General features: G+C 41.3%; 1 protein-coding gene across 1 annotated transcript; it reads left to right on the top strand.

Annotated features, from left to right (window-relative positions):
* Positions 1 to 36,262: 36,262 nt before the first annotated feature.
* LOC147612892 (pyrroline-5-carboxylate reductase-like) lies at positions 36,263 to 54,251 on the top strand. Its single transcript, XM_086782163.1, has 8 exons — positions 36,263 to 36,590; positions 52,653 to 52,701; positions 52,796 to 52,887; positions 53,127 to 53,199; positions 53,294 to 53,414; positions 53,552 to 53,657; positions 53,777 to 53,855; positions 54,010 to 54,251. Exons 1-8 carry the CDS (start codon positions 36,306 to 36,308, stop codon positions 54,117 to 54,119), a joined length of 915 nt encoding a protein of 304 aa, XP_086638289.1. The 5' UTR covers positions 36,263 to 36,305; the 3' UTR covers positions 54,120 to 54,251.
* The last annotated feature ends 17,838 nt before the right edge of the window (positions 54,252 to 72,089 follow it).

Below are 72,089 nucleotides of genomic sequence, written 5' to 3'. Positions count from 1 at the left end.
AGGATATAGTACATACCTTGATATGGCTTGCTTGTGATGCTTATGAAGATGGGGCCTTTCTTTCTTATTATGAATGGAGAGGAGGGTTTGTTGTGAAGGGTTTAGGGTTGTGAAGGGTTTGTTGTGAAGGGTTTAGGGTTGTGAAGGTGAAGGATTTGCTTGTGAGAAGGGCTTGTGAAGGTGGGAAAGGAGAAGAGGAGGAGGGCTTGTGAGGGAGAAGAGAAGGGCTTGTGAAGGTGAGAGAGGAGGGTTGGAGAAGGGCTTGTGGTGGGGCTTGTGAAGGGAGAAGAGGAGAGGGCTTGTGAAGGTGAGGGAGGGCTTGTGAGCAGAGAAGAGCTTGTGAATAGCAAGGGAGGGATTAAACAAGGTTTGCGAAGTGCAAGGGAGGAGAAGAGATTAGGTAGCCTGCTATGTGAGATTAGGTAGCCTACGACATAGCCTTTGAGTAGTGAACTCAAGAATATGAAAGCACATGGCACAGTACGTGGAAGGAAGGTATCCGATTTTTTATCCTAGTATGCAGCTATCAACACGGCTATGGGCGTGGCTAGAGCTACACCCATAGCCTCGCCGATAGTCACGTACTGGGAAAATATCTAGAGTGCTATTTTGGCAAATTCTAGAGAGCTTATTTTGTGTTTGATCAAGTGGAATCAAATGTTCACACTTGTTATGTGAGTGGATTTTTAGGTGCTTGGCATGCATAAACAACCATCGAACGCCAAGGTACTCAATCTTCTTTTGTCTCCAATATTGGACAAAGCTAAGAATGAAACATTGTCTAGATCCGATGCACATCATTAAAAAAATGTAGCATCAAATATTTAGGACCACATAATTCGCAAGAGATATTCTTTAGTAATTCGAGAGGACTTAATATTGATTAAATACATTCCCATCACTTGGCTAATAATTCAAGAGAACGGTAAGGTAATTTTGCCTAAAGCACCTTAGATCTTAATAAAGCATGAGGAGAAGAGAGTGAAGGATCAAATTGTCACCTTTCGTACCCCCTATAGGTGTCATGCATTCTTTAACGAGGGCATTCACAAAACCAAAGAAGAAAGGAGCAACTCAATTGTATGGTCTAAAAATGCATGATTTTAGCACAAGATGTTTTAGGTATATTCAATTTACTTATAAGTGGCATGATGGTCTTTCATTGTAATTACATAACATTGATTGCAATGTTTTGTGTTACATAATTCATTCTTCCCATATGCATTAGCAGGTGTGGAGATCAAAAAGTGGGCGAGATCATCTACAAAATGGGGGTGGTGTGGTGGGGTATGAAAAACTAAAATTCTAACATGGTTTATTTTATTGTTGTGCTAGTTTGTGAGACATGTCATACTAATTAAATGGACTCAACTCCATCTTAGGTACATAAGTTCTAAGACGATCTATCCATCTACTATTGATGCATCCTGAGTAACAGCAGTGAAGACAGTGTGTATGATAGAGGAAAACCTCCCAAGAACTATACACAATAGTCAATTACATCTTGTGGTACACTTGATAGATGAAGGGTCGGTGTGTAGTGTTGTGCATGATCAGTGGATGTTCTTTCTTGAGTGTTTCATGAAGACCTTGAAGGATTTTGTTAGGCAAAGAGCTAGGCCAGAAGGAAGCATGGTAGAGGGTTGGTTAGTGCAAGAAGATATTTCTACATTTCAAAGTATCTCTCGAGTGGATCCCACAATGCACAGGAGTAATGAGGAAGATGAGCGCATAGTGTCCCACGTACCACAAGGTAAAGGAAGAGGAACAAGAATGGACACATCAATGTTGAAGAAGGCAAATACATTTTGTATTCTCAATAGTGAGGTGGGTGGCAAGTTATGAAGAGGTGAGAAAAAGACGATATGAGGAGAGAAGAGCATTTAGGATATGTTTGAGAGGCTTGCCATTTCCTCTGGAGCTTGTATCACTTCCAAAATATTGTACTATTAATTGGGTTTATAAAGAAATGGAAAAGGCCAAAAAACATGGAGAGATGGTGATAGAAGAAGAGTGGGAGTATGCAAGAGGATATGAGCCTCATGTAAGTGTGTCTCTACTTTCACTTTTTTTATTCAAGTAGAATCTCATGATATGGTTATTCAGTATCATAAATATATTTCATTTGGTGTTGGTGGTAGTATAAAAGATACAATGCCATGTGGTCCAAAGGAAGGCATTTTCAATTCCACAAAATTTTGGCAAATAGAGAGGGACACATTTATGCTACCTCACCATTGTAAACAAGTAAATTCTAACCATAAGCATTTATTATATCATACTTATGGATGTTTAATTTACACTCGATGTGTTTCTTCTCACAAGGTTATGTTTCACGTGGATATAAATGACAAGAAATTTTCTCATTAAAAGAGTATTTTTCAAGATAGGGATGTTGAAGATAGGGATGTTGAAGTGCTCATGGATCAAGTGGCAGTAAAAATGAACATGTGGAGAATCAAGTATAAGATGAAGAGCACAAGATACCACAAACTAATCAAGATGAAGGTTTCTTTATCCAAGATAATGAGGAAGGAATTGAATCCAAACATGATGATGATAACGATGACGATGAGGGATAGATCTTTTTGTTGATCTTGCAAATGGGACTTGCAAATGGGACATATGGATCCTAAGATAGACCAATTAACATGTATGGATTTGATGAAAGATGCAACAGATGTTGGGCCAAGTTCACCCTAATTCATTAAACAATTACTCAATTTGCTAGTCTTGATTTAGTCCATATTTGATTGTATTACAATACATTTGGTGCTTCTTCTTTTGTGATATTGGGATATTTTTATCTCTTAGAAATGCTCTCTGGAATGTCTGGAATATTTTTCCCAGTACGCAGATATACATGTGGCTATAACCACATAATAACATCTTACAACTATAGCCATGTACTATAATTATGTACTTGGGTCCCCTCTCTCTACTCTGTCTCCTCTTCGTGTAGCTATGCTCCCCATCTCTTGTAGTGCTTCTTATATGTAGCCCATATCAAGTCTTTCAAAGAGTCCCTGAAAGCTATAAAAAACTCTTTGAAAGACTTGATATGTAGCCCATATCAAGTCTTTTAAAGAGTCCCAGAAAGCTATAAAAAACTCTACTAAAAGCCCATCCCAACTTGGGGATTTCTCTTTGCCTAGTTTCTTATGGGCCTCTTAATATTCCTCAATCTCAATGTCCCTATCTAGCCATCTGGCTCTATTAGCTTCAATTCTTTTAATGACCATATGTAGCAATTTGGTTTCATCTTGGAACCTTGCCTGAGAGGAATCTTCTTTAAGACTCAAAGTAGCACCAACAACTATACCCACTTCAGAGCAATCTACTGAATATCCCCTAACTCTTTTCCATTCTCATCCTTGATTTGTCCTTGCAATTCCTTACTCCCTTGCTTTTTGGCTAATTGAAACAAATATCTGACTAGTTATCTCTTGTTATTGTGGACTATCCACCTGTCCCCTTTTTCTCTTCTTTGGCAAGTTTGTCATCTTCCTCCTTTAGATGAACCTGGCATCCCAAATACTAATCAATCTCCATCCTATAAATCCACTTAGCTGCCTCTTCTTTTGTAAAGTGTCCAATAGACCCCCAAAATTTATCTTTTCTATTGAGCTCTCAATTTACCCACCCTTCTAATGATGCCTTGCATCTCATTTGCAAACTTCCACCAAGATCCCTTTGTCTCGCCCTTGCTCTTCAGCCTATTAGTGGATTCTTCTACAAGGAGTATAAACAAATCATCCTTGAGCAAATTGTTATTCACTCTCAACTTCCTCACTAGAAAGTTCATTAGGGAAAATTCGGGCTCCAAATGGGCTCTTTAAGGGCTTTCTCTCTCTTCTTGTGGAATTTGGGAAAAGTAAAAAAAAAATATTATTATATTGGGTTTCTCTCTCTTCTTTTAGAATCTAAATTCACCTTTTTTCATATTTTATAAATAGATTCAATACTTGTTTTATTCTAATGTGCTTAAATTCCACGTAACTTCAACCCACTGCAAGTCAAAATTCATAAATGTGAAAACCTAGTACTCTATAAAGCAAAAAAATAAGTACGAGAATACTTCTGACATAAGTAACTATGTAACTTCAAGTACAACATAGAATTCAAAGATGTCGATTGAAAAAAGTGCCATTTAAAAAAAAACTTGAGTTTAGGCTTAAAGTAAACTTAGTATTTCAAAAATATTTTTTTCCAACACATATAAACATGCTTAAGTTCTATTCTAGTGGATTTTCATGAAGTTATGGTAGTTGTTGTTGGGCAAGTTTTTCTCGTTCAATAGGTGCCTATTAATCCAATTCTAGGATTAACAAGAGCTACCGCCATTATCTTACGTCAAGGAGTCACGATAGATACACCAAAGGGTCATACATTCATGATATGAAGTAATAGTGTCCAAAGCTACAACTTGGACGGGCGCCCGTAATGGTGTGACAGAGTATTTATGGCAATTCTTGCTTCAAGAGCATGTGGTAGCAAGATAGGATGAAGTCCTAAGTGATATACTTCATGGATATATTATGAGAGTAGTCATTGTAATAGCATTAGGCCTCTTATGAGCCTAAAGTGCCTGGTCGGCCACAGTTTAAGTGAGTGTGAACAATTATGGCCATGTATATAAGTGAATTTCTCTCATAATACAACATATTCTCCCATTGTGCGATTGAGTCTTGCTCTTGCTAATCCTCTTACTAATCTCTCTCCCTAATGCATGCTAGTGAGTGTGTGTGAGTGAAGTGAGGTGAGAGGAGGGACGAGGACCCGTAGTGCAATGCGGCGGTGTGACAACGCTCGTAGCAGACGCGGTGGAATTGCTTCTCAAGGAGTTGTAAAGCTTGGAGACCTCAAGGGTTATGAGCTCGGCCATTGAAAAGATCCTCTCACGATGACGACAGTTGCGATTCACCACGTAATCTCTTTTTGGATGTGTTTCAAGGAGGGTTAGGTTGAGCCATAACATTTTTAGTGTTGCCTGCCGGGGAGCCATCCCTTAGCTTTTTCCATCGTTTTGTCTCTAATTTACGCATGAAGCTGAAACAATAACTGAAACACCCATGGTTCCTTTGGAAGATTCTATCATGGTATGGTTGGATTTCCTTATAGGCAATGATGTTTAGTGCAAACGCACATTGATTAGCCCTTGATCACGTCATTGGGACAACCTAAACTCACCTCGACAAGCAATAGTCTTGCAAAAGGAACCAATGAACAAACATTGAAGTTCCAAGCTACTTTAGATACACTACTCTCGATGGGCGATATGGAATTTACATTTCATGTTACCCTAGATTCCCTTAAGTATAATGTCATCTTTGGTGGACCTTGGATAAGTGAATCGTTGTATTAACTAGATGAATCCATGCAAACAGTCACCTTGAACTTTCCTGCATGTACAATTGTTTTTACGGGAGGAAGAAACCTTGAAAGAGCTGGAACTTCCAACATATCTTACTGAAAAGACCCCTAGGATTTTGGTTGGATTGGAAATTGCACATAAAATCACCACAGCTCAAGCACAACTTTATCCAACACGAGAATACAATCTCATGACCCTCGAGCTATGGGATTTATTAGGTCATCCAACACTCATGGCACATCCTGAAAGGATTACCTTTACACAAGACTTGAACATGTTATGTCTGGGGTACTTTGAACATACAATGTATATTGCAACTAACCCCCTCACTTGTAAGTTTTTTGTGGTCATGTGTTAGAAGCAGATTTAATTTTGGGGCATAAATGGACTGTTGCTGCCCAAGCACCACTATGCTTTGCTAGCAATAGAGTCATCAATCATGATAGTCAATGACAAAAAGTTGACAATACCATATTGCCATGAAGAGGATCCAACTTTAATGGATATCTATGATGCTGAACGCAAAAGGATATCTATGATGCTGAATGCAAAAGGATACAAGCCTCTTCCACAAGAGCCCCTCTACACAATGACCTACAATTTGCGTCAACAACCAACTTTGATAAAGCCTCTACTCCTTCAACCCCATCCTCACCTACGAAGTTTGATGCCTATACCTCACAATCAACAGCTATTCTTGAAGAAGTTCCCAGAGCCCAACCATCTAACTCTAACAGGGAACTCAAAGGAAAGGCCCTAGCTCCTATGCATCTTCATCAACAAACCTCACCAAAGGAGACAACCACATGCTCAAAGGCCTCGTCATCGACAGCCACTCCACAAGAGACTCTAACCTCATCTCATCAACAATGCCAATAAGTCTCAAACCTGCAGCCTCAGTGCCAACCTAAGTCACGGAGGGCCCCAAACCTTCCACACCAACCCAAAAGAAAACTCCACCAAGATTCCCACAATCATGATATCTTAATAGTATCAAAACGTGGTTGGAGAAGCAGCTACTTGTAGCTCAAGGCTACTATGAAGGTGACAATGGAATTTGGGTGTCTTGACAGTCAAAAACTCTTCCTCAACGAAGCACTTGAAAGCCAAGGAAGAAGAAGAGCACTCCACAACACCGTCCACAAGAGCCCATGCGAGTTCCTCAAAGAACTCCACCAATGCAACAAGTGTGGGTACCAAAAACATTGTTGCAAGCACAAGGGTACTACTAAAGAAATACCAAAGCTTGGGTTCCCAAGCGCATCACAAAGTCCCCTAAGCTTGCACAAAGAAGAAAGCCTCAACACCAAGCACATCGGCAACCAAATTATAGTGTTCATCAAAGATGGGTGCCTATGCATGTACTTCAACAACAAGGATACTATGATGGTAATTCCATCATATGGTTGCCAAAATCGAACAATGTGAAGAAAATCTCACCACCGACTTTAACCGGCCCAACAAATTTACCTATAGTTCGACAAGAATGAATCCCAAGCAACAACAAGCAAATCCCTCCACCTCTCATGCATTCAGCACCAACATAAGAGCTTGTCTGTTTAAACAAACAATCAGCAGTCTTCCCTACTGCCTCAACATCATTTTAGCAAACAAATTCAAGATCAAATACGGAGACTTAGGAGCACATCAAGAACAAAATAACAATGCTCTTGTCACTCCTCTGGTATTGAGAGATGAGCGCACAAGAAGCTGTTGCTTACAAGTCATGACCTAGATGACCCATAAAATAAAAAGGTCAAAATTTGCAATTTCACAGAATTCCATCTCATGGAATTACAATTCAAGGAGTTGTATCTCACAGATTAAGAACCTCCACTTTCATGATATTTAAGCCTCATCAACGGATTAAGCCATATCACACAATAGCAACTATATATTAGAGCACTTAATTATACATAAAAACATAAAAAGCACATGGGCAGAAGAAGACAAGATTAGGTCCTAATCAACAACATTTGACAAGAATCCTGCCACACAAAGGGACATCATCACAAGCCAATTACTTCAAATGATGAATGTCGCTTCAATGAATCAAATGACGAACTGAGAATCACCATCTCGTTCTGATGATTAAGTCTACATTCCTCCAGATCCTTCTCTCTCTTCTCTCCCATTATTAATATCTCGTAGTGTCCCCACTAACAAAAATCACATGTAACTTTGCCAATGATTGCCAAAAACAAAGTGGGCAAAAAAAAACGGGCTCACATAAATATAAAAATGCAATCATTCACAAAACCCCCCACCCCGTTAGGAATTCCCAATACACAACTAACCTCTTCATTCATTAACTAGCTTTTCTTATTTCCTGCGGAGGAACAAAGACCATTGAATTTCATTCAACATCAAAGCCATCGACAAGCTTGTTCGTTCTCCCCACACAAAGGTCTTCAACACGATCACGCGGACATGATCGCCATCAGGAAGGGGGGAATGTTAATTCAATTCTAGGATTAACAAGAGCTACCGCCATTATCTTACATCAAGGAGTCATGGTAGATACACCAAAGGGTCATACATTCAAGATATGAAGCAATAGTATCCAACGCTACAACTTGGACGGGCGCCCGTAATGGTGTGACAGAGTATTTATGGCGATTCCCGCTTCAAGAGCGTGTGGTAGTAAGTTAGGATGAAGTCCTAAGTGATGTACTTCATGGATATATTATGAGAGTAGTCATTGTAATAGCATTAGGCCTCTTATGAGCCTAAAGTTGCCGGCAGTAAGTGTAAACACTTATGGCCATGTATATAAGTGAATTTCTCTCATAATACAACATACTCTCCCATTGTGCAATTGAGTCTTGCTCTTGCTAATCCTCTTGATAATCTCTCTCCCTAATGCATGCTAGTGATTGTGTGTGAGTGAAGTAAGGTGAGAGAAGGGACGAGGACTCATAGTGCAACGCGACGGTGTGACAACGCTCGCGCAGGAGACGCGATAGAATTGCTTCTTAAGGAGTTGTAGAGCTTGGAGACTTCAAGGGTTATGAGCTTGGCCATTGGAAAGATCCTCAACGATGATTGTGGTTCACCAGGTAATCTCTTTTTGGATGTGTTTCAAGGAGGGTTAGGGTGAGTCATAATAGTGTGTTTCAAGGAGGGTTAGGGTGAGTCATAATAGTGGGTGCTTAAATGCATCAAAAGCACCACTAGGTATGACATCACGTCTAAATCGGCAAATAATTCCTTGACTGAGACTTTGTGACTCAAATTGGGTAGGAGATTGTGATAGTAGGAAATTTGTTTCTGGTTGCTATTTTCTTATTGCACGTGGAATTGCATCCTGAATCAACAAGAAGCAGCCTACAATGGCACTTTCTTCTACAGAAACTAAGTATAAGAGGCTGCATGACTTGCTTCATGTGAAGTAGTTTGGTTGAGGAGGATCTTAGGAGACATGGATGTTGCTCAAAAGGAAGTGATAGTATTGTTGTGGGATAATTAGAGTTATATGATGGTTTTTGCCAAGAACTCGGTGTGTTATGCTTATATGAAGCACATTGAGATACGATATCATTATGTGCATGAGCTTATTATGGATGGAAATGTGAAGCTTGTCTACCCGATAGAGAATTGTATAGAATTTTTTACAAAGGCTCTAGGGAGAGATTTGCTAGAGCGCCATCTTCATCAACTTGGGAGAGGTAGTTCATGTATATGGGTGGGCATTGAGGAGGGGTGTTTGAAAAGCATTTTCTCAATGCCCCACCCTCTACATGTGATAGATGTGCTCTACTTTGTAAGGCCCCCTTTATGAGAAGTGGTCATTGTGGAGAGCACCAAGGCACCCAATAATTCCCAATTTTTAGACACTCAATGTTGGCCAAGTGTGGCCGGATGATTAGGAGGTGGCTTATGTAGACTTGAACTCTACCAAGTCTACATAAGCCAAGATAGCTGATGTAGACTTAGCACTCTGCCAAGTGTGGCCAAATGGTTAGGAGATGGCTTATGTAGACTTGGCACTCTACATCTTGCTTGTCGTTTTTCCCAAGTAGGATGCATGCTTGTGTGGGAAACGTGACCCCATTACTGAGTGCATAGAGAAAACTAACCAAGGACACACTATTCTTGGGTGAGGAGGCCCATTGTTTGAGGGTTCAGACAATCTCAAATAGTTGTGGGAGCTACAAAAGATCCTTTTAGATTTTGAATACGGTCCCAATTGGATGATATGGTTATGTGGGAGCTATACAAAGTTTGTTTTGGACTTTGTTATAATCTAGTATGGTCCCAGTCAAATAATATAGTTGGTTGGTCCAAGTTGTGGGTTGGCTAACATGGTTGACCTACCTCAAATGCCTGCGGGAAATTTTCTTTCAAACTTTTTTGTAATTTAATATGGTCCTAATGTGATAATCTGGTTGGTTGGTCATCTTGGACCAATTGGCTAACATGTCCGATAATATGGTTGGTTCATATGGTCCTTGTTAGATAATATGGTTGCTTGGTCATCTTGGACCTGGCTGATGTGGCCGACCTACATCCATATGCCAACCCTGGGTACTAAATATAGAGTAGTTTGGCAGCCTTTAGAACCCTTGTAGCAAGACATCTTAAGATTACTACCAAATCTCCTTACACTCGGAGGACACCATCAATTTGTAATCTAATTTACAACCAGTAATAGTCTTTCCTATCCACTTCTTTCTATAATTTAGTGCTTTGTATTATGTTGGTCCAGCTTCTGCTTTTGCATATCACAATTATAAAAGCTAGGTAAAGAAGACATTTTATGGAGATGTGTACAAGAAGATAAATTTATGCAAGTATTAGAGGAAGCACACTTTGTAATTATTACAAGACACTTCAGTAGGAAAATGACAATAAGGAAGGTTCCAAGAAGCAGGATTAGGGTGGCCAATGTTTTTTGGCCAGTCAAAGGTTATGATGAGAGTGTCAACAATTTCTTGTACCACAGCGGAGGGATAAAATGCCCCTCACCCTAGGAATAGTCCAGCACCCCTTTGAAAAATGGGGAATAAATTTTGTAGGACTCAATAGTCCTATAACACAAACCGCTACATCATAGTAGCCACAGATTACTTCACAAAGTGGGAAGAAGCCGAGGATGCTAGGAAGGCCGATGCTCATAGCACTGTCAAATTTCCATACGAGTAGGTCATTTCTGGATTTGGATGCCCTTTGGAGATTGTGAGTGAGCAAGGTTCATACTTTTTCAATGAGGTTATTGATCACTTCGTGAAATGCTTTAAGAAAGTCTTCACTCTACTCACAAGCCAATGGCCAAGTAGACAGCATGAATAAGATATTATGTGAAATTCTAACCATAGACCATCCAGGCAAGTAGAACGGCTTACAACTGCATTGTGGGCCTATTGGACATCATACAAGGTAGCAACTGGTTATACCCCATTTCAGTTAACCTATAGGGTTGACACCATAACTTGAGAATCATAGATAGTGAGAGGCTAACTAAAAATGCAATGGTTGAAAAACTTATTGATCTAGAAAAGTTGAAAGAGGCTAGACTAATAGCCATGTATGGATTAATGGTATAAAATATCTGACATAAGAAATGGTTTGACCAAAATGTCAAGGACAAGGAGATTGAGGAAAACTTTGTATTGTTATTTGGAATGGAGAGTAATAAGCAAAAAGAGTTAAAAGTCCAAGGATTGGGACACTTTCAAATCATTGAGGGCATGGAGAGTAATAAGCAAAAATAGTTAAAAGTCCAAGGATTGGGACACTCTCAAATCATTGAGATTACTCTAGAGGGGTTTATCACAATTGAGACCCTTGATGGTATTGAAACAAATGGGTACTGGGTACATCAACACGACCAAATTTACATAAAATGAAAGAGGAAAAGAAAGAGCAAGGCAAGATGAAAAGGCTACCCAAGAAGAAGTTATGCCCATAATCAATAAAGCAAAACAAAGGATGGACATAATTTTATCAACCAATATGGCTACACTATCCTCTTCAAGTATGTGTGGCTAGAAACACCAACACAAGCATAGCTCTACTTGGATATTGAACTGCAAGGGTCAATATTCAAGTATGTGTGGCTAGAAACACCAACACAAGCATAGCTCTATTAGACACAAGGGAGCCAATTACATATGAAACATGGAAATGTCTTGGTACAAACTAATGCAAAGGCTCATAGTTTAGCTAAGATTGAAGGATGTTTAAATGTGTAAATTCTTGTCAGCAAATAACCTATGGGGTCAGAAAGGTATATGTCATGCTTGCAGGTGTGATGGAAGAGAGTATTGCATATGGTTATTCTATGCAACGGAAAGAATGGACCATCCAGGTGTGCAAAAAATTTGAGCCAAAAAATGGTACCTTTTTGGTCCCCAAGTTTAGAACAAGACTTACCTTCAACAATTACCCAAGGTTGTGAAAAATGGTACCCTTTTAGTCCCCGAGTTTAGAATAAGGCTTGTCTTTGATAGTAACTTGAGGTTGCTTTAAGCTCAAGGAATGCTCCAATGAGCTAGGAGATCGATCTACACAAAGGAAAGGCCAGTTAAAGTGATAACTCTAGTAGTTTCTAAAAATTGTAATTTGCTAAACCAGCAAACTAGGAGGCAGTGGATTTTGGTGGTGAACCTTTTGAGGACACAAGGTTACCATGATGGGAATAAAGAGGTTTGTCTACCCAAGAAGAAGGAGAAGAATTCTCTAACTTGGGACTAGAAAGAACCTTGCTACCGATGGCTACAATGGAAAAATAAACCAATTAAACTAAGCCAAAGTTGCTAGGTATCAAAGGTAATGTTGATAGCGTGCAAGGATATTACCAAGGTTCCACAAAGGTAATGTTGATAGCATGCAAGGATATTACCAAGGTTCCACAAAGATTCGGATACTTAAAAGGGTGCAAGAGCCACGAAAATTTAAAGCACTAGTCATGGGAACACCAAAGGTCGAATAACACAGCTCTCTTCTTATAGTATAATGTGTGCCTTCTCAATCCTCATACAACCTATTAGGTCATAACACTCATATCCATTCTTGGCAGCATAAAATGTTTTTAGTATAATGTGTGCCTTCTCAATCCTCATACAACCTATTAGGTCATAACACTCATATCCATTCTTGGCAGCATAAAATGTTTTTAGAAAAAAGAACCTCATTGCAAAATGGAACCACCTCAAAGAGCCCTAGGACCACCTCACTCATATCCATTCCTAGTAGCAATAATTTTTTTAAGAAAAAAAGAGCCATAGGACCATCTCAAGGAAAACCTCATTGCAAAATGACATTATGTTCTTCATGGTGAACCTAACATGAGCACACGCCTCCCCAAAGACGCTTGTGAAAACTCCTAAGTACCAATCGATTGCTCACAATCTACTACTGCATATTTGTAAAGGTAGATGAGAGATTCTCTTTCTTCAATGATTTCTTAAACAAGATCAACAAGCAACTAAAAAGAGAAGATACTATAATCTTAGAAGGTGTGACTGTTTTCTTATGGCATGACGACTACAGTGGCGCAGTTGGTGCTTTCAACATTATGGCAACAATGGTGCAGTTGGTGCTTTCAACATTATTTGTTGTCGTCGAAGGTTTTTTGGACTTGCAAACAAGCAGTCTTCAAAGAAGGGTTTGAATTTAATCATTTTAGAGCCTTTCATAATAGCTTGTGAGGAGATTAGCAAACATGTGAATGCCATGATGGAGGACAACACATTACAATCGCAACTTGAGAGAAATATTCTTCATAAAGTAAAAGACCTTGTGCAAAACTTGCTACTTATACATAGAGGAGTTTGAGAATTAGAATGGGGCTTTCCCACCTGTTGTCAGATTCTAACTGTTCTACTGACATGCATTCCTTGTTTTGATATTACATTAACGTTTGCAATAGTTTATATAATGGATTATTTTAATCTTTGGATCTTTGTACATTTATTATCTTATGCTAAGAAGAAAAGACACCTTTGTTCATTGCTTTTATTGAACCTCTCAAAAAGGAATCACCTTTGTTCATTGCTTTTATTGAACCTCTCAAAAGGAATCACATTTACCTTTTTAGCATAAAATATTACATGCATGATGGCTCAACACTTCTTTAGTAGAAGCGTTACTTTCTTACGGTATAGATAGGTAGAAGTTTACAACTCTATCTAGATCTTTAAAGTGTAAGATATTGAAAAGTGTTCCCACATAAACTTGCAAACACTTTGGGCCCACTAGTAGACCCCACCAGGTCAAATTTATACTTGTCAGGTTTATTGCACCTTACCTCAATTCCCCATGCCAAAATAATGTTGTCATGTTCTTCAAATTAATAAATACTTTTGTAACAATTGACACCTTCCTAGCAATGCATCCTATGCCACATCTTAACTACTAAAGCTTTAACATTACTCAAAAATCGAAAAAACTTCAGTCAGATTCGTTAAACTTAGTGAGTTTCAATAATTACTAAGATTTATTACATCAAGATATATTGAGAGCAGTGCTTGGTCACATAAGACCTTCCCCTTCTCTTATTATCCTAGTACTTTAATGCATCATCTTGGTTTGCTCAGTCACCTAAGACCTTCCCCTTCCCGGTTTGCTTCTTCCTTATCCTTATAGGTCATAATCTTACCTCTAGATTGAAGCTTCTCAATCATGAAATTCAGTTCTTCTCACAAACTAAGCGCCAAATGCATCCCCCTTTGCCCATGCCACACCTGATCCTTGGATTGTAGCCGTTCATATAGCCATAATCCAAGTTTTGGCTCACGATAAATGTATGTAGATCCTCCTAAAAACTTTCATTGAACATTGGTAGTATGGAAAATGTCTCGCACTTGTAGAGGATATCATCCACCAACAACAATGTATTTTGCTCATTATACTTTAGTTATAAGTCCCAAATGCTATGTAGCTTTTTGAACAAGACTAGCTTCCCATGTGCAAAACTGAAATGCACATCTCTTGGCTACATAGCCTATAAACTTATCATCTCTGGGAAACAGAGTTTCAATTGTTGCTTGACATTGTGGAGGGCTACAAACTTCAATATACCAAACATCAAAGAATTCACATGCCAAACACAAGAAAGGATGTGCATCCTTGTTCATAAAGTGTGTGACATAGTGAACTTGCATCATAGCATGAAAGAAGCCTAGTACCCACTCTGGAACCTAGCATCATATGTGACCATTAATACGACATCCAAAATTACTATCCGACATTGTGTGGGATTTGGACATCTTTTTTTTGCTCATTATCATTGGGCTTTGAGTGCAGTACAAGCATTGGAATGTCATTGGGCACATCATCAAACTTTAACTGCTCATTGAGCATTGGTACCTCATTGGCCACGTCATTGGGCTTTGATTACTTGCAGAGCATTGGCACCTCATTGGGAACATCATTGGGCTTTGAGTGCTCATCTTGAGCTTTGGAACCTCATTGGGCACATCATTAGACTATGAGTGCTTTTCAAGCTTTAGCACCTCATTGGGCATAGCTTGGTCATCGGGCATCACTACCTTGTCAAGCTATGGAAACTCCTCAAGAACATGCATGTTTGTGTTGTCATGAACCTCACCAGGCTTTGTCACATCATTGGGGTTTTCCGCATTACAAGAGACACATACTCGTAAACAACAAGTACAATATCATCCACATATTAGAATGCAAAAGGCAACATGGGAATCAACATGAAAGTGAATAATCAAAACTTCAACAAAACCGAGTTTTCATTATTATAGACAACAATGTGTTACACAAGATTCCTCCATATGGAAGGGTGACATGGCAACATAATACAATGAAAACACAAAATTACAACTTCTTACATGTATGGGGCTTAGCACACACAAATTACAGGGTGATGCATGCTCTTTCACCATCCTTCTCAGTGTTATGCAATGATGTAGGCTGCATTGCTGTGTTGCATGCACCTATATTTATAAACTCTCCACACCCGTGCATCCATGCTAAGATTGTTATCACACTATGTCTACCTTCTACAGTACCTCCTCTTAAGCATTCTAATTCTCATCATTGTGACGTCAATAATGTCCACATTACCCCCCACTAAAAAGCTTCCTTGCTTGCTAGTCTATAGGGGTTCCCCTCATGGGAGAATGGGCGGACTACCTGACTCACTGGGTTCAAAGGTGGTATTGCTAATGGCTTCTCCCTCTTCACCTTCTTCAAAGATATCTATTAAGATCAACTGGTGACCTTCACTAAAGTGCTCGCACATACATCTACCACATGGCCTACATCATCGGTGGCTCAGAGGTGGTTTTACTCTGTTGGGGCAGGTTACACTGGGTTGTGGGGTTTCTCTCTCTCTCTCTCTCTCAAAAAAGATGATCTGACTCCACTTCCTTAGGAGCCTCCACGAAGTTTGCCGATGTCGTTCCTTCTCCACTCGGTTTGCTGTAGCAGCCTCTTGCCATGTGTCCTGGCTTTCCACAGTTGTGGCAAGTGAAGGTCCTTCCTCCTACTCTGCCTCTTCCTCGTCCTCATCCTCGAGAGAATGCTCCTCGAGTGAAGAATGCTTTTTCTTCTCCAGCTATTGAGTCCAGCCATTTCTTCTCTTTGACCTTGGTCTCTTGCTCTAGTAGAGCTCCTTCTATCTTGTGCAGCTTCAATTCAGGTACATTCTTTAATGTTGCTACAATGTTTTCATATTCACCTTTGTCCACACTCTTCAGAAGCACTACTAGTGCCTCATCTTCTACCTTCTTTGCCAATGGCTGCTGCCAGTTGTTGCTTAATGCTTTTATATTTGTTCAAGTGTGTGATTAAAGGTTCACTTTCCTTCATATCCAGTTTGTAGAATTGCATTAACAGATTTATCTTTGAATTTTTTGCTTGAGTGCCAAATAATTTATTGAGTTCATCCCATGCATCTTTTGCCCATTGTATCCTTGTGATGTGATGAATGATTTTATCATTTAAACTGAGTGCGATAAGTCCTAATGCTTTCTCATTCCTGCTCTTCCACTCATTTATCTCCACTCACCTCTGGGCATTCATCTCTTCCCTCAACTAGCCCCCACGGATTTTTCCTCATGAGAAAATACATGGTTTTCGTTTGCCATGTATAAAACTGCTCCCCATTAAATTTGGCTATCTCTTGTGCCGTGCTCATGATGATGTGAAGGGGGTCTTATCTCTTGATCCAATTTCAAGATTCAAGGGGAGTTTCTACCCTTTTACAACTTAATCTGCTGGTGTTTAGGTGATGATTACCAGGCAGATTTATTAGCATAAATTCACCAGAAATTACCAAGAGTAACAAATCTGTATTGAATGGTTGGAGTATCAAACCATCTCTGAATTGCAATCTGAAGTTATAGGGATCTGTATCAGATACCCAATGGTTAATTTGAACCCTCAATTGTACCAAAATATAGTGATTAGTGTTGATTAATCACTAATCAAAAAAATAATCCTCTATTTTGTGTGAAAAATAATCCTCTATTTTTGTGTCCAAAAAAATAGAGTATGTAAGGCCCCAGATCTAGACTCCCCACATACTCTGTTTTGTGTGCAAAAAACAGAGTATGTGGGGAGTCCAGATCTGGAGCCTTAGAGTTCAAATGAGCTCAACTCCTTTCAAAGCCATCAATAGCAATTATTCTAGTAGAGGATTAAGCCAAGAAACACAAGATTCGACCAAACATTGAATATTTAATCTCTGTTTTACCAAAGTCACCCTGTAGATTTGATGGAGAGCTTGGATCTCACTATAGACTTGATGAAATCAAAAATTATCTTCACCAGCTTATAGAGCACCCTTGAAAACCCCTGGGGCCAAGAGGAATTATACCCATTGTATCTAGTGCAGACAAGATCTCAATTTTACTTCAGAAAAAAGGCGCCTAAGAAATCACGAAAATTTGCAGCACCAAAAGGCGGTATGGCGATTCGCGTTGATGGGCTGGAGCATAGGGATTGTGACTATGTGGGGCTAGAGTCTTGAAGCCTATTGTTAGGCGTGGAGGGAGATCAAGCCCCTCCACCAGCTGTGGATACAGAAGGCTTGTTGAAAAATGACTAAAAAGTTGATTATCTACTAATCCTAATTAACTAGATTATTAGCAAGATAATGGGCTCATAAATTTGATAGATTCTAAGCTAGGCTCTGATACCATGTTAAATTTGCAACAATGTGATGAACTATGGTGGATCAAATGCTAGAATCAACATCGTTAACGCACAGATTAGATGATGATTAAGATGTGATTAGTGAGCAATTAACTGATAGCTTAATGTAGGCATGGATAATCAAAAATTAGCAAATTCTCATTAGCTCAATGCCTCAATTTATAGAGTTTACATCCAAGCATCTAATCCCACTGATCTCTCCTTGATTCACTCCACCTCTTTTGCTTGATTCTCTCCACCTCTTCCGAGAATATCTCCACACATCCTAAATCTTCTCATGCTACCCTTTATTCTCTCCCAGTAGATACTTCTCACCTTTTCACAACTTCTCTCTCATTTATAGATTCTCTTTTATAGCCTCTTGCTAAGGGCTTGTTCCCGCACACACCCTATTCACTTGTATATTTCAACATGTTAAATTTGCAAAGCAATGTGATGAGCTATAGTGGATCAAATGCAAGAATCAACATCATTAGCAAAGAGATTAGACGATAATTAAGACATGATTAGTAAGAAATTAAGATGTGATTAGTGAGAAATTAAGACGTGATTAGTGAGAAATTAACTGATAGCTTAATGTAGGCATGGATAATCAAAACCTAGCAAATTCTCATTAGGCCAATGCCTCAATTTATAGAGTTTACATCCAAGCATCTAATCCCACTGATCTCTCCTTGATTCCACCTCTTTTGCTTGATTCTCTCCACCTCTTCCCAGAATATCTCCACACATCCTAAATCTTCTCATGCTACCCTTTATTGTCTCCCAGTAGATACTTCTCACCTTTTATAGCCTCTTGCTAAGGGCTTGTTCCTGCACACACCCTATTCACTTGTATATTTCAACACCTCCCCTCAAGTGAATACTCCTAGCACACCTGGACCCTATACCAAGTTTCCCTCTTACTTGGTCGTCTGCGAGACCAGTGTCTCAAGTCCCTAAACTCATAGTCCTTGACACTCTCTCTCTCTCTCTCTCTCTCTCTCTATGTGTCCAAGGCTTACTACAAGTGCCCGTGACCTTGACTAAAGTGCTCACACATACATCTACCACATGGCCTACATCATCAGTGGCTCAGAGGTGGTTTTACTCTATTGGGGCAGGTTACATTGGGTTGTGGGGTTTCTCACTCTCACTCTCTCTCTCTCTCTCTCTCTCTCAGAAAAGATGATCTGACTCCAAACACAAGATTTTACCAAACATTGGATACTTAATCTCTGTTTTACCAAAGTCACTTTTGCAGATTTGATGGAGAGCTTGGATCTCACTATAGACTTGATGAAATCAAAAATTGTCTTCACCAACTTGTAGAGCACCTTTGAAAACCCCTTGGGCCAAGAGGAATTAGACCCATTGTATCTGTGGAAGAGAAGATCTCCATTTTCCTTCAGAATAACGGTGCTGGCTTTTTAGCGAAAATTGGTAGCATGCGATGGCGGTTTGGCCTTTTTTTTTTACAGGCTAAAGCACAGGGAGTATGGCTACATGTGGCTAAGGGGTTTTGGGCCAATATTATGTGTGAAGGGAGAGAGAGCTCCTCCACCAGCTGGGGGTAAAGAAACTATTTGAAAAAAGAGGTACAAACTTGATTATCTACTAATCCTAATTAACTAGGTGATTAGCAAGATAATGGGCTCATAAATTTGATGGATTCTAAGCTAGGCTCTGATACCATGTTAAATTTGCAACAATGTGATGAGCTATGGTAGATCAAATGCAAGAATCAACATCATTAGTAAAGAGATTAGATGATAATTAAGATGTGATTAGTGAGAAATTAACTGATAGCTTAATGTAGGCATGGATAATCAAAAACCAGCAAATTCTCATTAGGCCAATGCCTCAATTTATAGAGTTTACGTCCAAGCATCTAATCCCACTGATCTCTCCTTGATTCACTCCACCTCTTTTGCTTGATTCTCTCCACCTCTTCCCAGAATATCTCCACACATCCTAAATCTTCTCATGCTACCCTTTATTCTCTCCCAGTAGATACTTCACCTTTTCACAGCTTCTCTCTCATTTATAGATTCTCTTTTATGGCCTCTTGCTAAGGGCTTGTTCCCATACACCCTATTCACTTGTATATTTCAACACCTCCCCTCAAGTGAATACTCCTAGCACACTTGGACCCTATACCAAGCCTTCTGTACCCACAGCTAGTGGAGGGGCTTGATCTCCCTCCAGGTCTAACAATAGGCTTCAAGACTCTAGCCCCACATAGCCACAATCCCCATGCTCTAATAATAGGCTTCAAGACTCTAGTCCCACATAGCCAAAATCCCTCCTCTAGGTCTAACAATAGGCTTCAAGACTCTAGCCCCACATAGCCACAATCCCTATGCTCTAGCCCATCAACACGAATCGCCAAACCGCCTTTTGAAGACAGTTTTTGATTTCATCAAGTCTACAGTGAGATCCAAGCTCTCCATCATCAAATCTACGAGCAGGTGACTTTGGTAAAACAGAGATTAAGCATTCAATGTTTGGTCAAATCTTGTGTTTCTTGGCTTAATCCTCTACTAGACTAACTACTACTGATGGCTTTGAAAGGGGTTTAGCTCATTTGAACTCTAAGGCCCCAGATCTGGACTCCCCGCATACTCTGTTTTCTACACACAAAATAGAGGATTATTTTGCTAATTAGTGATTAATCAGCACTAATCATTGTATTTTGGTGCAACTGAGGGTTCAAATTAACCATTGGGTATCTAATACAGATCCCTATAACTTCAGATTACAATTTGGAGATGGTTTGATACTCCAACCATTCAGTACAGATTTGTTACCCTTGGTTTTATGTAATTTTAGGTGAATTTATGTTGATAAATCTGCTTTAATCATCACCTAAACACCAGATTGAGTTGTAAAAAAGTAGAAACTACCCTTGAATCTTGAAATTGGATTAATAGGTAAGACCCCCTTCACATCATCATGAGCACGGCACAAGAGATAACCAAATTTAATGGGGAACAATTTTATACATGAAACCATGTATTTTCTCATGAGGAAAAATCTGTGGGGGCTAGTTGAGGGAAGAGATGGAAAAATCTGTGGGGGCTAGTTGAGGGAAGAACAATTTTATACATGAAACCATGTATTTTCTCATGAGGAAAAATCTGTGGGGGCTAGTTGAATGCCCATAGGTGAGTGGGGAAAATGAGTGGAAGAGCAGGAATGAGAAAGCATTAGGACTTATCGCACTCAGTTTGAATGATGAAATCATTCATCACATCATAGGGATACAATGGGCAAAAGATGCATGGGATGAACTCAATAAATTATTCGACACTCGAGCAAAAAATTCAAAGATAAATCTGTTAATGCAATTCTACAAACTGGATATACAGGAAAGTGAACCTTTAATCACACACTTGAACAAATATAAAAGCATTAAGCAACAATTGGTAGCCATTGGCAAGAAGGTAGAAGATGATGAGGCACTAGCAGTGCTTCTGAAGAGTGTGGGGACAAAGGTGAATATGAAAACATTGTAGTAACATTAAAGAATGTACTTGAATTGAAGTTACACGAGATAGAAGGAGCTCTTCTAGAGCAAGAGACCAAGGTCAAAGAGAAGAAATGGCTAGACTCAAGAGCTAGAGAAGAAATGGCTAGACTCAACAGCTAGAGAAGAAAAATCATTCTTCACCCGAGGAGGATTCTCTTGAGGACGAGAAAGTGGCAGAGTAGGAGGAAGGAACTTCACTTGCCATAACTGTGGAAAGCGAGGACACATGGCAAGAGACTACTATAGCAAACCCAGTGGAGAAGGAACGACATCGGTAAACTTCATGGAGGCTCCTAAGGAAGTGAAATCAGATCATCTTTTCTAAGAGAGAGAGAGAGAGAGAAACCCCACAACCCAATGTAACTTGCCCCAACAGAGTAAAACCACCTCTGAGCCACCAATGATGTAGGCCATGTGGTAGATGAATGTGTGAGCACTTTAGTCAAGGTCACAGGCACTTGTAGTAAGCCTTGGACACATAGAGAGAGAGTGTGTCAAGGACTATGAGTTTATGGACTTGAGGCACTGGTCGCGAACTACCAAGTAAGAGGGAAACTTGGTATAGGGTCCAGGTGTGCTAGGAGTTTTCACTTAAGGGGAGGTGTTGAAATATACAAGTACATAGGGTGTGTGCGGGAACAAGCCCTTAGCAAGAGGCTGTAAAAAAGAATTTGTAAATGAGAGAGAACCTCTGAAAAGTTGAGAAGTATCTACTGGGAGACAATAAAGGGTAGCATGAGAAGATTTAGGATGTGTGGAGATATTCTGGGAAGAGGTGGAGAGAATCAAGCAAAAGAGGTGGAGTGAATCAAGGAGAGATTAGTGGGATTAGATGCTTGGATGTAAAGTCTATAAATTGAGGCATTGGCCTAATGAGAATTTGTTGGTTTTTTATTATCCATGCCTACATTAAGCTATCAGTCACTAATCACGTCTTAATTATCATCTAATCTCTTTGCTAATGATGTTGATTCTTGCATTTGATCCACCATAGCTCATCACATTGCTGCAGGAGGGTAATATTCCATTTGTGGTTCTTGCCTCAGTGGTGGGCCAATATGTGCTTTGTAGGGATCCACATGGTATCTAAGATACATTCCATGGGACAGGTAGTTGTTGTACATAGGTTCCTTGTGCTAGCTAAAATGTTTTGGGTAGGCTCTTTCCCTTTGATGAGAGGTCTCTAGGCCTAGGTGAGGTGTCTCCTGATCTAGGTTTAGTGCTAGCCTACGGTCTTGGTATGATTCTACCGTTACAATACTTGTCATGGTTCCTCAGACTGTTGGATTAGTGTGGATTGGGTTTTTAAGGCTTTTCCCCACCTCTAGTCTAGGGTTTGGAGGTGCTGTGGCCGCTCTCTCTGGCTGGAATTCCATGCCTATGTCCCTGGGGTGAGGATGTTCCAATTTCATGTTTCCCAAGATAAAGTTCCTTAGACTCAAGGTAAGACTTCTTTGTGAATGTGCAGGGGCTTCAAGGTCTTGCTTGAGGATCGATGGTATGTGCATTCACTCTATAGCCAATCCTCTTGCGTCGTCAAATAGAGAGTTGTTTTGCACCAATTTCCTTGAATGTAGGTGAATGAATGTGGCGAATGATATTGCAGGACCACACTCAAGATAGGGGATTTTTTTAAAGGCATGGCCATACGTATATGAAGGTACGGGCATGGCTTATTGGAAGGTACATGCATACATTAAAGTCAGTACGATCAGGATCTAGAAGGGAATGGGCATACGCTAGTAAAGGTACGGCCATTCACTTGTGGGAGAAACGGGAGTTCACTAGCTTTGGTAATGGTCGTGGATACGATAGAGAATGAGCATGGCTTAGTAAAGGTATGGGCATACGTTTGTAAGGAAATAGACGTTTGCAGAGTATGAGAGTGAGTGACTTATATTTTGTATCACCAGGCCCCAACATCTTTTGAGTATCCGGAATGACATGTCTTTTGATAGTTGCCCTCTGATATTCCCCTAATAGCATAGTTGTACCCTCTTTATACCTCTTTTCAATGCTCTTTATACCCTCTTCAATGCCCTTTATTCCTTTTTAATGCTCACTACTCTCATTGATGAGATAGATTTGGGAGGATCTTGCCAGGAGAAGGCTAAGAAGCATACGACCATATGTCTGAGAAGTGAACAACCGTTAACTTCTCAAAAGAACTAGCCCAAACTAAATGCGACCAGTTTCTCCTTTGGATTCTATGTGAGAAGGCTAAGAAGCGTATGACCATACGTCTGAGAAGTGAACAATCATTAACTTCTCAAAAGAACTAGCCCGAACTAAATGCGGCCAGTTTCTCCTTTGGATTCTCTGTGATTTAAGCCCTTCCTTGATGATTTTTTGTGTTTTTCTATTTATGGATGGCTTAGGCTAACCCCAAGCTATCCAATGATTCCTAAAATTCTTAATTAGACCTAATGACCTAAGATTAATTATGAGATTAAGCTACTTATGTAGTTTTTTTAAAGCTAGTGTGAAGGAAAACAAGAAATTAATGGAATCAATTCAAGAGCAAGATTAGGGCACTTACTTGTAGCTCCCGTTTTTGATGTAACTTCCCAAGCTCCTCGTGCTCTATTGAACTCCAGTAGTTGAAGAGTAATAAGAAAAACAAGATCAAACCAAACAAACCTGCATATTATAGCATGCTCCTACGGTGGATTTACATTCCGACCGAGCAAATCAAGACTCTAGCAAGTGATCGGATTTTTTGTGTTTTTCTATTTATGGATGGCTTAGGCTAGCCCCAAGCTATCCAATGGTTCCTAAAATGCTTAATTAGACCTAATGACCTAAGATTAATTATGAGATTAAGCTACTTATGTAGTTTTTTTAAAGCTAGTGTGAAGGAAAACAAGAAATTAATGGAATCAAGAGCAAGATTGGCACTTACTTGTAGCTCCCGTTTTTTATTCAACTTCCCAAGCTCCTTGTGCTCTATTGAACTCCAGTAGTTGAAGAGTAATAAGAAAAACAAGATCAAACCAAATAAACCTGCATCTTCTAGCATGCTCCTACCGGTGGATTTACATTTCGACCGAGCAAATCAAGACTCTAGCAAGCGATCGGATGTGGAGGATCTTAAGCTAAATGCATTCCCCGACAGTAGAAGCGCCAAAAACATTCACCAAAATGAACATGCTTCCTTGCACAAAAGAGAGAATGAGGAGAAAGAAGGCTATGCAAGGGTCGACGATTCGGGAACTAGCAATTAGCCAACCGTAATGAGGGTTAGGTCCCCGATGTGATGCCGATAGGGCCTCACTCCACCACCACCTGTGTCACTTAAGTTGAGCTTCCATAAGCTAGGTGAGGGGAGCAAAGAGAGAAAGAGCTATGGAGAGCTCAACTTCTACTCAATTCTTTCATGAAGAGTGAAAGGGAGGGCGAGAGAGTAGGAAGAAGAAGGAGAAGAGGCAAGCAATTAGAACCTCACCTTCATGCACACACCACAATCAAGCAAGCAAGCAAGCATATATCTACACAAGCTTACCACCATAGCCATGAGAGAGAGAGAGAGAGAGAGAGAGAGAGAGAGAGAGGGAAATTTAATTGTGATAATGGGATTTTCTCTTTTCATATTTCATGTCACTTACATACATGAGCTCTCTTTTTACAATGGCTGGCTTCCCATTCTACAATTGGGAGCCTAAAACTTATTCTTCTAGCTCTATGTACACCCTAGGCTCATTCTCATGTCTTACATTACACAAGTCGTAAGCTCAGTCATCCATAAACTTAGGTGGCTAAACTAAGTTGCATAAAGAGGCTTGAGGTGGCTACTAAGTTTCTTGAGAGCTTATGTGGGACAAATTATCCTTGATGATGTGGCAGCTTGCTAGATGACCTTGTACCTTACTCACTCCCAACCTTTACCTTGTACTCAATGGAACCACATTTCTCAACAACATGTAGAGCAGTAATCACAGGTACTTAGTGAATGTGGAGAGTCCTTTAACAGTGGATCGAGTGTTAGTCCATGGTTAGGCATGTTGAGGACATATTTAGGTAGTACACATGTATCATGGAAAGGGGAGGAAAAGGTAGATCAACTTTTTATGCTTGATCTATCATAGTAGGTCACTCATATGTGGATGGTAACTCTAATGGCTTTGATCAGAGACTTGATAAGAAGCTTAACATTCTATTAGTGGTTACTCTTGGTGCAAGGAGAACTAAGGCTATTTTTTAGGACACTTGATAGTGATCCAAGTGTACACAGGTCTACGAGGGTTAGATACCCTAATAGATTGAGATATGGTGGATATATAGCCCATCTTTGTATTTACATGGTTAGAGCAATATAAGAAGTGGAGCCTACTTATTTTGAGCACACTCTTAGGTAGTACACATGTATCATGGAAAGGGGAGAAAAAGGTAGATCAACTTTTTATGCTTGATCTATCATAGTAGGTCACTCATATGTGGATGGTAACTCTAATGGCTTTGATCAGAGACTTGATAAGAAGCTTAACATTCTATTAGTGGTTACTCTTGGTGCAAGGAGAACTAAGGCTATTTTTTAGGACACTTGATAGTGATCCAAGTGTACACAGGTCTACGAGGGTTAGATACCCTAATAGATTGAGATATGGTGGATATATAGCCCATCATTGTGTTTACATGGTTAGAGCAATATAAGAAGTGGAGCCTACTTATTTTGAGCACACTCTTAGAAATAAAAAATGGGAAGATGCAAGGATAAGAAGATGCCAGCATTGGATACAGATGCAACATAAGAGTTAGTGCCTTTGCCTAAGGAAACGAAGACAATTGGATGTAAGTGGGTGTATAAGGTCAGTAAACATAACTCGGATGGATTAGCAAGAGTAGGTATAAGGTAGGACTTGTTGCCAAAAGGGAGACTTATGGCATTGACTATGAAGAGACATTCAACCCGGTTCCAAGAATGGCAACCATGAGAGCTGTCATTCCTATGGCTAGCATAGAGATACAACTACATGGGTGTACAGATGCTTATGGGACAAGTAGTGTCGCAAAGTAGGAGATCTACTAGCGGCTTTATGTTTCTTTTAAGAGTGCTACTGTGAGTTGGTGCAATGCAAGAAATAGCCGACAGCTACCTTGTCGAGTACAATTGTCAACTTGTTAAGTACAGAGGCAGAGTATAGGGGTGCTACTATGGTAACTTGTGAGATAGCTTAGTTTTAGAAGCTACCTCATAAGTTGCCTTGTCGAGTACAGAGGTAGAGTACAGGGGTATTGCTATGGTAACTTGTGAGAGGTAGCTTAGTTTTAGAATCTACTTAGGTGGTATGGGTGAGCCCATGGATATAAGGCCATTGTCATTTATTGTGACAACATGAGTAGTATATAGTTGGCCACAACAACCCAGTATGGATGAAGCACATCGAGGTGCATTATCACTTTGTGAGAGAAAATATTTTAGCAGGTGAAGTATATAGTTGGCCACAACAACCCAGTATGGATGAAGCACATCGAGGTGCATTATCACTTTGTGAGAGAAAATATTTTAGCAGGTGAAGTAGATTTAGTATATGTACACATAGGAACAAGTGGCTGACATCTTCATGAAGTCATTAGGCATATAGAAGCTCCATAGGTTTAGGAGCTTACCTCGTGTGAGATCCCGCTGCCCCCTGTGCGCACCAAATTCTCGGTAGATAGCAGCGGAAGTAGCTTCCTCTTGTGCGGGGCAGGGTTTCTCACTCAGGGCCTCGCCCTCGAATGTCCGAGCACGAGACTAATCTGGTGGTCGTTCCCGAAACCGAAATCGAGAAAAATTTTCCTTGCCCGAAAAACGGGGACGATTCCACCTTTTTGAATTTCTTAACGAATTTTCTAACGAGGTCAAGAGATTAAACTAACCTTCATCTAATTAAACCAGATAGAAGGAAAACTAATTACATACTTGTCTTAAAGGAATCAACACTTTTTTCCTAATTGAATCAGGCACAGCCATTAATCTATTCATTTGAGAAGTCTTCAGGCTTTTATTTAACTACTCAAGTTCTAAGCGTATTCCTATTAATCAATTTTATTATTAAAACTCTACTGATTCCAGCCTACCCCATCCAGCCCATGGGTTAGTCACCGCACAACCACTGGAATTGATAGAACTAGACAAGTACTCACCCACCCATAATTAAATGCCTTTCTTAGCTTTTGCTTTAGAATACAGATACGCACACACTCCTCTTTAAACTTTAACTTATAAAACAATCCATTGACAAACAATTAATGGTTACAGATATCATAACTCAAAATTTCTATCCAATCCTTGTTTCTCAACAAAAACAATATCACTCCGGACTCTCCGTTGAGACCAGCTGGTTAGCAATGAGATTCAGTTAACAGATTACAATAAACATTGGTCCATCATACAATATCTTCCACGACATACGCATAGGTGTCCTTGGCACCGCGAGCCCGTGCATCGCTTGGTCAGAACCCTCCAGGATCCTCCTTAGGTGTCCTGGCACTTCACTCAGGGACCGCTTTGTCAGCCCTCGTCCATCGTACCGGAAGAGCACCATTTTAACCGTACCGAGGCTGCCACGTGAGCTGTCCTTTGAACACTCCCCGCCAGCTATTGCAACCGAACTATTGGAATATGTTGGAATTTATGATCAATGTCATGGTCTAAGGTTAAAGCACTCAATAAAATGTAAAAGGACCATGTAATGTGAAGAGAATCCAGGTGAATGTAAGGGTCAAACCCCACTTGAAGTAGGCGAGTTTCAGAAGATTCCATGGAGGCTATATTCTAGGGAGCCATGTGGGGGGAGATGGCCTTGGATGCTCTTGATGAGATGTAAGCAATGATGTCATTCAAGCATGTACACTTTGGCTATAAAATGGTGGCCCTCCTAATGAGAAAAACACGAATTTTATATGCTATGTGATGCTCCTTATTGTGCTGTCATTATGCTCTCTTAATCTTGGATTAAGTACTAGTTAATTACACTTTTGTTCATGTGACCACCATGGCTTATCTTGAACCACCATAGCTCTTTCATCACTCCATGAACTCATTAAGCTTTTATTATCACTCATTATGCTTTTCCCAACATGGTATCAGAGCCATGATTATCCCTAGGCATAGTAATTAACCACATTGATTAGTTTTTTATTTTTTCAAGCTTTCCATTAAAGCTTCACTGCACCCCCTGCTGGTCTTTTGCTTCATGTGAGCTCTATACTCCACCAAATCTCAAGCTTTTTGATTCAAAAGAGAGCTAACAGCCGGCGCATTCTACACCTAGCTCCATTTGAGCTCCCACGAAGTACATGCGGCGAATTTTGCTCTGCAGCAGCCCGCCTCTGCGCGCTGCGAAATTCATCAAATTGGAGCTCTACAAAGAATGGTTTGCAAATTCCTCTTATGAGCATAACATTGATGCTATGAAGCTCCTCCTTGTTGATTTTCATGAGCAATGGTCCACTGTAGCTGCTGTTTGAACTAATTTCTCAGTGGACAGTACATGCTGTGTTGCAGAGCAGATTTACAGAGATTGAAGCAACATCTTGGCATGTTTGAGTGCTGAGCTTAGAGCCAATACCTTGGTTCTCACTTGGTTTAAAGCATTTTATGTTTCTCATTTGGGAAGAGCCTCATTCAATTGCTCAAAGCTCACTCTATTTTTGGGGGCAGTTTTTTCCTCTTTAATTAATCATCTCCACTAATCATCATATAATTATCTATTGAGATGACATTCTAATATGCATATTGAGTTGAATATCTCTTTGTAGTCATGCATTCGGATGCTGAATCATCTAATGAAGATTATATCAAAAAATCATTGAAACCCAAAAGCAAAACTAGAAAACCTAGGATCAAGTCTAGGCCCCATTATTATCACTATGCAAAGGCTTATGGGTTTGGGGAATTCTTGAGTAATTTCATGCATCTATATGGTGAAGGGGGATTCTAGCTTTTAATCTATTGCATTGTTCAGTTCCAATCATGGAGTCAACTTACATGTCATCCTCTTTCATCAAGAAATTCAACGGTCATGACTTCCACACTTAGCAAGTCAAAATGAGATTTTTACTAATGAAAGAAGGAGTTTGGGGCATAGTCAATGGCACTATACCTAAACCTGCCACACGAGAAGGAGAAATCTCTTGGCAAACCAAGGATGAGAAAGCATTAGCTCTCATTGCCCTTGGAGTTGAAGATAGTTATATACATTACATTGGTAATGGAACATCTTCACAAATTGCGTGGAATTCACTGGATAAATCTTTTGGTGCTCAAGGCCTCCACAGCAAAATCAGTCTCAAAGTAGACTTTTACAGTCTAGAGTACAAGATTGATGAGACACTTGCATCTCACATCAACACCATGAAGAGCTTGATGGCCCAGCTCGAAGCCATCAATGAACCAGTCAAGGAGAGTGATGCCATAGCCATCCTCCTAAAGTCAATGCCATCCGAGTATGATACACTCATGCCGACCTTAAAGTACATGCAGGATCCCACTTTGGAGGGAATAGAGAGTGTTCTCTTGGAAGAAGAAAAGAAGCTGAAAGGTAGAGCCATTGATCTTGTCTCAAACCAGGCATACCTTGTTCAAAAGCAAACCGGCAAATCACTCCAATGTACACATTGTGGAAGGACAGGACACCTTGCCAAGAATTGCTACCACAAAGACAAGCCAAAGCGAATATGCACCAAATGTGGAAAGCCAGGTCACCTCGCCGACAAATGTTACACCAACCAGGCAAATATGGTAAGCACTTCGAATGATTCCGCAGAAGCAATCCAAGCATGCAACAATGCTACTACCTCTTTTGATGAAGCGGTAGATGCAGAATGGGCTTTCTAAAGCCAACAATGTTTATGCCCTCTCTTACAATGTTTATGTATGGACACCTCTAACCACCGATGATGTAGGTTATGTGTTTTTATGATGCTCACAATATCTCTCAGTAGGCCATGTAGCCCTCAAGGGGGGATTGATGGGGAGTTGGGTCTCCATGACCAACAAATGATGATAGATGATGATGATGCCCATGGATATGATGATGATGATGCTATGATGCCCATGGATATGATGATGATGATGCTATGATGATGATGGGGTATGGGAGAGGAATGTTTTTCATGTCATGTCATTTTCTTTTCGCAATGTAGAAGCTATGCTCCCTATGAGCGATGCTAATTTCTTTTATGTACTGTAGAGCTATACTCCTTATGAGTTAAGCTTTTTCTTTCATGTAATGTTTGGATCAAGGGAGGGCAATATACCATGCCATGATCAAGGGAGGGTATTGGAATATGTTGGAATTTATGATCAATGTCATGGTCTAAGGTTAAAGCACTCAATAAAATGTAAAAGGACCATGTAATGTGAAGAGAATCCAGGTGAATGTAAGGGTCAAACCCCACTTGAAGTAGGCGAGTTTCAGAAGATTCCATGGAGGCTATATTCTAGGGAGCCATGTGGGGGGAGATGGCCTTGGATGCTCTTGATGAGATGTAAGCAATGATGTCATTCAAGCATGTACACTTTGGCTATAAAATGGTGGCCCTCCTAATGAGAAAAACATGAATTTTATATGCTATGTGATGCTCCTTATTGTGCTGTCATTATGCTGTCTTAATCTTGGATTAAGTACTAGTTAATTACACTTTTGTTCATGTGACCACCATGGCTTATCTTGAACCACCATAGCTCTTTCATCACTCCATGAACTCATTAAGCTTTTATTATCACTCATTATGCTTTTCCCAACACGAACTTCCCTTAGAAAAACACATATACCAAATGCTTCCTCCAGTATTTTGGCATAAGACAGTCCTTTAAGAAAACAGGGTTTCTATACAAGTTTTCAGTCGTGATTTTCTTTCAATATAATGAGTATAACTTAAATCCGTATCCCAAGACTTCTTGATCGTAGGTCTGAATTCCAAACAGAATTCCTCGAATTCTGTAACCTTAATCCTCAGATCAATTCAAAGGGTCTCAACTTAGTTTCAGATTTGGTGGGTGATTTGAGTGTATTTTTCTGAATTGGTCACATCCTCTTTTCTTGAAACTGACGAAGAGTCAAAGTCGAATTCTGGGTTCGAATCTGGTAAGGTTCTTCCTGAACTACCTTTCTCGAAAGGGGGTGATATTTCAATTACTATTTTATTGAATTTCATCCATTGAATATTCACTTAACTGATTTCTAAACTAATCACAAATTCTTAAAAGGAATAAATTAATCAATTTATCTAAATTTCTAACTTCGATAGATTTTCCGAATTTTCTCATTACCATCCGAGTGAATATGAAATGATAGAATTTTCTCTCACAGTGTATTTACTTATTCATTTATCGATTATTCATGGAAATTAAACATAGAATCAAAGAGAACTCTAATTTTGATATAAAATCATTTATGCATCAATTTATGCATAAAATCAATTTTGATGAAAGTAACACTTCTATGAAAAAAATCTTTTATGCATCACTTTATGCATAAAAATCAATTTTGATGAAAGTAACACTTTTATAATTAAAAAAATTCTTTTATGCATAAAAATCAATTTTGATGAAAGTAACACTTTTATAATAATACAAATTCTTTTATGCATCACTTTATGAATAAAAATCAATATTGATGAAAGTAACACTTTTATAATTAAAAAAATCTTTTATGCATAAAAATCAATTTTGATGAAAGTAACACTTTTACAATAAAAATATTTCCAATATGCATCTTTTTATGCATAGAAATTAATTCCAATGAAAATAACGCTTTTATAATAAAAATATTTTCAATATTCATCTTTCTATGCATAGAAATTAATCCTAATGAAAATAACGCTGTTATAATAAAATTATTTCCAATATGCATCTTTCTATACATAGAAATTAATTCTAATGAAAATAACGCTTTTAAAATAAAATTATTTTCAATATGCCTCTTTCTATGCATAGAATGAAAATAACACTTTTAGAATAAACAAACGGAGGGGATTACTCTTTTTGAATTACTCTTTTTGAATAATGTAAAGATAAAACTTATTTTCACAAAATTTAAAAAAATTTCTCCATAACCTCCTTTGTATGGCTGACCATTTTTCAATTTTTACATTCTAATTCCTTACAATATACCCCAAGATGAATTTAGCACTCTAATCTAATCAATTCTCATTTTTTAAAGAGTAAACAATACGAAAAGTTTAACTCTATTTATTTGATTACACAACTTGGATAAAGAAGGGCTGATTTCACAATGAAGAGAAGGGAGAAGCCTTTCCATCAAGGCGTAACATCCAATTTCAAATTAAAAGAAGCAAGAAATCAGAAAACCATAGAATAGAATTTAAAAAAAGTAGAATTTCTAACTTACATGGAGTTTTGTGAGCTTTTCTTTGGCTTGAGGGATTGAGGGTTCTACTCTTGCTTGGATCAAGAGTGGCCACCAATTCTTTGTAGAGGAAATAGTAAAAAATAAGTGAATTATCAATGAATTCAATGTTTTTGGCTCTGGGGAGGAATAGAGTAACAGTGTATAAAACACTATTAAGCTTCTATAAAAGGGGAGGCTTCTATTTATAGGAAGAAATGAGCCTCTAACCAAGCAAACTAATTTTAGAAGTTTTCAAATCAGTTTGGTCAATTTTTGACCATTTTTGGGTTAGTTTAGTTCACTTTTTGGATCCAGTTTTGAATTAAGAGAGAGGAGAGATGAAATGTCTAATTTTATTGATTTAAAATTAAAAAGCAATGATGAGAAAAAGGCGTCTACTTCACGAGGGGGAATCCCTATCCTGAGGTGTCAAAAATTAGTTTTTTAACTATTTTTCTTAGTCCTTAGTCCACTCTTCATCTTATGTAAACATTAACTCATTTTTTTTTGGGGAGGGGAGGGGTTTCTTTTATTTTTTAATTTATCTCCTCCCTACATTTGGATTAATCTTATTGGTCCATAGGAACCTAGTCAATCCCAAGAATCCACTGACTTCTTTCACTTTCTTTGGTTCAGGCCAATCTATGATGATGACTGCTTGGACTTTTACTACGGAATGTGGAGAAATTCCATCTTTGGATACCAAAAAGCTCAAGTGGCCTTTTGAACAGATTATAATTTATTTCTAATGCACCTTTTGAATTTCTTTTTAAACTTCTGTTTCAGGGGAATTTATTTTAATAAGAAGAGATATTTTTCCATCTAAAAATATCTAAAAAATGAATAACCTCTCTCTAAGCCAAAATAGGTAGAAACAAGATCTTTTATTATTCTGAAGAGGGGATTGATTATAGGGGAAGATACTGGACATCTTGAGGGCTGGGGAGGAATCTTACACCTAGACTGTAGTGTGTAGAGTTGAGCTTGAGGGGAAGTGTTGAGATATGAAGCTCAACTAGTGCTATGGACATTGATAACCTGCCTAGGTGATAGCTTTCGCACTTATGCCATGGCATGGTTGGTGAGATTATGGTTGATATGTTGCCGGTGGGATTACATGTTGTGTCAACCATATTTGGATTACTAGCATATGGCATAGCTCATATAGTCATGTAGTTCACACTAGGGACCGACCATTGTATGGCATAGTTATAGCGCTAGCTCATATAGTCAGGTTCACACTATGGACCAACCAATATATGTTATAGTAGGAAAGTAATTTCCCTTATAGTATATACTCTTATCTCCTTAGTTTATGGTTTTAGAGAACATAAGAAGATAGAAGAAAATTCAGCCATCCATCTCCCTCTTATGCCTTTCTCTCTCTTATGTATGTGTATTTTCTTGCAAGAAATTCAAGCTCTCCCTCTCCCCCACATTCTCGTTACATTGGACATATTGCCATTCAAATGAAGGTGTTCTTGATGCAAGGAAACGGTTAAGAATCTTACAAGAATAAGAATCAAGGAGAGGAGGACAATATTTGTTTCATGGCTAGTGTTCATGGCCACTATTTCTAGCCTTAAGCGAGTATACATAAGAAGTATGTGACTTCTGTATTTGGCATTAAGCACATGGCAAGGCCACTTAATAAAGTCAAGTGCCATCTTAGAAAGAATAGTCTTCTGTTACACAGACAGGTAAGATGGCGAAGCATCTTACGGTAGGACAGGTGTGGATAAAACCATATCAACTTATAGAGTGGTTACCCCCTTCCTAATGATTGCATCCTCACGTTACCAAGCATGGGTGGTGAAGATGCTGCCCATTCCAAGGAGGTGTTGATGGTCAAAGACATAGAGACCACTCCATGCGCTTTTGGGCATGTTAAAGATAGAGTTTGGTTGGCCATTGCGTTAGGAAGCATGAGGCTGTACATGTGATGTAATGTGGGCTTAAAAATGCTTAGTGTGAGGCCTCATCTTTGGGCTGTGAGATGTTTTGGGCCTTTACAAAAGAAGGCGTGTGGCTTTGCTTTTTAGCATTACACTTTAAATATAAGTTAATTTTGATATTTAGCAATATACCCTTGTAATAGAATACTTGTTTGCTCTCCTCTTCTATATAAGTGTAAACACTTGGCCTTTTAAGTTATGGCTAGCCAAGTGTGAACACTAGCCATTTGTGCATAGGTCAATTTTGGCATTAAGCAATACACATTCATTCCCTTGCAACATAGAGTACTTGTGAGCTTCTTCTTCTCCCCACCCTCTTACTTGTATTCTATTGAATTAAGTTATTAAGGACTATACATTTAAATCTTGAAGAAAAACCATCCATCCTATTGAGCTTGTAGTTTGCTTTAAATATCAAGTGAACTTGGTAGAGGGTACTGTCCATGTCAGACCAATGTACGAGAAACAACTAATAATAGAAGTGAATGCTATTACATTAGAAAACAAGTTGGCTTGTGCGAATTGTCGTGCGTACACATTAGCCTTACCTGAATTGAACTGAAAGGAATACAATTAACATTTTAATAATTCATGTAAATCATTACATTAAATTAAGGTATTCCATAATTGAAAGGAATACATAATAATCCATGTAAATCATTACATTAAATTAAGGTATTATGGACCATAGACATGCATTTGTAAAATGAAAAATGACTTAGGCTCTAGGAAATAAGATTATAAAATAAGGTTTCCATATTTGATATTCTTTATGATGACAATACATTACAATTTTGGACCTTATGCATGCATTATCACACTAAAAGTACAAAGCGATAAAATTCACTATTCATTCCAAAGTACAAAGCGATAAAATTCACTATTCATTCCAAAGTATGTATATAAAATTTAAAGATGTAGCTCGTGGAATTCACTATTCATTCCAAAGTATGTATTTAATTTTAAAGATAGCTCTTGGACTGTACTATTCATTCCAAAGTATGTATTAAATTTTAAAGATAGCTCTTGGATTGCAGTATTTTTTATTTTTGATATGATGGTAACTACTAATAACATGTATTAAATTTTAAAGATGTAGCTCTTGGAATGCAAATTCATTCCATAGAGGGAAGGTGACCCCTTTTTGCATGAAGGTTAAAATGGCTTTGAAGACTTGTATAGGCTTCCAATTTTAGTATGGATGCGGGGCTATAGCTTACGGACTTGGCCCTTAGCAATGTTTCAGAGTTCTATAGTTGATTGGTATTTTGAAAAGAGTTTTATTATGTGTCATAATGTTTTAGAGTTATATAGTTGATTAGTATTTTAAAAAGAGTTTTTATCATGACAAGGTCATTTCAAATGATCCTACGATGGAGGATCTCCCTTTTCCATTCTCTCTCTTTCTCTCTCTCTCTCTATATATATATATCTCTCTCTCTCTCTCACACACACACACACACACGTATATTGTGTGCGTGTGTGTATACGTAAATACATATATATGGATATATATATATACATATACATATACATATGAACATACATATATACACACACATATATATATACATATATACACACACATATATATATATACATATATACATATATGTATGTGTATGTATATATATACATATGTACATACACATACATATATACATATGCAACATATATATATATATATATATATATATACACACACACACACACATATATACACACACATGTGAATGACTAGGTTACCTAGGTATGTACATCAGTGATTGTTAGTGATTGTGATGATGTGCTCCATGGTTTGGGAAAAGATAGGTTTGTCTTAGCCTTGAACTTGTTCAACCTTAAAAAAAAAACCATCTTCAAATTGATGAAAATTCCCTCCTTAAAAAAAATTCCTAGTTGTTAGTATTAGATTAAAACACGGAACCGTACCCTTCAAAGGGGATGAAAGAGAATTTCATCTCGGCCAACGATGGTTGGGCACCCACGACAAAATGTGGAAGATGGCTGGCGCGAGGATACATCAGACCTCGTTATTTGCACGTCGCCACACTAGCGAGGCGAGCCGTTGCTCCGGAACACGAAGCATGGCTGCCCAGCCTCTAGAGAGAAAGGCCCTAGGCTTCATCGGCGCGGGCCAGATGGCGGAGGCCATCGCTCGCGGCCTCGACCGCGTGGGGGTGCTGCCAGCCAGCCGCATGTTCGCGGCGGACGTGAGTGCCGACCGATGTCAAGCGTTCCGGTCCTTGGGCGCTTCTGTGTGCGATTCGAGTGCCCAGGTTCTTGCCCCCTTCTGGTCTTTCACGTTAGCTTCACTGCTCTTTCATGTTATTATGCAGATAGATAGCTCCCCATGAGACCCAATTATATGTTTTGGTAATGAAAAAGGCCCTAGCGTAGCTATTTGAGAGAGAGAGAGAGAGAGAGAGAGAGAGAGAGAGAGATCTCCAAAAAAGTACATTGTGTATACATTTTTCAAAAGAAGATGCCTAAATGCTTTTGTAACAAAGAAATAATGTATTTAATGACTTTAAACTGGCAAGTTCCAAAAATCTATGAGTTGGATTCTGCACATATGCTTCTCTGCTAAGGCTGCAAGCTCATTTCCTGTCAAAGGAACAGGGTCACAAAGCTAGTGGAGGATCTCATCTTTTGAGGGCCTAGAGGGTGAACCCTCTATGTGTCCATGCAACAAATCAACAATCGTCACCTGCCTTGGCTGGTCGCTATCTCATCCGGACCTTGGCTGGTCGCTATCTCATCTGGACTTTTGATGATCTCCTTTGGGTCATAGATGTGGCTCCATGTATCCTGGGTGTGCAGATACTTCAAGTCTTTGAGATGTCTCGAGACAAGTTCCCTTAGAGCAGTCCTTGATCTCAGCTGTGACTAAGCTATCTTGTAAAGCTGGTGTCATTTGGCTCCCCCAATCTACATTGTCCAATCTCTAGATAGAAAGAAGCAACTTTGATGTGGCTCCATGTATCCTGGGTGTGCAGATACTTCAAGTCTTTGAGATGTCTTGAGACAAGTTCCCTTAGAGCAGTCCTTGATCTGAGCTGTGACTGAGCTATCTTGTAAGCTGGTGTCATTTGGCTTCCCCAATCTACATTGTCCAATCTCTAGATAGAAAGAAGCAAGGAGTGTTTGGTCGCTGTCTTGCCGCATGCAACTGTGCTTTTTCAAGAGTCGCCCCCCTATACGCCCCTCATGCACGCAGGCCACATACTTCTAGTCCTCATGCTCGATGACTTCGTAAAGGACTGAAGCCCTCCCATAACAAACAATGATGATAGGGTCCTTGATTTTCATATTATGTTGAACAATGAAGTAAAGCATGTTCCTATGTCTCCATCTTTTGTGTTAAGCACACCATGCATATTTTGAGCTCTCTGCGTTTCTCTCGTGAGATCCACGTCTCAGCTGGTCTCTACATGCAACCCTCTGTCAGAGTGAGAAAGTGGTCTCTATAAGAAGACTCATTCTCGATAAGAGCGTGTCAAGCTGAACCCATGTCCTGTGGATGTAAAGCTGCCAAAGATCATCCCAAATGACTCTCTTCTGCATTTGTTTGGTCAATATGGCAGCTTGTGATTGTGTGTATTGGAAAGGCGGTAGTAAATCTGTAGAAAGTCCCGGAGATGATGTCAGGTAAAAATCTGAAAAGTGTTTTGGGTCTGTGTACATATGGGATGCGTGGTTTGCAAATAAACTTTGCCCTGAACGCCCTGGCAAATGTACAGAGTGGGTGGTTTTATGTTTTTTTTAACGAGCCGATGGTGATGCCTGCACGTGAAAGTGTTACGGGAACCCCGAATGTGATGATGGTTGGTCAATATGGCTGATTCTGGATGCAGAGATGGCACTCCATTTTTAGCATGAATGTGGAGATGGCCGGCAGTGCATGGCACCCACTGAATTGGTCATGTTTGGTAAGTCGAGATGCAGCTGATGAAGAGCTATGGGCAGATATTGCATCTGTTCTGGAAGGAAAGTCGTGGATGCCGCACGTGAATCTGAAGCACAAGGTAATGAAAGGGTGATGGTGACCATCATTGAAGCTTTAAAGGAAAAAAAATAAATAAAAAAATACACCATCCACGTGGCCAATAAAAAAATAGCCACATGGAGGCTTTCTTTGCTGCCAGCGTGCCGCCTCTAGAAGGTTGACGGGCTGGCGAGTCGGGGTTTTTGAAGTGGAAAAGGTGGGTTGCCGCGTGGTTTTTGAATGGCTCTCGGTGGAGCGAGCAGGCGCCGAAGACAAGGCAGCCGCCTTGTAGAAGACGGCTTGGGAGAGGAGTTGCAGGTCGCAGGTAGCCGCCAGGTGCGAGAGGAAGCGGCTCTGATGATAGCAGCAGAGGGAGACGTGGAGGTAGCTGCTGGTGTTGGAGGTTGCTGGTGGGTGATCTGCAGACAGACGAAAGAGGGCTGAAGTGGCCACCTCATAGGAGAGACGGCTCTGGTGATTCGGCGGTAATGAAAAAGGCCCTAGCTCCCCATGAGACCCAATTATATGTTTTGGTAATGAAAAAGGCCCTAGCGTAGCTATTTGAGAGAGAGAGAGAGAGAGAGAGAGAGAGAGAGAGAGAGAGATCCAAAAAAGTACATTGTGTATACATTTTTCAAAAGAAGATGCCTAAATGCTCTTGTAACAAAGAAATAATGTATTTAATGACTTTAAACTGGCAAGTGCCAAAAATCTATGAGTTGGATTCTGCACATATGCTTCTCTGCTAAGGCTGCAAGCTCATTTCATGTCAAAGGAACAGGGTCAAGCTAGTGGAGGATCTCATCTTTTGAGGGCCTAGAGGTTGAACCCTCTATGTGTCCATGCAACAAATCAACAATCGTCACCTGCCTTGGCTGGTCGCTATCTCATCTGGACTTTTGATGATCTCCTTTGGGTCATAGATGTGGCTCCATGTATCCTGGGTGTGCAGATACTTCAAGTCTTTGAGATGTCTCGAGACAAGTTCCCTTAGAGCAGTCCTTGATCTCAGCTGTGACTAAGCTATCTTGTAAAGCTGGTGTCATTTGGCTCCCCCAATCTACATTGTCCAATCTCTAGATAGAAAGAAGCAACTTTGATGTGGCTCCATGTATCCTGGGTGTGCAGATACTTCAAGTCTTTGAGATGTCTTGAGACAAGTTCCCTTAGAGCAGTCCTTGATCTGAGCTGTGACTGAGCTATCTTGTAAGCTGGTGTCATTTGGCTTCCCCAATCTACATTGTCCAATCTCTAGATAGAAAGAAGCAAGGAGTGTTTGGTCGCTGTCTTGCCGCATGCAACTGTGCTTTTTCAAGAGTCGCCCCCCTATACGCCCCTCATGCACGCAGGCCACATACTTCTAGTCCTCATGCTCGATGACTTCGTAAAGGACTGAAGCCCTCCCATAACAAACAATGATGATAGGGTCCTTGATTTTCATATTATGTTGAACAATGAAGTAAAGCATGTTCCTATGTCTCCATCTTTTGTGTTAAGCACACCATGCATATTTTGAGCTCTCTGCGTTTCTCTCGTGAGATCCACGTCTCAGCTGGTCTCTACATGCAACCCTCTGTCAGAGTGAGAAAGTGGTCTCTATAAGAAGACTCATTCTCGATAAGAGCGTGTCAAGCTGAACCCATGTCCTGTGGATGTAAAGCTGCCAAAGATCATCCCAAATGACTCTCTTCTGCATTTGTTTGGTCAATATGGCAGCTTGTGATTGTGTGTATTGGAAAGGCGGTAGTAAATCTGTAGAAAGTCCCGGAGATGTCACCCAATGTGTGGTCTGTGGTGGGTACCAGCACTCCAACAGGGCAGCTATTTGCATAGAGGAAGATTGGTATTCTTTTTGTGTCCTCTAGTGCCTCTCCCATGTGATGAATCTTTTGAATATACGTTAGCAGTTGTATTGGTTATGTTTCAAACTTTCTTATAGGATATAATAGTTGAGGGATGAGTACAACCCAAAATGGGGCACCATACAAACTTGGTGGAGTTGTAAGAGAGGTGTCTGTTTTTGCCCTTCGAATGTGGGAGAAGAGTCACCTGATCATAAAAGTAATGCTACAACAGTCTAAAACAAGATGGCTTTTGCGAATGGTTGTGCTTACTCTAGTGGTCTTATCCATCATAAATCAAAAGCATAAATTTCATAATTTAATGATTCGTATATTTGATTTCATTAAATTTAAGGTTTTGTGGAATTCTTGCATGCATTCATAAATTAAAAAATGACTTGGACTTTAGACAATAAGACCATATAGCAAAGATTGCCGTATTTTTACTCAATGTGATGACAATGCTGTAACATGCGGAAGCTTCGAGGGAGATCGGTAACTTCAATGCTCAGAAATCAGCAAACGTTTCATGATGAGAATAACGCACAAAACTAAATATAGATGTGCAGAAAATAGAGAGAGAGGGAGAAGAGGACACAGTATTGGGTCCCGAATACCCTCTGTAGGGCCCCCACCACGAATGGTGTATTTGCTTTTATTAGAATGATGCAAAATCTAAAAATAAAAGACTGATTGAACTTGTTTTGGTTGAGATAGATCTCTACCCTTGACCTTCAAACCTTCACCCTTGTGTTAGCTTCTCCCTTGGCTGTCCTGGTCCTTGAGTAGCTGCAGCACCTTGTGAATTATGAGATAGAATGGACTGAATTTATGCCTTGGGTATTTATACCCCTTCCTAGACCGGGTCGGCCAGCTGACTGCGGTCGGTTTGCTGAAAAAGACCCACGACCAGCAGAAATAGCATTTAATGCTAATAAGGCCAACGTTTCACACTGCTGCCCTTCTGATCTGGTCTGGCCGCCTTGTGGGTTGCTGTCCAGGCCTGCGCAGGCTGCAGGGCAGCCCCTGGGCACTGGCCGACTGGCTGCTGGGCAGTCCTTTGGCCTGGCCACCTGGCTGGGCTGGCCCATAGGCCTTGACGGCTGCCTGGCCAGGCCCCTTGGGCTTGCCGACAGCTTGCCTAGCCCAAAGCTAGGGCAAGAGGCACAGCATGGGGCCCTCTTGGTCCCTTGGGGTTGTTCTAAATCTCCCCATGTCCACTACTTGAGCCTTAGGCTAGGCTCTGGGGTAGCTCTATGGGCTGGCCCCTATTCTACATGCAAACCTACATGTTCTACACAGTTGTTTGACATCTGGTCGCAGAACCTGACCTGGGAAGCATGTGCAAGACAATGCACACATGACCTCGGACGCTTGTGCCGGACAATGCACACCTGACCTCGGCCGCATGGAACCAGTTTTCCACTCTAGGTCATGTATCTTCTTGTTCAGATATGTCCACGTGGCATTCAAGTGCGGGATGCACGTGACATCCCCTTCTGGTTAACTTGACGGAAGTTGCATAGTCTCCAAATAGTTCGTCAATAAAGTCGGATAGTCGTCGAAGAACTCTTTGTTAAGCCATACTGCTTCATGGGTCCCTCGGTCTTGAAACTTTGTGAGGAACTGTCTTTGTCTTCGACTTGAGCCATGCTTGAAGTGGTGCAAAAGGATCTGTTCTGGAACCATCACTTCAGCTTCATCAATGGTATCTGGTTCCGCTTCATCTTTCACTTCTGAAGGGATCGGACTTGCATATGGTTTTAATTAACTGACATGGAACACATCGTGCATAGTCCAGCTAGGAGGTAGCTTCAACTTTATTGAAACCTCGTTAATCTTTCTTTGGATGGGAAAAGGTCCGAAGCTCCTGAAGGACAACTTTGGGCATCGCTTGTCCTCCTGTTTCAACCTTTGCTTCATGATCCGAAGATAAACCCAATCACCTTTTGAAAACTTCATATCCCTTTGGTCTTTGTTGGCCTGTCGAGTGTAGGCCTCCTGCGCTTTAGCCAACTTATCTTTTACTAACTCCAAAATCTCCTGGTAAGACTCCGTCAATTTATTCGCTTCAGGTACCGAAGACGAGGTTCTGGTCAATAGCGACTGAAATGGTCTTCCAAACGCTGCGTCATATGGAGTCTTGGTAATAGCTGAAGAAAAAGAATCATTCAAAACAGCTTGAACTAAAGGCAAATATGATTCCCACTTACCTTGCTGATCGTGGACATAACACTTCAGCACATCAAAGGCCAACTTGTTGTAGATTTCTGTCTGGCTGTCTGTCTGTGGGTGAAATGCTCTGGAAAAATTCAATTTAGTACCAAAGTTATCAAACAATGCCCTCCAAAAATGACTCGTAAATTTGGCATCTCGGTCTGACACTATGGTCCTAGGGATCCTGCCAATCGGGTACCAATGCCGAATGAACAGATGGGCAATATCTTCGGCGGTCACATTGGCTCTGCATGGAATAAGTATAACAAATTTACTAAATCTATCAACTATAGTCAAGCACTGAGTATTATGCTTATCCAGACTGGGAGGCAGATTCGTGACAAAATCCATCGATATATCTTGGAAAGGTCTCTCAGGAATTGGTAAGAGTTGTAACAACCCTATCTTCTTCCCATGAGGAGCTTTCACCTTTTGACAAATATCATAGTGTTGCACATATGCAAACACCTCTCGACTCATCTTTGGCCAATAATATTGCCGTTCTAACTTCTCCAAAGTCAAATTCATGCCCCTATGACCACCAGTAATGGTGTCATGGAGGAGAGCTTCCTTGAATGACTTCATGACACACAGTCGGCCTTTGTAAAAAAGCCAACTATCGCGTTCAAAAAGTGGCATGGTCCTGTGGCATCCAATGCCTATTCTCACTGTGTACTGAATTCCTTGGAATCCACGTACGTGCGCTTCATGTCGTCTAGTCCCGTACCAACAAGATCGAGTTTAGTGGTCTGAATCAAAGTCACCTGTCCCTTCCTGCTCAAAGCATCGGCCATTGGATTGGCCTTTCTTGGAAGGTACTCGATCATTCCACCAAATTGCTGGTATATCTGGCTCCAGCGGTGCTGTCGGTCACTCCAGTGTGCACTTGGTATTGTCTGAATCCAGCGTAATGCTTGATGATCAGTGTGCGAACCTCAAAGTCACGGCCATAAAGGAAATGTTTCCAATGTTTCAAGGCCTGAATAACCGAGGAGTTCTCGATCGTAGACTGAGTAATTCTTTTCCGCGAGAACAGTTACTTACGAGACATGTAAGCTAGTGGATGGCCATTTTGTTGTAATACACCTCCAATTGCGATGTTACTCGCATCGGTGATGACTTGGAATGGCTTGTCCCACGAGGCAAGCGCTAGACAAGGCGCTTCTAACAAAGCCACCTTGAGGTTCTTGAATGCCTCCAACGCTCGTGGAGTCATTCGAATCCGCTGCCTTTTAGTCTTGACACCCTTTAGCAGATCGGTGAGATCCGCCGAGAGGTCAGAAAACTTGTCTATGTGGGTGGAGTATGCCTGGCATATACTCACAAAGGATCTGGTGTCATAAGTAGTCTGTGGTACTTCCCAATTGATAATCTGGGCCACCTTGGCCGGATCAAGTTGAATGCCTTTTGCACTAATTATATATCTAAGGTAATGAATCTCGAACAAATAAAATTCCGACTTCTTCTCATTGACGTAGAGCTCGTTGCTTTCCAGCAACTTCAGGACTTTCTCCGCATCAATGTCATGCTGCTCAACTGTAGTTGAAAATACCAGTATGTCGTCCATAAATATGAACACACACTTACCAATCAATTCCTGGAACACCTACATCATCATGCGGTTGAATGTAGCTGGGGCGTTTGCAAGCCAAAAGGCATGACCACAAATTCATAGTGGGCCTGTTTCGTATTACGGAAGGCTGTCTTGGGGATGTTCCCTTAACAATTCTCACTTGGTGGTATCCACTCTTTAAATCGAGTTTCAAGAACACCTTAGCCCCATTTAGCCTCTCGAGAATATAATCTATTCGAGGCATCAGGAATCTACTTTTGATAGTCAGCTTATTGAGTGCACGATAATCGAGACACAATCACGAAGACTCATCTTTCCTCTTGACAAACAGGATCGGTGGTGCAAATGGCGACACACTTAGACGGATGAAGCCAGATTGCAACAATTCTTGGAGTTAGCGGTCCAACTCCGATTCCATTGCCTTGGAAAGGTGATATGGGAACTTGCTCAGGGGTTCCGAGCCTGGGAGGAGGTCGATCTTGTGGTGCTCCTGTGATATGCAGTGGAAGTCTTTGTATTGGAAGATCCTGTCACACAAATGCTCACACCTTCTTCTGTATCTTGAGTTTCGTGAGTTTAGCAATCCACTTTAATACTTCAAACTTTAAAGAGACGAGAGAGAGATATATGAGAACTGTACACCAGATTGGGTCCCGAATTACCCACTGAAGGGCCCCCTATCCCGATAACGAGATAGTATTTGCTTTATTACTTTAGAGAGAATGATTGTGGACTGTAGATAAGCCAAACGCAAGATCTCGGAGGATCTGAAGCCTGGTTGAACTGTGCACGGCTGTAGAAACACCTCGATGAACTGATCTCGAGCATATGCACTCTTCCAAGGGCATGAGGAAGGGCTGCACACCTCAGGCTGAGAAAAGAAGGCGGTGGACTGTTCTAAGCTATGTTAGAATGCTGTAAATGCTTATGAATGACAGAATACCTTTACTAGATAACTGGTATATGCTTGGATGATGCACTGAATGCTGGATACTGATGAATCAAGGCTGAAACTGTTGGAAATCTGCAAACGCAGGTCTATAGGGCTGACTACTGTTGTAGGACTGATGCTGGACTGAAATTCAGGCTGTATGGCTGCTGTGGGACTGTAAACGCAGGGAAGGACTGGTCTGAATACCTGCCGGCTCTGTTAAGTGCAGAAACACAGAGATCTATGCTGTCTGGGGCCTGGTGAAGTGCTGTCTGGCTGCGCCTATGACCTGATTGACTGCGCCTATATCTGCAGGGATTGTAGAGCTGCTGGGCAGTGTACCTGGACGGCTGCGTTGAACTGTAGGTGCTGTTGGACTGCTGCGTTGATCTGCAGGGGCTGATTGGAAGCAGAACGCAGGTGCTCAAGGTTGGAGAAGCAAACGCAGAAGCTCCAAGGCTGTTGGATTAGTCTAGGGTTGAAGGCAAGGGTACTCCTAGGGCTGAGGAGGAAGCTCTTAGCACACTGAAGATTGAATGAGGAACTAAACCCTATGCAAGCCTATTTATACTAGATAGGGGTTGGTCAAGTTGGTTGGTCATTTATTTAATAAAGTTTATGTTTATAAATGACATTAAATGCTAAATAAATACCATAAATTATGAAAAAAATACCAGATAAATCCTAGTAAATTCCCTAAGGTTTCTGGGATGTTCTAAATGATGCACAGGCATACGAATGCATATTATGCAGGATGCAGAGTGCTTTCTGATGCAAACCCTAAGGCTTCTACCGACTCTACATGCATGAATGATTCTCTCCAAGTGGGTTAAGGGACTTGACTGACTTACTGACGCGCTAAGGCTGAGGAATGACCTACGTAGCTCGTGCCTGACTTATCTTGGACTGAGGATGTACAATGGGGTTACGGCGTACGACAAATATCATCCTACTGGGTTCTAATAATGTACAAATGTTGCACTGGTGATGATGAGCCAGTTTGTCACCATGCACTGAGTGCAGAGTTCATGTGACATTCCCTCTTGCTTAGCTTGGCGGCAGGTTCATGGCTTCCAAGTAGTCCGCCAACAACTTGGGGTACTCCTGGAAGAACTCCTTGTCTAGCCATACGGCTTCGTGGGTACCTCGATCTCGGAATTTCGTATAGAACTGACGTGTCCGTCGACCGGAACCATGCTTCTAACGATGAAGAAGGATCTGCTCGGGCTCAATAACTTCTGCTTCGTCTACCACGTCTGGCTGCTGCTCATCTGAAACATTAAACACTTCTGGACCAGTTTTAGCCAAGAAACATGGAAAACTTCATGCATTGTCCAACTGGTAGGCAACTTTAACTTCATGGAGACATCACTTAACTTTTTGACTATTGGAAAAGGGCCAAAACTACGGAATGTACGCAAATAGACCCAATCCCCTTTCTTGAAGTGGATATCTCGTCTAAACTTATTTACCTGTCTGTGAACTGAATAAAAGCCAGGCTTAAAATTGAGGGCCAAACTGGGTTGAGTACCAAACTCTGCAGATTTGACAGATCTTCTATACTTGCTAAGTCTTTTTCAGAGATGTTGAGAATGGTAGACTCCTGACTGGTCGGGATGCTGGTCTTTCTACTAAGAACATCTGCTGTGCTGGGTTATGCTGACCGGGGATGTACTTAATCATTCCTCCAACTTGGTGGAAGAGATGATCTTGTCTAGGGTGCTGATCACTCCACTGGGCACTTGGCATCGTCGGGAGCCACTTAAGTGCTTGGTGGTCCGTGGTGACTGTGAAAATGTGTCCATAAGGAACAGGTTTCAAATGCTTGAGAACTGACTGCTGTTCTAGCTTGCCCTTGAAAGTCTTGGAAAGACAAGAGGGAAACTTGCTAGGAGGTTCTGCTAACTGTGGGATATTGGGTAGGAGATCATATTTAAAAATGTCTGAATGAGAAAGGAGATCTGCCAACTGAGGGACTGAAGATGATGAGACAGCGGTTATCGATGAGATAGAAGCTGCTTGAGCATAAATCAATGCTCCTTCTGCTCCCTTGCACATAGCTCTTCGGGCCTGGAGATGAGAAATCATAGGAACGCCAAGAATGCTCCTATCTCCCCGAATCATGACAGGCTCAGGAAAACCTTTAGAGATAATAAAGGTGTCATGTTCCCAATTGGGAATAGGTTCATACTGATGAAACCATTGGATTCCTAAGATCATGTCACATCCCAAAAGAGGAGAGACAATGAAATCTCGCTGGAATGAGGCCTTTTGAACTTGAAAAGAAAACTGCTGTGCCTGTTGAGATATGTGGGTGCGGAGACCAGGTGTAAACCTGTCTATCTCCAAATGATAGGGCACTAAGGTACAGCTCATGTTGGTAGCCAACTGGGGAGAGATGGCGTCCTCAGAACTGCCCATGTCAAAAAGGATTGTGAACTGTCGGCCCTTGGCAGAGCCATAAGCTCGGATCAGGCTTTTCTGTGTGGTTGTTGCCTCACCCTCCTACTTAGTATCAAGTACCACAGATGGCATGGGATGCATAGAAGGCAAGATCTGAACCGCATTGGTGGTAGCAGGCGGGTTTGGAGGAGCGGGGGATACTGCGGCAACTGTGGCAGAAGTCTCTTTGGAGGCTTGCTCTGCTTGCCTTTTTGGACAATCCTTCTTACCATGCCCAATGGTATGACACAAAAAACATCGGTTTTCTGACTGATACTGTCTTTGCTCCTCTGGAGGAAGATAGCCTCCAGTGATGCTTGCTTGAGCCTTTTCCTCAGGGGTCTTCTTAGGCTTGGATTCCTTACCCCCTGAACTAGAGCTAGGACTGGTGTCTGTCTTAGTGTCTTTAGAAGACGAATTACCCTTCCCCTGTTGGGGTTTGGTACTGGACTGTGATGACTGCATTCTCGTTTAACATGTAAATGGCTTATGAGAGGAAAGTTCAGGATTCTTGGCTCACACTTAATGGTCACTGGGGCTTTGGACACATTCCGGCTAATCTTGAAAGTGTGCCTGTCCCAATCGATATTTGGCTGGAACTTGCGAAACCACTGAATTTCCAGAATTATGTTTGCCACTTCTACAAGAGGGGCAACCATAAAATCTCGCGTAAACTCTATGCCCTGAATGACTAATTTAGCACCTTGAGCTTCATACACAATGCTCGGTTGTCATGCCTGCTGTACCCTCAACTTTCTTGTCCACCAAAGTCAAGACGAAATGGGCTTGTCGAGCGGCTTGTTCCGTGACCACATCCTCTGTGCTGCCGATGTGAAACAAGACAACTCCTCTTTGGCCACCTATGTAGCCAAAGGTCTTGAGCAATTCATTGCGCTCATACTCCTGGTCTTGGGTACCCTTTTGCTTATCTTCGAGCTCCCAGCCAACGATTGTACCAACCGAAGCACTAGGATCCGAAGAACTAGGGACAACCGTTGGGGTTTGTGTGGGAGCTGGGCTCACCACGGAAGCCATGGAGGCTGGGGTGGTTGTCTGTGGAGTGGTAGTCTTCTTAGGGCACTCCCTAGAAGTGTGCTCTATTGTATGACAAAAGAAACACCTACCCTCCTTGTACTAAGCTGTCTCCTCATCACTCAATTTTCCACCGGTCTTGTCTACTTGAGCTTTCTGGTTAGAAGTAAGCTTGGGCGCGTCGGTCGAGTTCTTGGAGCCAGAGACTCCCGTGCTCTGTCCTGGGGAAGACCGCATGTGGTTTTGGCTTTTCTCCCCCGAGGCAGTTGCCTTGGGAGTGGCCGGCTGGGAAGTCTTGGGCTTTTCGCCATTGTGCTTCATTTTAGCACTCTATGCAAGCGACAGTGCATCTTCGAAGGTGGCTAGTGGAAACATACGCACCTCCCACTGGATTTGTGTGTCAAGGCCATAAAGGAACTGCCATTTCTTGTCCTTGTCAGATAAGCCCAATTGCAAACATAAGTTCGAAATTTTATTGGCAAACTGAAGGATTGGTTGTGCCTTTTCATTCTTGCGTTCAAAGCAGCAAGGTATCTTTTGTACTCCATGTGTCGCCTAGCGTCTTCTTGTGCAGCAGCACAGGATGCCTGTCCATGGGATTCCATCTGTTGAATCTCCATTGCTTGCATTTGCAACTCGAGCATCGAACTTGGCTGCGGTCTTACCCCTTCAAAAGAGTCATTTTGTAGAGGAGTTTACCATTATACTTATTGAAGTTCATTTTCTCAGGAAAATGACTCGAGAAAGTTGCTGGTGTCATTCTTGCGTCCAAAGCAGCAAGGTATCTTTCGTGTTCCATGCGTCGCCTGGCGTCTTGTGCAGCAGCACGGGATTCCACTTGTCGAATCTCCATTGCTCGTATTTGCAACTCGAGCATCGAACTCGGTTGCAGTCTTACCCCTTCAAAGGGTCATTTCATAGAGGATATGGGATTTGGGAAACAGAAGGAGAGGGAGGAGAAGACGGAGAATGAGCGGCTAGAAAATGGGTGCGCTCTTCTAGGGCCAAGATCTGTGTGCGCTTTTGCCGCACAGGTCGTAGCTGGGGACTTGCCGGACACCGTATGCGAGCCACGAATGGCTGCAAGCATACAACCAGGGAAGGAAGCTCAAACAGAATGCCAAAGGGTGTGTCACTCACCGCTCAACCGCCGCCTTGAAGGATTCCCGCGTCGCAGCCGTGAAGGAGGAGCCGCCGTCGCCACTCTACCGCCTCTCCGCCGCCGTGCCGCTACACAGTGCTCGATCGCGCTCTCACTCTCTCTCTCTCTCTCGTACACACGCAGGAGAAGGAAACCAAAGAGATAAGGCAAGAGCACTCTTGTATTCACAACACATGAGAATGAGGATTTTAGGGTTACATTTGACTCTTATAGGTGAGTTGGCCGTTCACACTTGGGCGCCCATACATGGCCGGCCGATCCTAACCCTTATCCTACTGACATTCAAGGTGCGCTCTTTTTGGGATTGGAGATCTGGCAGACCCAGAGGGGGTTTTTCGTCTCTCAGCAGCGGTATATTCATGAGTTGCTTGAGGCCTTTGGGATGGAGAACTGCAAGCCTATTACTTCGCCGATGGACCCGAACACAAAGTTAACCGTTACAGATCCTTGTGAGCCAGTTGATGCCTCGCAGTACCGGAAGTTGGTTGGTTCATTGATCTGGTTGCTGAACACCAGATTGGACTCGAGCTTCTCCGTGGGGCTGTTGAGCTCTTTTATGCAGACGCCATTGAAGTCTCATTGGGACAGGAATGCGGATCTTGCGGTATCTGCAGAGTACGAAGGATCTGGGACTCTTTTACACAGGAGGGAATGGAGTCAAGCTCCAAGGTTGGAGTGACTCAGATTGGGGAGGAGATCCAGACACGAGGAGATCTACTTCAGGATACAGTTTTACCCTTGGCTCAGGAGCAGTTTCTTGGAGCAGCAAGAGGCAGCCAACTATTGCCCTTTCTTCGACAGAGGCAGAGTATCGGGCTGCTTGTGGTGCTGCTTGTGAGGTTGTATGGCTGCGGAGGCTGCTAGGCGAGATTGGGTTTCCACAGAGGGAGCCCATAGTCATCCAGTGCGATAACCAGAGTTGTATAGCTATTGCTCGGAACTCGGTTTTCCATGCCCGGACCACGCATATAGAGATATAGTATTACTTTGTACGTGAGAAGATCTTGGCTGGTGACATCTTGCTACTTTATTGTTCGACGGAGGACAATGCGGCGGACCTCTTCACGAAGTCTCTACCTCAAGCTACGCTCAGGCGGCACTCCAGCTCCCTTGGGTTGGTTTCACAGCCAGGAGCTGAGAGGGGGTGTTAGAAGTCATCTCCTGTCTATATTCATACACCAGGGCCTCTGTTGTGGGTGTGCCCGCCCTGTATAAGGTGTTTTATCATTTTTCCACACTCCCCGTATTTTTCCCTATTTTTTCCCATTTTTCCTAGTGGTGGGGAGGGTTGCCAGAGGATGTCAGGAGCACTCCAGTGCTGGCCGACTGCATGTTTCTCAGTCGTGGGCTACTGGACTGCTGGCCGACTGGAGTTTCTCAGTCGTGGGCACTTGTCTGTTGGCCAACTGCATTTATGCAGTCATGGGACCATTTTCAGCAGTCGTGGGCACTTTATATGCTGGCCGACATCCCTCCCAGGGATGTATATATAGGCCCCTTGCCCCCACCACTTCCTCATTCAGTTTTTCCGGGATCTTGTGTATAAAGAAGAGTTTACACACCTATCTCTCTGTGTTTCTTGTGCTGTTTATTTTCTGCAGTCTACTTGCTCTTGTCTACCCAAGCTTGGTTATCATTTCCGCTGCATATTCTGACACCCCCCCATTCCCCCCTTTCGGGGTTAGTTTATCTGTGGTGGCAAGTTTCGGCATTCTCTGGTCTTATACCCCCAGGAGGACTCCATGTCAGCTGCCCAATCATCCCCGACCGAGGCCGTCATTCCTTGCCTCTCCCTTTCCAAAGAAGATCTCCAGCTCCTCGCTTCGACAGTTGCCTCTTTGGAGGTCTCCACCTTGGTATGCAAGATTGTGGGTAGCCGCCCGGCGCGCGGACAGTTCAGGGATCTTTTACAGGCAAGCCTTCTCAGTGCACGTGGAAAGATCACAGACATTCATCCTCTTGGGTGTGGCTACTACCAGGTTGAGTGCGATTCGCTTGCAACTTCAGACAGAGTCATGTAGCTGAGCCCCATTTCACTGCGTACGGCCCAAGCCTTCTTTGTGAGGTGGTAGCATGGCTTTTTCCCAAGTGGCATTTGACTCACAGGGCTGCCATTCCCCTTGGATGTTGTGGAACACCACCAACCAACCTCCTGGGAACTTCTTCCATGTCTTGTGTTACTCTCCTTGGACTATGCACCTTTATCTTGGACACCATCAGTGTTTAGCATTGCTGAACTTGAAACTTTGATACTAATGTCACATGCGCAAAAGCTCTGCGGCTTCTTTCAGCCCTAAACACCTTTCATAGGAACATCCTGATGCAAAACGCAAAGAAAAGATGGAGAGAAGAGAGAGAGGTAGCTGTATTTTCAGTATATTCATATATTACAAAAACGTACTAGTCTTGGCAGCCCTAGGCATGCCCATGAAAAGGTAGCAAACACCTAATCTATGACCTCAAGAGTCCTATGTCTAGACCTATCCTCAAGTGAGGGAAGATGATCAAAAGGTTCTTTCGCAAAGCCTCCAGAGAAGTCCACAACTGGCCGACCAGTTTTGGCAGCCCTAGGCATGCCCATGAAAAGGTAGCAAACACCTGATCTATGACCTCAAGGGTCCTATGTCTAGACCTATCCTCAGTTGAGGGAAGATGATCAAAAGCTTCTTTGGCAAAGCCTTTTATAGGCCTCCAGAGAAGTCCACAACTGGCCGACCTGCTGTCGGCCAGCAGAAATGTCATTCAAAAATCCATACACTACCGACGATGCTAGTAGTCCTCTGAGCAACTTGCCAACCAGTTCCCGTATCCTTAGGATACCTTCTGGGATCCTCTTGTGCCCTTCTCATGCGCTAAATGATCTGTTTTTCTGCTGCCCTTCAGGATTAGCTGTGGGATGAGCATGTCCATGTGCATGCACATAACAGATCAAAAGGCACGAGCTTCATGCTATACTACCACTCTTTCGGTTCTATTTTAGGAGGTGATTCTTGGAGGGCCTTGGAAGTTGGCATTGGGATTGCAGAAGGTAACTTGAAACAAGGAAGTCCCTGAACTCCAAAATACATCAGTGTTCTTCAAAACTCTGCATGTTTCGACCTGTATTTTCTTTCGAAACTCATTGAAAGGGGGATAATTAATTGGCTTCTCTGCAGGTGGTTGAAAACACGGATGTCCTAATCCTTGCTGTGAAGCCTCAAGTTGGTATGTAGGTGTCTTTGGTTTGCTTTTGTATCATTGTCTGTGTTTTATGATAGAACACTTGAATCAACAGCATCATTGAATGACTCACTTGCAGTCGAAAAAGTTCTAGTAGATCTCAAGCCATACTTTACAAGGGATAAGCTGTTGGTATCAATTGCAGCTGGGGTCACCATACAGAACTTGCAGGTATTGCTATCCTCCTGTATTTGTTTGCTCTTTTTCTTGTATTCTTATCCGTTTTTGGTTTGCTTCACAATACCTGTCTAGCCAGTTGCTTCTTCCAGTCAACTGACATATCGGGGTGGCCTGATGAGCTGGCAAGTCTGTGTGGGTTCTCCCCTTCTGAAGACACCCTTATGGGCGGTGCTTTTCTTTAGTGGTACTAAAACTGTGTCTTATGCATTTGTGCTTCCATTGGAGTACAGAATTGGGCAGGAGATGCACGGGTCGTGAGAGTGATGCCCAATACTCCTTGTTTAGTAGGAGAGGCAGCTGCAGGCTAGACTACTCTCTTCTTCCAAGCAGGAGATTTTGGTTTGTTTAAATATTACAAGAGTTTTTGATTTTACACTTTGTTAGGTGTGTTTTACAGTCATGAGCCTTGGAGACCAAGCCACCCTCCAAGACTCACTTTTGGTGAAGGCACTTTTTGAAGCTGTGGGAAGCATACATGTGGCTGATGAGAAGCTTCTCAATGCTGTGACAGGCTTGAGGCATGTATTTGGATGTAATCAAGCAATTTTCATTGCAGTGATGAGCAGGCACATGCGGCATTAGTTGGACAAAGCCTTGATGGTGCCTGATTCATGGAGATTACATTGATGAAGTTTTGATGTGTGATATCCTGCAGTGGAAGTGGACCAGCATATGTCTACCTTGCAATTGAGGCACTTGCAGATGGTGGTGTAGCAGCAGGGTTGCCAAGGGATCTCTCCCTTGCTTTGGCGTCCCAAACAGTAACTACTATTGTCCTGTCTAATGCCTCAGGCTGTGCACAGCATTCATCTGGCTGTATATAACATGGTACGTATGATTAAATTTATATCAACTCAGGATTAATATGTTTATTTAATAGGTCTTGGGAGCAGCAAAAATGGTTCTGGAAACAAAGAAACACCCAGGACAGCTCAAGGATGAGGTCACATCACCTGCAGGTACCCTAGTGTACATTTTGATTCACACTAGTGTCGATCTTAACTTGAAGAGACGGGAAATGGAAAGCAGATGTAGTTTGGTTGCGATAAAGAGGCTTTGAGAACAAAGCCCATGGCTATATGTTGCTAAGCTTGTAAGGCATGTTCATGATAGGTACCACTATTGCGGGTGTTCGGGCTTTAGAAAAAGCAGGCTTTCGGTCAGCTCTAATGGATGCTGTCCTGGCTGCTGCCAAGAGGAGTGAAGAGCTTTCCAAGTTGTAGGATTAGATTCTTCTGATGCTCCATGCATGATGAATTTGGCAGTGTGATTGCCATACCACATGGAGTTTTTGCTTATACAAGGCTAGCATAAAGGACTAAAAGAAGTGAAATCTAAGTGCGATTTAACCGAAATCTTGCCGTGCTCTCCTGTTTATTGTTTACTCTTACAAATCCCGCATGTTTGGGGTTCGAGTTATAAGGTGCCGAATAATGTTTTTGTGATTGCTTGTGTATGTGAGAGCTCTATTTACAGAAAATGTACTGTTCGCATCATTTTCTAGTGCTGTATTGGGTTGTTTAAGGTCTATTTGGTTGATAAATTGTTTAAGGGTTTAGTAAGTTATATAGTTGTTATGAACAAATTAGTGTCTATGCTGGATTCTTCACATGTTGGATCGGCGTGTATGTGGTCACAATTTATGTCATAAGGGTTTTTATAGGTTTTTGACACGCATCTTGATGAGTTTCAAGCACTAGATTTCCCATAGTTCTTTGGGCGATGCTGGTACTTGATGAGGCTGTGACTGGATTTATATTGGGGAGAAGTCCAGCATGGATGTTTGGTGTAATTAGATGCAACTTTGAGTTGGAGGAGGGGTGTCCACCATCTCCATCCCATTCTAGAATATATTTTGATAAGATGACAGATTTGGGAGGCTGGCTTTTATTGGGCCAACACATTTATTTTCATCCTCTTGTATGCAAATGGCATTTTGCTAATTTCGTCTTCAGCAGAGGGCCAATGCATGCAAAAGGCATTGTGCTAGTTTTATCATCAGAGGGGTTGCAGGTTAGATTGAAGCACTTACGGCATTGACAAGACGAAAAGGAACGATGGTCTTCATGACCTTACAAAAGGCAATAATAATGAGGCAATACTTTCACATATGGAGTGAAGAATGTGGGAGTGGTGGACACACATCTTTACACATCTAGAAGAAATCCTTTTCAGGCCCATGCTTCTTTGTATGCAAGACATGAGATGCTGGACTTTGTAAGATTTATGTTTCCTTGCCTTCATTCAAGTGGCAATGTTTCCGAGCTCATTTATAGGATTCCTAAACGAAGAGCCTAGCTTTTGACTTGATTGTTAGCTTTTAGTTATGAAAGGGGCACCCTAAGGGATGATCTAGGTAAAAGACAATGGGCCTAGATTGAGGCACCCAGTCATTGCCATCCTCACCTACTTGTCCCACCTCTAATGTGGACACCTAGAGCCCTGTTGCCATGCGGTCTTCTTGGAGCCGCCCCACTGGTGACCTCAGTGGTGCGCATCAAGCACCATCGTACTGATGTGGGTTACGTCATGTAGTCTCCCTCCCCACTGGCTCCACTTCCATCCCCCAAACCCCGTTCACAACATCCCAGCATATCCCACTTAGGTTTCTTCCCCCACCTTTTCTTGCACACCATCCAAGCTCCCCAGGTTTGCTCTCGGCTGCATCATTATTTTGGTTACTGGAAGTTTCACAATGTATCTACACTATCGCTCTTTCCCATAAGTGGATAGTGGCAACTTACATAGAAACCAACTGATAGCTTAGCCATTCCCTTTTCATGACTGAGCTTGCCGCTCAAGATGCCATAATTAGGTAGAGGATGTGGAGGAGAATAAGAGGCTTTAGCCATGGGTAAAGCAGCATGACAATAAAACTTTATACCATTGCCAAGTTGAAGGCCATTCAAGCACCTAACCTTGTACAAACCATTTCTCATCTTTGTATGGTATTTATCTTTAATTATCCATCTCATTTTGCGTTTAACTCTTCCAACTCTCACATAAGTTTCATCTTGCTTTGACCCCACTATCGCGCCACAAAATCATCCATCTTGCTTTTGTGTTGCCTAGAGACATGCTGAGTGTTTACCTCGTTGATGACTTGCCAATAGCATCTCACAAAACATTAATGAAGACAATAGATCATATCATGGCATGTAAAGCACATTAGGGAGGGGGTTGCTTCATCATTACACTAGGGGATCATGGTTCCATCCCATTAAACTTGATATAGCTATTTGTTGGCTGACATTGCTACATGGTCATCTTGTAGGCTAGTCCCAACTCACTAGGCTAGTCATCTTGTAAGCTAGTCCTAACCCACTGAGATGTAGCTATGGTTGAGATTGAAGTACTTTGCATACTAGAGAATTCTTGCATAGAGCTTCTCATGAGTAGTCCAGCTTTCCCTCTTGCTGTCTTGAGTGGAATAGCTAAGGATGGGAGATAATTGGAGAAATCATAAATGGATTGAATGGTGGTACCATGACGTTGCTAGTTAAGAGTCCTAGTGGGAGAGCAACCTCTTGTTTTATGCCAAGTATAAGGTTACTCAAGCACAACCTTATACCATTACCAAATCTAAGGCCACTCAAGCACTTGACAAAGAATTCACCAAATTTGGGCACGCCTGACCTTGTACATACCCTCCCTACAGATGCATCCATCTTGTTATGTCACACAATTATCCGTCTCATTCCTCTTCATCCCTCACATAACTTTTATCGTTCTTATCTTCTTGTCAATTTTCAGTGTATACCATTCTTCCTCAAATATGCATCAAATTCATAAGACAAGCGCCACCACCATTCGTTCTCAAACATTTGATCTTCAAGGCGGTTTCATTCTCTACCAAAGCTATAAATTTCTTGAACTTCTCCAAAGCTTCTGACTTTTTCTTGATGACGTATATCTATTCTTGATGAAGTATATGTAAGTTTCCAAGTACAAACATCCACAAAGATCTAAGTGGTAGCTTGACTGACAGATTCGAGTAGCTTTCCGGCCAAGTGAAGTGGTAGCTTTGCCTAAGGCAGGTTCTCCATCTTGACAGCGTTGAAATGGGCCGGTAGGGAGAGAAAACCTTTTGAAAGGCGGATTTAGCAGGTAGGGAGAGAAGACCAAAAGATTCCTTGCCTTGTCAGTGCCTCACTTGAACCATACATTAAATTTACAAGTACAGGGAGGAATCGACAAAGAGCTCAAGGGCAAAGAGGAAGATCAAGCAGCCAGAGAGGAAGAGGTTATCAAAGTCTCAATAAGAGGAAGAGTAAGAGGGAGAAAGGGGAGACTACGGAGAGTTTAGAGGTCATGGTGGCTAAGGACTACCAGAGGATGAGGCTCTCAAGGGAGTTTCCAAAGTGGCTATCAAAGTAAATATTCAAGTCAAGCAGAGGTTATGATTCAAGCTAAGAGAGAGGTACTATTGTGAAAGCCCGGACATATTTTAAGAGAATGTGATCATTAAAATTGAGTTGTAATAGAAGGCAGATCACAAAGATTGAGATGTAAGAGAAGGGAGATATAAAACCAAGGAAACTAACAAACTCTGTGAGATGGAATTCATAATGTTGGCAATATCGAAGATCTTCAGGTTGGCAAGATTCTCCAAGGCAATCTTCTGAGTAGAGTTCTCTCTACCTCCTTTGAATGGCATCCCATAATTCTTTTGCAGTCTCATCATCACACATTGTCATAAAATTGACAAGTAACATATGGTTGAATGCTGAAGATGATAAATGCATGTGCCTAAGCATATTTATCAAGCTAACCATCAATCTCAGCCTGAGGAGAAGTCGCCAGTTGCCTTGACGTCGGCCTCGGAAACAATACCCCATAACCGATGATACCAGAGTAAAGTCTTCATATACAAAGACCAATCAAGGTAGTTGGTCCCGTCTAGGATGGACTTCTTGGGAAGTTGGGGAATAGATAAAGAAATGATACTCGGTGTAGAAGCCATGGAATCCTCCTCTTGAATCTACAGTGAAAGGTTGTAAGTAGGTGCTCCCCACTCCTTAGACGCTAGGTGAGGTGAAAGAAAGATGTATAATTGTACTCCTTCCAGAGATCAATGCACACGAGTGAAGATGGGAGCTGACCTGAGCATGATGAAGTAAGGGAGGGAGAGGCTAATGGAGCACGTGTACGACGCTACCACTAGTCCGAGGTAGGAAAAAACTATAAATTTTTTTTAGGGAAACAAAAAAAATATGTTTTTCCTCCTCTATAGGGAGGGAGGGCTAGAAAAAAAGAAAACACTATAGCTGATAGTCTTCTTGTTTAGTGTAGAGAAGCAAGGAAGTTTAGAATAACCAATTTCTTGATGGGTAAAGGATTTTGGGGGACTAAGTTGAAGGAGACAATGAGGAGCCTCCATAGTTGCCTAAAGAGAATGCCACTCCAGTGGATGTAAAGGCATTTAAGGACTAGAACAAGGGTGCAAGGAAAGTCGTGTATCGACTTTCAACAATCACTGTCACATACATAATGATAGGACACATACAGGATGCCAACACTCCAACACTTGCACATGTTCTAGACTGACACAAAGGCAAGGAAATTGTAGCCAAAACAAGAGTTGCATGTTGTGGAGAAGAAAAGCATGTCTATCAATGAGTACGCTTTAAAGATCAAGGGCATTCTTGAATCCCTTGGGTATATAAATCTATCGATGGAACATGATGATTTAGTGAACGTATGTCTAAATGGACTTGGTAAAGAGAACAAGACATTCAAGACATCCACTGCAGTAAGGGAGAATGTTCCCAACTTTCAGGACTCAGTGTCTATGTTGATCATAGAAAAAGCAATTTTCTTCACAAAACAAGAACACATCAGAATAGGCCTTCTACTCCAATTCAGGTAGAGGCATAGGTAGAGGTCATGGTTGGGGCCGACATGGAAACTAGAATTATGCACAACAATAGTCCAATGATTTGCAGCAACAGAGTAGCATCAATCATACACATGTGGAAGAGGCTAGTCTCAAGGTAGGGAAAGCCAAAGAGGCCGTGGCAATTGGAATAGACAACAATTAGAAACAAGTTCCAGAGATTGTTATTATTGTGGCAAACTAGGTCATTTTTTGTAGAATGTTGTAAGAAATAGAGTGACATGAAGAGAAACAAAACAATTATGTGTCTTTAAGCAAGCAGGTTAAAGATAGATATGAGTATTTATTTGTTATGTAGCACATGGTAAATACAATGGCTGTAGATGTATTCACAAATGTTGATGATGTATGGTATATGGACTTGAGAGCCTGGTTTAGAGATGTGAAGAACTTGGAAAAATTGGGTTATGTAGAGACAGGGGATGACATAGCTCATCCTATTGCTCATATTAGTAATGTGCTATTGGCTATGCAGGATGGCAAGATGAAGTACTTCTTTGATGTACTTCAAGTGCACAACATCACAAAGAACCTAGTTTCTATTAGGTAGATTATTGGCTATGCGGATGGTAAGATGAAGTACTTGTCTAATGTACTTCATGTGGCCAACATCACAAAGAACCTAGTTTATGTTAGGCAAATCATTGAGCAGGTTTTGCAAGTACGCTTCAATCCTGATGGCTACTATGTATAGGACTTTAAGAACAAATGTCGTTTGGTTGAAAAGAGCAAGAGAGTGGGCAAAATATTTACTTTGGATGTAAGTATGCATGAGGTCAAAGCTGCTATATTTGCACAAGGTGCAAGTGTTGTGGTCGATATAGATATTTGGCACAAACGTATTGCTCATGTAAATGAGCAGCAATTGAAGTCCATGTAGAATTCTAAAATTATTACAGGTTTGGCAAAGTTTAAGGTGGATGGAATGCATAAGGTTTACAAAGCATATCAATTTGGGAAGCAAAAAAAGAATGAATTTTCACATTGGCAAGAGGGAACTTGATGTGGTGCACTCAGATACATGGGGCTGACAAAGATGGCATCAATGGGAGGATGGCGCTATTATGTATCTTTCATTGATGACCACATAAGGAAGGTGTGGGTGTAATTCATGAAAGAGAAAAGTGAAGTGTTTACTATTTTTCAGAATTTCAAAATAGTTTTGTAGATTAAGTGCCTGAGGTCAAATGGAGGGAGATAATATTTCTCCAATGAGTTCAATACGTATTTGAAAAAGCATGGAATTGAGAGGCAATTTACATGAGGTACACTATGCAGCAAAATGGAGTTGTTGAGAGGAAGAATAGGCACATTACAGGAGTTGCTCATGCATTAATGGCTGAGAAGAGCATGCCTCATCATTATTGGGCTGAAGCAGTTGTATGACTGCAGTTTACATTATGAACAAGACTCCCATAGCACCAGTGCATGGTAGGACTCCAGAGGGAGAAGTACAGTGGTAGAAAACCAGATTTATCACACCTAAAAGTTTTTGGATGCATTGCATATGTACATATTCCTGATGAGCTACGCAACAAGCTGGATCCAAAGGCTAAAAAATATGTTTTCATTGGTTACTCCCTTGAGAAAAAGGGGTATATATGTTATAACCCTATCACATGTGAGATGAGGGTGAGCAAGGACGTTGTGTTTGATAAGATGAGAAAATGGTATGCTGGTGTAAAAGACTCGATCGGGACTGATGCACGAGAACAGGTGGTTACACAAAATGCACGTCAACAATCACAATCATTGAGTGGACCGAGAGAGTCCTCTAGCAAGAGGTCTGTGTTGATAGACCATGGAGGGACAGGCTGCATCATAATATTAGTCCTATAAATTTAGTAGGTGCATCACACATAAAGGCAAAGAGAAGGTACACGTAAAGGCAAAGAGAAGGTCGATGAGCATGTGAAGGGTCTTCTCAAGAAGATGTTTAACATGAAGGATTTGGGTGAGTTGAGATACTTTCTTGGCATTGAGGTCATCTCAAGACACTTGAGAGAATATGGCTATCACAATGATAATATGCTTTGGATATGTTGTCCAAATATGGAATTGTTGGCTGTAAGCCCATCTCTATACCACTCGATTAGAATGGCAAGCTGAGTGCAAATACACATGAGATATTGGAGAATCTCACTATGTATAGAATGGCAAGCTGAGTGCAAATATAGGTGAGATGTTGGAGAATCCCACTATGTACAGAAAGATGGTTGGCTGTAAGCGCATTTCTATACCACTGGATCAGAATGGCAAGCTAAGTGTGAATACAGGTGAGATGTTGGAGAATCCCACTATGTACAGAAAGATAGTGGGTAGCTTGATCTACATGACGATCACTAGGCCAGACTTGAACTACACAATTGGGTTAGAGAGATAGTTTATACAAGTTCCTTGGAAACCCCATTTGAACGGTGTGAGGCACACACTATGCTACGTGAGGTCCACAGTGGATTATTGTCTCTTCTAGGAGGCTAGCATAGAGTTGCAGGCGTATGGATACACGGATACAAATTGGGCTAGTAGCATCTTGGATAGAAGATCTACTAGTAGATTTATGTTTTTCTTTGGGAGTGGTGTGCTACTTGGAGAAGCAAGAAGCAACCAATAGTTACCTTGTCGAGTACAGAGGTAGAGTACAGGGATGCTAGCATGTGAGGTAGCTTGGTTACACATGCCACTACTTGGAGATTTGGGAGAGCATGTGGACAAGCAGGTTGTTATTTATTATAACAACCTTAGTAGCATACAATTGGTTAGGAACCCAATGTTTCATGCGCGAACCAAACACATAGAGATCCACATCACTTCATTAGAGAGAAGATCTTGGCAGGAGATATTGATCTCATGTACGCCAACACAACAGAGGAGAAGGTTGCTGACATTTTCACCAAGGCCTTCAGAGTTGAGAAGCTTCGCAGATTCCATAGCATGCTTAGAGTCTTGGAGATGGAGTTAAGCTTGAGGGGGATCATTGAGATGTTAAGCTTAACCAGAGCTAACACTCACGACGTGTCTAGGTGACCGTTCCACATTTATATCACTCGCGCGTTTGGTAGAGCAGTGACACAACGGATCTTTGCTAGTGATTCTATAGCTGGACTACACCTACATAGTCCACATGTCGAGTTATGGCATACTTATCTTGCTAGCTCACCTACTTAGCATGCTCACATTATGGACCGCTTGTACATAGTACTCTAGTACTTATGTTGGTTTTTCACTATCTTTTGTAGCCTTCTTTTAAGAGGAAGAAGAAGATTTTAGCCTTCCATCTTTGTGTGTGTGATCTCCATTGTTGATAAGTGTGTGTGTGCTTGTTGTAAGAGCTCAAGATCTCTCTCCTCCCCCAATCTTTTCAAACCCATGACCAGTGAAAAATACCTGAAAGTGGAGAAAAGTGCCTAAAAAGTGGAAAAAATACCCAAGATTGAGAAAATAAATTAGGTAAATATGCTGCATAAATGGTGCAATAAATGGGATAAATGCTAGAGATGAGTATAGTCCAACAACAACATGAATGCATTTAGCATGTAGGTGAATAAAGATAAATGATTTATTGATTCTTGATGTAGAAGTCATATGACCATCCATGAAGAATGATTTAAAGCTAAGAATAGAGTGGATGTACCATCATATGTAACCATAATAGATAATACTACTCATGTCGCTACTCATGTGGGAGATGCACCAATGGAAATGGTAGATACATGGTAGACAAAAGGAGATGTATTTACATAATGTCTTATGTGTGCTAGGTATCACAAAGAACTTGTTTTTTGTTGGATGCATGGTTGAGCAAGGATGTTGTTTTTAATCTTACGGGCTGTTACAAAGATGAAAATAGGCTTATTCCAAAAGGCAAAGAGAAGCCAAGTGCTAAACCACTCCATAGGTTAACATGGTTTCATCTGCCCGACCTACCATAAGACATTAGAATATATAAAGTGGCCTTACCTTGAGCTTAATGTCAAATAGATAAAGTCTAAGGACCTTGTGTACATACTTGATTAAGACTAGTTATAGAGGCCGGCCCATTTTTAATTTTGGTTGGGCTAGTAAGAAAACTTATCACTTGTACATGTGTCATTTTTTATAATAAGCAATAGAAAATCATTCCCTTGTAATAGAATACTTGTGAGATCTTCTCTTCTCTACTCTTACTTTCTTGTGGGCTATTGATTTCATGCATGCTAGATGGATGCTTGCTTAGAATTCAGATCTACTTGAGGAAGCACTAAAGACCATTTCACTAGAGTGAAAACCTTGATGTGAACCTAATTTTAAATTGTTGAAAACTACAATATAGTAAAGAATATAGTTCATCAGATCACACTTCTTTATACCCACCCAACCTTTGATTATAGCAAATGTCTAGCAGTGTGCTTCTCTTATGGGCTACCGCACCTCTCAAGAAGGAACTCCACACAAACATTAATGGGAGAAGCAATAGACACAAAAATTGTTGGGTACTTATACCAATGCTTCAAGCTTGTGTCCCTTGAGGCTCCCCAAGCTTGCTTTAGAAGGTCCACTCCTCTGAACACCACCTCCACGATGTCACCCATGAAGTCACTCACACCACATACGGAAGGCAACCAACCTCTCACTCTCTCATACAAGTGCATGCATGAAGAAGGCACATGTACTAGAGCACTCTCTCTCTCTCTCTCTCTCTCTCTCTCTCACTCTCTCATACAAGTGCATGCATGAAGAAGGCACATGTACTAGAGCACTCTCTCTCTCTCTCTCTCTCTCTCTCTCTCTCTCTCCAAAGTACAAGATCTCTCATAGCACAACGGGGGATCGTGTCTTTCCATTATGAGAAATTACCTTATATACAACTGGCCCTTATTCACACTTGGGTGCCCAAAACTTCCTAACTAAGGCCTTGGGTGGCCATTATCTCATAATGTACAACTTTTATAGTACCTTTGCATAAAACTTATTAATGTCCTCAAATGGAGGAGCATATTTGTTGATCCAAACTGGGATTAACATTCCCCCCTACCTGATGGAGGTTTCGTTCTCAGAACCTGTACAGGTCAAAAGACTTGGTCTCGCTGAACTCATGTCTGTAGAAGTTGTGGCATGATTGAAGCTTTTTTAGGGTTCTTCTAAAGGTTGAGTGTGATGTCCAGAACCCGGTGTCTACCATATCTTAAAACGTAATATGCATGTAACTTGGAAGGCACCTTAGGCAATGATAGTACAACATCATGTCTCTTTCATTAGGACCTATGTTTATGTCAAAGCAGAGCTGTTCAGTTGCAAATCCATCATATCGTTCTTTGGTTTGATCTATAAAAGGACCACTGTCAACTTCAAAAATCTGACTGTTGCACGATATCTAGATCTAGAACACGGCTCCAAACTCGTATCCAGGTGAGCATTTGTTGCCTTTGACTTGCAATATTCGAAAATGTTGATGGTGCAAATTGTAAAAAATTATAGCAAACATGAGAATCTCGGCGCTTGGCATCATGGAATTGTAATGGGGTTAGCCTCTTCTTGATAGGCATGTAGAGTGGATCAACCCTTTGGGTTAGCAGGGAGCACTGGTACTACGGACTATACTCAGGAATTGTTAGATACTCCTTGCGCCACTCTGGTTGTATACTGAAATCCTCAATGCGCGGATTAGTATCGTCTATTATGATGGCGGTGTAACCCCCCCTTATATGAATGGGATTTACCTTGCGCCACCTGCGCTGCAGAAATAGTAACTAATCATGAATGTAACAATCTGGATCTCGAGCAGGTCTCCAGCTTTGTATGCTTTGCCAAATTTGCCCATAATGTACCTTCTCCTGCCCATTAGTAATGGCTCCTCTAAATCTGGCATTGGTGCACGGAGAGGATAGGGCACATAAGGTTTCCGTCTTGATGCCATTGCAAAATAGGTGTCTGGCAGGATTCTGTGGGTTGGTTCAAACGATGTGATTTGCATCAACACCTTGAACAGTAACTTTGGCTTTAATAAGGGGTTTCCTGCCCTGATAAACCCTTCATACTTTGCACATGACAAGGACTCAAGGATATTGATGTCAGTGAAAGGTTCAATGTCATCTTGTGGTTGAATAGAACGTACCTCATAAAATGACCATGGTGGAGATGGATTGTTTCCAGCATCTCCTCGGCCGGGGGGGGGGGGGGGGGGGGGGGGGGGGTTAGTGGGAAAATCTAGAGGATGCGAGAGAAAATATAGTCTGCCTCAGTATTGTTAGTAGGAGTCACATTGGACAAGGGGTTTAATAATTTACTTACAATAGAAGAGAACACTGGATCAAAATGGATGAGCCTTGTGTTTCTTCCTGAACCTCACCTGAACTTGGGGGTGTGTGGGTGAACTTGTTAACTTTCATGAATTCTTGGAGTTGAGTGAGATATTTTGTAGTAATGTTAAGATATTCGATATGTGCTTTATCAAAGTTATAGATCACATTAGTCATCATAGACTCCAAATGTTTGTGGATATTGTGGTAAAGTTTAATAATACCAAACGGATGATAAAGAGTGGACTCTGAAAGATTTAGATGTTGGTGTGTATTATAAACTTCTAACCATTCGTTTGCTAATGATCCACTAATAGCTACATGCAACCGCCTCATAGTTGGCCGGTATTGTGGGTATATCATCTGGCATAAATAGGCCGAGTTTATCGACACTGTTATCCAAGATGTTAGATTGTTGTAGCACCCGACACAAACTACGGAGGTTAAGCACGATGGGGTGTAAGCGGTAGAAAAAGATATCAACTGGATTAGTTAGTACTAAATCCCCCAAAAGATACTCATTATAATAGTGCAATTGGCATCTCTTTTTGTATTTTGGCAAATGAGTGTTAAGTTTCCTAAACTGAGGTCTTCTGCTAGGTTAATCTCATATTGAAGAAGAGAGAGGGTTAGTGTAGATAAAAATAGGGTTAGTGTTTGAGGAGGGGCCCGAGGAGTTACTAGCAACGAACCTATCTCCGAGGCTTGTTCAATGAGTGGTCCCAATTCTTCGGTTAGCTCCGTTCCCTCAGTCCTTTGCCTGATTTCTAGCTGGCATTCCAATTCTTGAATCCTTGAGTCTTTGGTTGACAAAAGGTCAGAGATGGTAGCCTCACGTACCATTCTAGCAGCGTCCAGCTCTTCATATCTTCTGGTAGCTGCTTCTTGTGCCCTTCTTGCAAAAACTTTCAGTGCATTAACATATTCAATCTTCTTTAGTTGCTCCTCTGCTAATATCTGGCTGCTTCTCAGCTGTTGCTAATTGATATGGTTAAGCTCTTGCTTGTGGCGCCAGCACCTAATCCATTTCCAAAGATCTTGCAGTGATTACCTCATTTAAAGATTTAGTCTTCTCTGCATGGGCTTTGTTTAATTGTTCCCTTTTAGTTTTCAGGTTAATCACTTTTTGTTCAGCCATAGCGAAACGGCTTTAGTTAGGGTAGCGATTTGCTTTGTAAACCCTTCTTCTTTGACTTGGAATGTTGCATGAGCTTCTTTAAGCTGCTGTGTATGTTGCCCTTCTTTTTCTCTAGCATGTGCCACCTCTTTTTGAAGTTGCTCCTTTGCTTGTTCAAATTGTGCCTTCAGCTCCATGTTCTCTTTGATCCTTTGAACTATGGTTTTGCTTAGCATTTGGTTGTGCCCTTCTAACACTTGGTATCTTGCCTCTTCTTCTTCCATGGCCTTCAAGATTTTGAGGATGACTTCTCTGTGTGTAGCATCGACAGCCATTTTCTCCTTAAGCTTTTACACTTGGTATGTAGCTTCCTGTACTTGCTTCCATAGGGTGATATTCCTGTCTTGGAGCATGTGAGTAGTAAGTAAGTGATAACGCCATACCCTTTGCTCTTGTTCCTAGATAGAAGCGCTTCTGGAGGCTGCGCCTTCTGTTTTGCTTAATGGTAATTGTATCAAGCTGTCGAGGCCCTCCATTGTTTCCTGTAAGAAGCGTTTGGCCTCTAAGTTATGCAAGAAAGAATGGTCTACTAGGCCTTAATCTTGCAGTCGTTGTCGCTTGCTTGGGCTTGTAGGGTCTTCTGCTCTCTTTCTTTTCTCATCCTTTTGGCCTTATATTGTGGCCTCTAGATGTGCAGATGTATCATCTTCATTCCTTTTGCTAACATCTTTTTGCAGTACTACTTCCTTTTTGGGGCCTTCTCCGCACCAATCTCCGTTGAAGTTGGTTGATATGAGAGAACAAAGTCGTGGAGTGGTGAGAGATCCTTGAATGCCATTTGTGCTGGGTTGGGAGGGGGCATGTGAAGAGGTAACTCTGAAGCTGTTCTTACTAGTATATCAGGAATTTTCATTCCCCGTGCCTCTTGCTGCTCCAACGCCTGCTGCCTGCTGATATGATGCAATATCTTGGGATGTTTCTGCTTCCAAGCGCTGGCATTCCTTGGCAATTTCTAGAATTATGCCCCTCATCTTTTTTTCTTTCATTTTTCGCTTCCCCTTCTTCAGCTCTTGCACAATATGCTTTGTCTCATTTAATAGGTTGTGTCCTTCTTTACAGCTCTTTAACGAATGATGGTTGTTGGCCCTAGAGACACTGCAGCTTGTTGTACCTATGTTTTTGGCGTGCTTTTTCGAGAACTGGAAGGTTAGCTGCATGACTGAGAACCTTGGTAAGTAGATAGGGATTGCACACCTTTGATTGGTGTGACTTCAGGTAATTCTCCATCTCTCTATCTATGGATGCACCATGCCCAATATTCCTCTTTTTCTTCATGTACCTTGGCTATACGGTTTAGGGGGATCCTGTTATACCGGTTAACTGGCTTCACCCCTGCATAATCATAGATATTGCTCTACAAGCTTTCGCATTTACTTCATCACGTATCTTGTCATACTCTGCCCCATTGGAGTTATAGGAAATCCTTTTTAGCATATCTTCCATGGGCATCTTCTCAATATTGTGAATATGTGTCTGGATTGGTGGGGGCAACTGTAGAGCATCGCGTATCAGTTCTTCTGAGAGGAGGACCGGTTCTGTGGTGCCATCTGCCTTTGTTACTGTACCTCTCTTGGTGGCTTTGTCATATGATTTTATGTATTTCGCATATAAATTTGTGTTGATTGTGCGGGGAAGGCTTTCAGCCATTATTCCAAGACCCACTTTCTCCAGCTTACCCTTGACCACTGTATCCTCCAATATCTGTAAACACTTGGGGCTGTGGTACTAGAGCTTGATTAGTGTAATGTCTGTATGTCTTTGCTGATCATAGATCCTTGGAACTTTTGTGCATATGGCCCCAAATAGCTGAGCTTGGTGCTGCGTGGTGCTTTCTTCCTTCATTCCATGGCTGACCCTCCTGTGGTACTAGTTTGGGTTACAGCCGGAGTCTCTTTCGACTTTTGGTTCTGGTGTAGCAGAGGAGGCCATCTGTAACATTGGAAAAAGCATCAGTCATAATAACTAGTAGGATTTCGTGGTCCCCTCCTTTGTTTTTTCTCTTTCTTTTTTGGGATGTGTGTGTGTGATGCTTGATGAGAAGTGTGTTAGTGGGATCAGCAATAATAGAATGTGTTGATCGAGAAGTAGCGTTTAAGATGTGAAGTTGCAGGTGTGAAGGCTTAAGCCGTGAAAGGCTTAGGTCGTGAAGTGTTAGTTTGTGAAGAGTTAGTGTGTTAAGGGTTAGTGCGTGAAGGGCTTAACCCATGAAATAGCAGAGTTTTGTGTGTGATGTTTTTGAGTTTAAGTAAGTGTTAGTGTGTAGCTATGGCATGTCCCAAGCATTGTAATGCGATTAAGTGTAGTGTTAGTCCTACTGAAGGGTTGGTGTGGATTTCGTGAAATAGTAGACTGCTATTTCATGGGTTTCGAAAGCTCTTGCCCTTGTGAGGTGATTTAAGGGTGATGATACATCTTTTCATGCAATTTGAATATGGATGACAGGTTTACAAATCATAGCAACCCAAAAACAGAAGGAAGAACATATGCAGATGGATGGATGAAGAATGCGTTCGATTGTTTGCATTTTCTATAATTCTTTTATTCATCAAAAGAAATAAAACAATCGAAGTTGGAGGACAAGCTCCTACCTAAGATCAAAGGTCATAAGAAATGAGAGATGGAAGACCCCTCGAATGCAATCCCGTAGTAGGCGATGAACATGAATGCAAGGCGATGAAGAATAAATGTAACACAAACACAAGTCGGACAACGAAGAGAAATGCAAAAAAAGGGAAAAAGAAGCTTTTATGATTTAGCCGTCGGTCACGGCGGCTAGCTTAAATAGGCATGCCACATGCTAGCTTACGATTGGTGGAAGGCTTGTGACCGTTTCACGGTGTGAAGTGGTAAAGGTGGTTCACAAAGTGAACCATTTTGAATTGTTTCACGGTGTGAAGTGCTAAGGTGGTTCACGATGTGAACCATTTCTGTGCATTTCACGGCATGAAACTATATGATCCCTTATGCATACAAGTTTCAATACCTTATGTTTGCATTCATAGAAGGATTGAATACACATGAAACGAATGAACATGGTTCACGACATAAAGACCCACTTGTTAGGGAATGGATACCTCTTGTAATTCTTCTCTGTTTATTGCCACAGAAACTAATGTGGTACTTTGGAACTTGTGGGAATTTGTTGTTTCAACCGCTTCAGTTCAAAGTGGGAGCTTAAAATTTTTCCCTCCATCCAATTGAAGAGTGCATCTACCGAATCCTATTAAACCTGTTTTGTTTCTTGTGCATGTGAGTGCACGTCTTCCTTTCCCTTTTCCACAACTTTGTTCAGCTTTTTCTCCTTGGTGGATGAAATCGGCAATGTTGCACTCTTATGTTCACTGGGTTGAACATGCGTCTACCAAATTTTGTGCCTTCTTATCACTTGATTTAACTGGGAATTGGTCATGTGTTTGTTTATGATCCTTTCCTCTCCTCCTAAAGGTGCATGTGGTATTGGATCTTGTGTTGAACTTGGGTACCCATACTGCTATATTGCCTTGATAATAGCCTTGTGCAGCTAGTAAATCCTTTCGAGCCCATTGATTTTGAATACTTCAAGGATTGCGGGTCTACTTGGAATACTGCTTCTTGTCTTTGGTTAGCTTTCTTGGTCCCATGCCTGTAGCCTAACTTTTTTGCTTTTATCCCCATGAGACCTTGTTTGTATTATAGTATCATTGTGCTTGAAGTTGGTGGGAAGCCACTGTTGATGTACTTGATACTTTTGTATTTGTTGTTGTGGTTTTCTCATATGGAGGTGAGGTTTTGACGTGGACATGTTCTCTAGTATGGCTGCTACTTGATACTTTTGTATTTGTTGTTGTTGTTGTGGTTTTCTCATATGGAGGTGAGGTTTTGACATGGACATGTTCTCTAGTATGGCTGCTACTTTCTGTGGCAGCCTTGGTGGTTCCATGTTACCTGTCAATCATCATTGCCTATTTTCCTTTGTTTAAGGGGCTCCATAATGGTACAGTGATGTTATCCTTGCCATCATTGAGTTGAGCTGCCCTCACTTCCTAGTGGATATGACAATTATTGGCATAGATCCAAGATCGTCCAAGAATCATCTCTTCTTTCATGGATCCTGCAGGCATGACAAATACCTTTCTCACCAAGGGATTATTTCTGATAGAAATATTAACGTTTAAAAATTCCACAGCTTTTGTAGTCGATAAATGCACACTTTGGACTTGTGCATTTGTGGCTTCGAGGTGAGGTTTGTCTAGATCTACCCATGTTTCATAGGAGATCAAGTTGTTATGACTTGATCCCGTATCAATTAATGCAATGCTCTTAACGTGACTCTCTTTTGTAGAGAGTTTTATACTGAGACGTGATGGCTCAATGTCTAGATCATCCTCTTTTGTAGAGAGTTTTATACTGAGACGTGATGGCTCAATGTCCAGTTGTTATGACTTGATCCTGTATCAATTAATGCAATGCTCTTAACGTGACTCTCTTTTGTAGAGAGTTTTATACTAAGACGTGATGGCTCAATGTCCAGATCATCCTCATCAAGAAGGGTGAGTAAAGCCATATGGGTTCACATGTACCATTTTCCCTTGGATTCTCTATTGGGCCTTGGCTTCTTCTTGAGCTTGTTTGATTTTTTCTTTGGCCAATTCTTTCTTTTGTTTTAGTAGATGCTCTTGTGTGAGAATCTCTTGGGTCAGTGGTCTGTAATACTTTTTGAGTTTACTCCCATTGATGTATCCTTCCATTTGTACTCTCTCAATGATTTCAATTAGGACCGACCCTTGAGGGGTGATTTCAAATACTCTAAAAGGTCCTAATCCTCTGTATTTGAGTTTCTTTTTCTTGGTGCTTTTGACAGCATACATGAGGATGAGGTTCCCCATTTCCAGTTCCTTTTGTTTCAGGTTATGGTTGAACCAATGTTTTCGCTGCAATTTCTTGACCATAATCCCATGTGATGATGCAATTAGCCTGGTTTCATCAAGTTTTTCTAAATCAACCAATCTCTCAGCCAATGCATTTTTGGTAAGCCTCTCATGTACTGTAATTTGAAGGCTTGGAACTAAGTACTCCATAGGCATCACCACACCAATGCCATAAACTAGACAAAAGAGAGTATATCCCATTGCTACCTTATATGATGTACGATATGCCCATAGAGCTGTAGTTAGCTTATGTTCCCAATTTGTGTGATTGGGTTCTAATTTTTTAGTCAAGATGGTACATAAAATCTTGTTTGTGCTCTCTACTTAACCATTTGCTTATGGATAATAAGGTGATGACTTTCGATGGACTACAAGGAATCCGGAAAGTAAATGTTCAATCACGTCATTAATGAAATGCGAACCCCGATCACACTGACTAATTCAAGCGGGCAACCAAATCTAAAAATGATTTGTTCATATAAGAACTTGGACGTGGTTCGTGCATCAGCTCGCTTAGAGGCTCTTACCTCTACCCTTTTTGTGAAATAATTTGTGGCCAAACGATTACATATCGGGCTTGCACAATGGATGTGCTACTGGACTAACGGGTCCAATAAAATCAATCTCCCACTTCTCAAAGGGTTGTCTTACAATCACAAGGGTGAGTGGCATCCTATCTCTTTGTTGTGGAATAGCAAATCTTGACACTCCTCGCATCTTTTCACAAACTCTATGGCATCCCCGAATAACGTAGGCCACCATAGTCTCACTTGAAGCACTTTGTGAGCTGTAACTTCTCTAGCACAGTGTCCTCCGGCTATTCCTGAGTGTGCTTCTTCTAGTATTGTGAAAAATTCATCTTCTCACACATATCTTCTTAGGATATCATCCTTGCCTAGCTTATATAATTCTCCCCAGTAATCAATTGATAAGGT

The sequence above is a fragment of the Cibotium barometz genome, chromosome 44, assembly GCF_041138505.1.
Source record: "Cibotium barometz isolate CiBa-2024 chromosome 44, ASM4113850v1, whole genome shotgun sequence".
Lineage (NCBI taxonomy): Eukaryota > Viridiplantae > Streptophyta > Polypodiopsida > Cyatheales > Cibotiaceae > Cibotium > Cibotium barometz.
Note: the sequence above shows the minus strand (reverse complement) of the source record. Positions and strands in the feature narration are given on the sequence as shown.

Bases quoted from the DNA above. Each gene is read 5' to 3' on its own strand.
- LOC147612892 (XM_086782163.1), top strand. From the start codon at position 36,306: ATGTGGAAGATGGCTGGCGCGAGGATACATCAGACCTCGTTATTTGCA. The intron at 52,702-52,795 runs GTATGTAGGTGT...ACTCACTTGCAG, and splicing joins TGCTGTGAAGCCTCAAGTTG to TCGAAAAAGTTCTAGTAGAT. The intron at 53,658-53,776 runs GTAACTACTATT...TTTATTTAATAG, and splicing joins TTGCTTTGGCGTCCCAAACA to GTCTTGGGAGCAGCAAAAAT.